The sequence below is a fragment of the Camellia sinensis genome, chromosome 7, assembly GCF_055761805.1.
Source record: "Camellia sinensis isolate YWXY chromosome 7, ASM5576180v1, whole genome shotgun sequence".
Taxonomy (NCBI): domain Eukaryota; kingdom Viridiplantae; phylum Streptophyta; class Magnoliopsida; order Ericales; family Theaceae; genus Camellia; species Camellia sinensis.
The window spans coordinates 64,219,905-64,291,993 of NC_138967.1; the positions used below are offsets into that span (position 1 = coordinate 64,219,905).

At 39.6% G+C, this 72,089-nt stretch overlaps 1 protein-coding gene across 1 annotated transcript; it reads right to left on the minus strand.

The window, feature by feature from the left end:
- Positions 1-3,135: 3,135 nt before the first annotated feature.
- LOC114296141 (fanconi-associated nuclease 1 homolog) lies at positions 3,136-47,698 on the minus strand. Its single transcript, XM_082880781.1, is given in 7 exon segments — positions 3,136-3,582; positions 33,834-34,067; positions 34,228-34,498; positions 45,346-45,456; positions 45,604-45,678; positions 46,955-47,007; positions 47,501-47,698. Coding segments are annotated over 7 exon segments (1,389 nt in total).
- Positions 47,699-72,089: the final 24,391 nt, after the last annotated feature.

Here is a 72,089-nt window from a genome sequence, read left to right on the forward strand (position 1 = left end):
AAACACAACAAAACCTAAACTCCATCATGGATAATCCGGAGTGTCGGTGACTGGGAATTGAGACACGTTCTGTCACTCGAAGTACGAAACGTGCCTCGTTTCCTGTGCTTGGGCTAACTCCTATCCCAAGCACAATGCAATATGCATGACATGCATGAATGCAACTAATATACAACCTAGCATGGACAATGCTATGAGATGGCATACAAAATGCACGATGTAACATGGCATACACAATGCGCTAACATACAACCTAGCATACGCGATGCTGTGAAATGAAATGGCATACACAATGCATAATGGACTTACAAAAACATGAGTGGACCTCAGCCGCACTCACATAAGAGGCCATGGGATGAAAAATGAGACACTCGAAATGCGCGCACACATGCACGCAAACCGATGACCGATCCTAAGGCACCAAATACCACTCTAAGAAGACATGGCAAGGCGTGGAATATGGCATACTAGCATGAAAATTTCAGTAGCAAAATATGATGCAAAACAGCCTCGAAACATGGCAATATGGCACCCGATGCATGAGACGAACCCCGAAACTCAAAACTAGGCATGCGCAATGACCTATAGCTATACAAAACATGCACTATTTGAACATGAAGTGTGAATAAAGATTCAAGGCAGTCCCAAAACAAGCATATTTACAGTTTTAAGCAAGGCCAAAAAGTGAACACAAATAGGGCTAAGTTAACATGCAAAAATGGCCCCGAAAGAGAGATAAAGAAGCAAGTAGCAGCTGCTGGCACCAAAAAATGAAGAGCCCTTCAACAAAGTTGAAGAGGGGCTCAAAACAAGAGTTTATGGCCGAGCCCAAAACAGTGCACAAGCAAGCTTAAAATACTATGCAAAATAAGGCCTAAAAAGAGGTTTAAACACAAAGTGTAAAAAGGGAGCCTCAAACAGCAAAAGACCCTTGATCAAACATGAAGAGGGGGTCAAAATAAGGCTATTTATAGTTTGGACCAGAGCCCAAAAATACAAGCACAAGGGGCTAACAAAACATGCAAAAATAAGGCCAAGAGAGGGATAAAGAGGCAAGTGACAAAAGGAAGCCTCAAACAGTGAAGAGCCCATCAACAATGTTGAAGAAGGGCTCAAAATAAGCCACTTTAGAGTTTATAACCAAGCTCAAAACAGTTTACAAATGAGCCTAAAATACTATGCAAGAAAGAGGCATACAAGAGAGGTAAAGAAGCAAGTGTTAAAAGGAAGCCTCAAACAGAGAGAGGCCCTTAAAAAAACATGAAGAGGAGCTCAAAATAATGCTATTCTCAGTTAGGGTCGGAGCCCAAATATGCAAGCAAGAGGAGCTAATATGTTGAGCAAAAATAGGCAAGAAAGAGGGAGAAGGAGACTTACCCTTGTAGCCTAAAACTTTGACAACTCTTGGACCAAGTTTGGTGGCTCCTTAGCTCTGGAAAATAGCTCCAAGTGGCTGGAATGGATGGTGGTGGTATGGTGTTAGGTGGTGGTGTAGAAATGGTATAGTGTTTGGGAGGTTTTGAGGGTTGGAGTGTAGAGAGAGATATATATAATGCAAATTTTTGTAACCCCTTAACACACAGCTGGGGGGTCTGCTATATAGGCAAAAGAGGGGGATAAGAGGGGGAAAATGGGGGGGAAAGAATTCAAGTTTCCCCCCCAAAAATGCAGCCCCCCGGATACAAAATCTGGGGGGAAACAGAGGGCATATCTGTAATGTACCAGTGGAGGGGATCATGGCCGGCCAGTTATTGGAGTTGTAGGTGGCCGGCCGGCCCTTCCCATGGCTGACCGGCCCTTACCATGGCCGACCGGCCAAGGGTCAAAAGGTTCAATCATGATTAGTGGCCGGCCACCCCAGAAAGAGGGCCTCCCATGTGTGCACAACACAACCATGTAGTCAAAAACTGGAGAAAGTGAACCGGGAGAGAGAAAAGGCCACTTTTAGGAGGGGTTCAAAAGGGCCACACAGAATTACTGGCCTGCCATGTGATATTGGTGGCCTCCCAGGTGTGTACAACACAAATATGTGGTTTGGGGCAAGAAAAAGTGGCCTTAGGGTGGTCAACATTGGCTTTCAAGTGAGAAAAACGGGCGACGGAGGGCGATGGAGGGATAAAACTGGTTGTCAAAACAATTGCTGGCCTCCCACCCTTCTACGACCTTCCTAACAATGAAACAGAGGTCCCTGCCAAAAATGAACTCAAACCGATGCAAAATGGATGTTCGGGGTCCGAAACGCGTAGCCCGAGGCCCCAAAAACTGACTGTTAGGCACCGGAAGTGGTGTCCGACCACGAAGTTGGTTTTTCGAGCCACAGTGTCCCTCAAAAGGGAGCAAATAAGATGCTTGCTAAAAATCGGAACAAATGGAGGTGGTTAAGCGGTCCCGAACCGAGGCACACGGCCAACGGCTCCGAAAAATCGGAAACCGGACTCCAAACGGGCAAAATGGCCTACGACCACAAAACGTAGCCTACGGCCACTGAGAGATGATCTATGAGACCTCTCCCTCCCTTCGGGAAGAGAAAACAGAGAAAACAGAGCCTGGTTCGCAAACTGAGGCAAGACATGAAAGAGTCCGGAAGTCCGGAGGCAAGGCTCGCAGCCGAGACTCTGAAACCTCAGAACGAGTACAATATGCACCATCACCGAGCGCTCAATCGGTGATGTCTGAGTCTTAAGGTCGGTCAAAAATGGGGTGTCTACAGAATGTCAATTGTAATAACCTCATTCTTGATAAATCCTAGCATACACTGTCAATTGACGTGCCATTTAGGCCATTTGGTACAATGAAAAACGTTTCTAAAAAATAAAATACAATGGCAGTGGCAATGGTAATGATTACGACGATGGAAACACGCCCAAGGAGAATTGCCTTCTAGAAGATGAAAAGTCATGAAAACATAGATAGAGTTGTGTCCATGAGTTGCCACCTGAGAATTTTTCCACATCTCATCTTCAAGTTTCTCTAGGAAAGAAAGCACATACCTTTCTGCAAGAATTTCCGACCATGTTTAGAATTTGAAGGGTAAACTTTTTACTTATTCTCAAAGTAGAATGCACTCTTTAATTGTCGTTAGCAGCCATTCTTCGATAAAGTTTCATACAAACAATATTACAGCAAAACATGCTTTCATCCAAATACTAAAGCAGGACTCACTTTGCAAACCTCGGTATTAAAGCCACAATCCATTAAAAACAACAGCCAAGCTCTTTGTTATTAAGAGAGTCGATCCCTAGGGCCTTTAACTTCAACAAGCTTGGCTTCACCACTATAATCACCATGGAAGCGCCATAACAATAAATCAGGCATTCCACTAGACCAGCTCTGGTAACCTTGAGCCAAGTGCCGGCAGATTGAGGCCAAACAAGGGCCACCAATGCATGTCACAGCCGTTCGAAGCTCAGATAGTGAATGTCGGTCCCAATTAACTCCGTGACAAGCTGTTCCTAAATGTGATTCCCATGATGTAATAAGGATCTCTTTAGCCATTCCATCATAGATTTTTTCAAGTAGTGGTTCTAGGAGACTCTTTCTTGCTTCATAAAACCCATCAGTATCCAAATCTAAAGAGGCGGTCTACAAAATGAATGGCCCTAGCTTGAAAATGAAGTAATAGAAGAATCTTTGGAGAAGGAGTACGTAAATTGGATATATGTATAGAGAGAGGAGGGAGAACAAAAAAAAAATAGAGAATACATTACTTGTCAACTTTTCAAGGGGAGAATGATGTAAAGCCGTAGGTGTTGTTGAATGACATGCATATTTTCATTTCATACTTAAATGCTTAGTGTTAAATTGATTAAACATCCTTAGATGAATTTTTGAGACATGGTTTAGAAATATTGTTCTTTAAATATCATGCACCCAAGGGCGGAACCAAGATTGTAGTATTGGGGGGGGGGACCAAAAGTAAGGTATAATAAAGTCTAATCGGTCGGATCAAGTCCAATTTAGACGACTAAAATCAACAAATCAATATTAAAACTAAGCTGATAAATAATTTTAAAAAATGTATTCCACGAACTTAAATTTCAATGATTTACCACTAGAAAAATGCAAATGAGGCAATGATTTACCTCATTTAAAATGCAATGATTTACCAACTCAAGGATCAGTATTGGGGATGAGAGGCTCACAAAATTTTGGCTGGATCTGTGGCTTGGTAGCGACTATTTCAAAAATTTATTTCCTCGACTATTCTCTGTGTCTATGCATAAAGGGGAATCACTGGCAGTGGTTAAGAGTAGGAGTACTGATAATGAGGACTGGGAGTTAGTTTTTAGAAGAGTTTTGTTCCAATGGGAATTGGATGACCTGAGGAGGTTGAAGGAGCTGTTGCGCACTGCTCCAGAGCTTAGGAATGGTGTGGTTGATGGGTTATTTTGGACTGCTGATAAGTCGGGAATTTTCACTGTTGACTCTGTCTATAAGTGGTGTGAGTTATCCCCTACTCTGCCTACAAATTTGGGGGATCTCATATGGAGGAATGTTGCCCTCCGAAAGTGCAATTTCTTGGGTGGTTAGTATGGAAAGGGAGGATTAAGACTACTAGTTATTTGCAAAGGATTGGAGCAATCAGTGCTAATTCTGATGCTAGTTGTAAATTCTGCGGGAATGAATTAGAGACTGCCACTCATGTGCTACTGTGCTCTCCGTTTAGTTGGCGAGTGTAGACACCCCATTTTTGACCGTCCTCAAGACTTGGACGTCACCATTGGAACACTTGGTGATTACCCTTGTTTGTGTTCGTTTGGAGTTCCCGGAGGTCTCGGCTACGTGTAGACGTCCCCGAACGCCCCGGGAGGAACGAGCTCCCGTTCCGTTCATTTTGGGGTCACTACAGCTCAGGACTCTCAAATTTGTCACGGTTCTAAGTCTGAACCAAAGAGTCCAAATCCAGCAAATCGTTTTGAGAAAACTGATTTTTGAAAGAAGTGCCAAACATGGACTGCTTTGCCAGATACAGAGTCGCCACCTAAATGTTTTTAAAATGGGAAATTTAGGAAACCCTGACTCGGTGCCAAAGGCCACGTGTCCGTCATCACCAAAGTTGCCTCGGCTCGGGAACTTGGGTACGATTGGGGAATGTCACTTCGTGAGCACCCCCGTTCGCCCGGTCAAAGACCGGCCTCTACTAACCATGATATCTATTTTTGAAAACATTGTGTGTTCTTATTCCGGTTATTAGCCTAGGTTACTATGTGATGCACACAGCATATAAGTATAGACTGGGTCGCCCGAATTGGAACAAAACATTTCATGTTTATTTATTTGAAATATGGTTTGCTACTCGCAAGGAGGCTTAAAACATTTGATGATTTATTCCAATTTAAGTAACCCAACCTTCACCCACAGTCATTCAGGCAGTTATATCACATAAGCAATTAGCCTCATGGTAAGCATGCTATCATGGCATTCACTCACACGCATGCAAGGATGCTAAAGCATAAAGCTTACCGAGTACTCCAAGCCAAAACAAAAGCTAATTAGAAATCCATGCATGGATCCTAAGTATACAGAAATGCCTAATGCAACACATACAAAAATGCAACTATAGCAGGATCGGCTATTCTAAACATGGCATATGGAATGCTATAGCTAACATGTATTCAACTTGGAATTGAAAATACAATGCAGTTAGTATGATGCGCCGAGTCCGGTGCATGCAATACGGATGAATGAATGCAAACATGCTGTCATACTGTATGCTAATTGAAACATGCCCTAATCTAACCATCAAAAGCGGATAAATAAAAGGGAGAAAGACGTGGGGTTGGAAGACATACAACACACACACACACACTTATTACAGTTATGCCCTCGCGCAGAGGGTCCGAATAAATAATACAGTCCCGAATAAAAGAATATTACAATCCGAATAATATACAAATTCCTAATTAATTAACAAATTAAATAAGAAAATAAATAAAACTGGCATGCAAGCCAGGGACTGCCTTGCATCTGATGGATGATGCATGTCCGGGTTGTCTTGCGCGGAAATCTACCGGGATGCCCCAATTAGCCTCTGTTTACACCTTTTCTTGAAACGCGTGCCAAGTCCCGAAAAGTTGCTGATTCTTCATTTTGCTGCAACAGAGAGCAGGAAAGGGGCATAGCAATGTATTTTCACAAATATATGCATGCCTCGATCCTCGTGCCACCAATCACGCATACCGAGGCATGATGGCCGAGGAGTCGAATTGCACAACTCAATATAGAATGAATGCACATGAAAACACAACAAGACCTAACTCCATCATGGATGATCCGGAGTGTCGGTGACTGGGGAATTGAGACGCATTCCGTCACTCGGAGTACGAAATGCACCTTGTTTCCCGTGCCCGGGCTAACTCCTATTCCGAACACGATGCAATATGCATGACATGCATGAAATGCAACTAAGATACAATCCTAACATACACAATGCTATGAAAATGAGATGCCTCGAAATGCGTGCACACAGGCATGCAAACCGAGAAAATGACAGAATGCGATCTAAGATACAACCTAGTATGCACTATGCTGTAAAAATGAGATGCCTCGAAATGCGTGCACACGGGCACGCAAACTGAGAAAATGACATACGCAATGCAAATGACATGGAAATAGGATATGGGCTTACACTAACATGAGAGAGCCTCAGCCACACTCACATAAGAGGCCGATGAATGAAAATGAAGTGCCTCGAAATGCGTGCACACGTGTGCACGCAAATCGAGGTAATGGCATACGCAATGCAATATGGCTAAAATGGCATATAGAATGCAACATGGACTTATAGTAACATGAGAGAGCCTCAGCCACACTCACATAAGAGGCCGATGAATGAAAATGAAGTGCCTCGAAATGCGTGCACACGTGTGCACGCAAATCGAGGTAATGGCATACGCAATGCAATATGGCTAAAATGGCATATATAATGCAACATGGACTTATACTAACATGAGAGAGCCTCAGCCACACTCACATAAGAGGCCGATAGATGAAAATGAAGTGCCTCGAAATGCGTGCACACGGGCACGCAAACTGAGGTAATCGCATACGCAATTCAATAGCATGGAAATGATATGAAAACATGTTAATGGATTTTCAGCAATGAAATGTGGGGGAAAACAGCCCCGAAATGAGGCGAAAACACACCCGATGCATGGAATCTCTCCCGAAATGCAAAATTAGGCACATAGAATGAACTACAGCTATACAAAGCATGCATAATTGGTACATGGAATTAAAAGACAGAAGCAAGGAAGCCCCAAAATAAGCATTTTACCAGTACAAATCATGGCCAAACAGCAAGCAAAGATAGGGCAACAATGGCATGCAAAAATGGCCCTAAACATGAGATTATGAAGCAACTCACAGCTGCTAACTCCAAATAGGTTAGGGCCCTTCAACAACATTGAATAGGGGCCAAAAATAAGCCACTTTACAGAACTGTAAAAACCATAAAAACAAACATAGATATGGCTAAGCTCTTATGCAAGAAAAAGGGCCAAAAGGTGGCCAAAGAGGCAAGTGGCATATGCAAAGCCCAAACTAAAAAATTCCCTTCTACAACATTGAAGAGGGACCAAAAATATACATATTTAAAGAACTGTAAAAACCCCAAAACAGTATACAAACATGTTAGAAATGCAATGCAAAATGAGGCTCAAAAGTGGCTATAACACAAAGTATACAAAATATTCATCAAACAGCCAAAGACCCTTAATAAAACATGAAGAATGGGCCAAAATAAGACTATTTTTAGTACTGTAAAAAGGCTGAAAACCGAATCATGATAGGCTGCCAAAACATGCAAAAATGGGGACCAAAGAGGGAATATAAAGGCAAGTGTAGCATGGAGGTCCCAAACAGTATTGAGCCCTTCTTCCATGTTGAAGAGGGACTCAAAATAAGCCTGTTTTTAGTTCTGTAAAACGCCCAAAAATGAAAGCATAATGGGCTGCCAAAGCATGCAAGAAAAGGGGACCAAAGAGGGATATAACATGAAGTAGCATATGGAGGTCCCAAACCATGAAAGGCCCTTAATAAAACATGAAGAATGGACCAAAATAAGACTATTTTTAGTACTGTAAAAATACTAAAAACCGAAGCATAATAGGCTGCCAAAGCATGCAAGAAAATAGCATTTAAGGAAGACATTGAAGCAAGTGCAAGATGGGGGGCTCAAACAGGGTTGAGCCCTTAATAAAAAGTTAAAAAGAGCTCAAAAGAAGGCCACTTTCAGTTATGGCCGGAGCTCAAAGCAAAAAGCATATATGGCTAAGAAATGTTGCAAAAATAAGCTTAAAAAATGGGAAATGGCAACTCACCCTTGTAGACCACTCTTTGGTTGCTCCTTGGACCAAGTTGCAGCACCTTTAGCCTCTAAGAAGCCCTCCTTGCTGCTGGAAATGGAGTGGTGGTGGTGGTTCTTGGTGTTGATGAAGAAATGAGGTGTAGAACTTGGATGTTTTTGAGAAAATGAGAGAGATAGAGGGAGATTTGGATGCAAGACTTGAAGACAATTTTTCTAACCCCTCATGCAAAGGCTTGCAGCTGGTTATAAGGAACAAAAAAAGGGTGTAAAGGTGGGGAAATGGTGGGGGAAAAGGAGGTAAGTTTTCCACCAAAAAAATATCCCCCGGATACAGATATTTTCTGGGGGATAAAGCTATACAGCTGTAAAGTGTGATTTGTGAGGATCATGGCCGGCTGGTTTTTGGACTTGAAGGTGGCCGGCCGGCCACCACCCCTAGCCGGCCGGCTAGGGGTCAAAAGGGTCAAGTTGAATTAATGGCCGGCCACCACTTAGGGTCCTCCCATGTGTGTGCAACACAACCCTATGGTTCAAAAATTGGCAATTATAAAACAGGAGGGACAACAAGCCATTTTTAGGGGGGGTCAAAAGGGTCAGGTGACATTAGTGGCCGGCCACCAACTTTTAGGATCCTCCCAAGTGTGTACATCACAAATATGTGGTTCAAAGTTCAAGAAAGTGGCCCAAGGGTGTTCAACATTGGCTCGGAAGGAGGGGTTCAAAAGGGTCAAATGGAATTAGTGGCCGCCCACCAACTTTTAGGGTCCTCCCATGTGTGTACATCACAAGTATGTGGTTTAAAGTTCAAGAAAGTGGCTTCAGGTTGTTCAACATCAGCTCGGAAGTGAGAAAAAACGAGCGTCGGAGGGCGCCGGAGGAGCAAAAACTAGTTGTTGAAACAATTGCTGGCCTCCCACCCTTCTACGGCCTTCCCGGTGATAAAACAAAGGTACCTGCCAAAAATGAACAAAAACTGATGCAAAACGAATGCTCGGGGGCCAGAATGCGCAGTTCGAGGCCCCGAAAATTGCCTATTAAGCACCGAAAGTGGCATTCGGCCACGAAGTGGGTTTTTCAGACCCCAGTGTCTCTCAAAAGGGAGTAGAAAGGAAGTATGCCAAAAATCAGAACAAACGGAAATGGTTAGGCGGTCCCGAACCGAGGCACACGGCCAACGGTCCCGAAAAACTGGAAACTGGACTCCGAAATGGGCAAAATGGCCTGCGGCCACAAAATGTAGCCCACGGCCACTGAGAGATGGTCTACGGGACCTCTCCCTCCCCTTAGGAAAAGAAACAGAGAAAACCGAGTCTGGTTCACAAACCGAGACAAGGCATAGAAGAGGGTTCGGAAATCCGGAGGCAGGGCTCACGGCCGCGACTCTGAAACTTCTGAACGAGCACATTATGCAACATCACCAAGCGCTCAATTGGTGACGTCTGAGTCTTAAGGTCGGTCAAAAATGGGGTGTCTACACTACGCGCCTTGCCTCAGGATCTCCGAACTCGACCGTTTAGTGTCTGGTTTTGCACCAAACACTTGTGTTTTGCCTTGGAGGGGCAGGGAATGCCTTGTGAGGCATCCCCACACACCACCGGCCATAGCCACAGGCCACCGACTGTGTTGTGTTTCCGTCGGCAATCTATTTTGCCGGTTGGCACTATTTGTTGCCGGTCGGCACTATTTTTTGTCAAAATGGCAATTTTGAGTAGCCGACCACTGTTCATCTACTTTATGTAGATATTTTGTGCCAGCTATGATAGCTGGCACCAACTCTGCTTCCCTCCATACACGTGTATGGAGGAATTTCCCTCTAAGCAAGCTTGTTGTGTAAGCTTTGCAAGAGGGACTTCTATAAGAGGAGAGGTCTTCTTCTTGTTCTACGTTAGAAACTTGGAAGGCAAAACCAGAGCTTATACATATAGATACACCCTCTCTCTATATTTCCCTCTCTCTCCTCCCTTGTGTGTGTTTCTTGGCCTAAAAGTGTGATTTTACCTTACTTTTGCACTAATACACACACTATTACACCTTGCTCCGAGATTGAGGGACTTAGAGGGTTGATTCTTGAGTTTTTGAGTTGTTTTTGATCAAAAGAAAAGGGTTGCATTGGCTGTTCTTGAAGTGTGCTTCAAGGGTGAGCATTTTACTTTAGTTTCTCCAAACTTGCACTAGTCTTTTACCTATCTTGCTTGCTGATTTAGTTTTTGTGCATAACATAAAAAAGGCTTATATTTTCATGCTTAAGAACTTTCATTAAGGGTCTTTTGTGGTTTGAGTTCAAACTCACCCTCTTAGGCTTTATTTGGCCTCTTTTGTTGCCTCCTTGGTAAGGCCTTGTTTGCTTAAGTGTTTTGGTCTTTTCACCACTGAAAACCAGTGGATTTTCAGTGGTGAGGAAGGTGGTTGGAAGTCTTGCATAGGGGAGGGACACCCCTCTCCCTTCATTGTCTTATTTCCTTGCATTTTGGCTTAAAGGGTAACATGCATGCTTGATTGGTTTTGGCCCTTTTTTCAGAGGTTTTTGGGTGTTTTTAGGTCATATGTAATCTCTGTTTTTGGTCGGATTTAGGCCCCTTTGCATGCTTAACATACTTGCTTCACATCCCCCTAGTTGGCCTAGAAATGCATCTTGTGTTTAGGCCATGATTCTTGCATGTGTTGGCTTAGTTCCATGAAGGTGTTGGCATTATTTTACCATGTTTAAGGTCTGTTGGCCATTTATTTCAGTCATACTTGCCTTGTTTGGTGTCACCTCTTTGTGTTTTGGCTTGTAATCTTTGAGCATATTGACCTCTAGCATGCGTAGCTGTGACCATCCTCACGATTTGGCATCATTTAGGACCATATTTCAGTCCATAAATCATGTTTATATGTATGCATGTGTGACCTCTTTCATGCCTTGAGGGTGTGCCCTCTTATGCCTAGAAATGAGCTTCGGTGCATACATCTCTTTCGGGCCACTTTAGCTGCCATATTAATGGGTTTTGGAGTCCATTTTTGCATGTTAAATTTCTGTTTTGGCTTGTCCAATTCATGCCATGAGTGGTCATGTTGGTGGGAGTGAAGTGCCCCCTTTTTGTGCCTTAACCTTGGGACCATTGGCTTGCTTGTTGGCATGAGTATTTGTCCACCCTTTTAGGCACTTTTGGCCACTGTTTTGGGATGGATCAAGGTCTGCCCCTTTATGGTTTAAAGGCCCTCTTGCATGCTTGTCTTATGACCATTGCATAATTGCCTCATCAAGTGTTGTATTGTGTTGATCCTATTGCTTAGATTGTCCATATTCGCATCGCATTTGCATCTTGTGTGCCTAGCATTGCATACTTGTCATATTAGTTGCATGGCACTTGGCATGCTTTGCATTTTAATCCCATGTTGTATCTTTGAGGCATTGTTTGCATAACATGCATTGCATTACTTGGTTTGGGGTGTCAAACCAAGTATAAGGGTCAAGGAGCATTCATACTATAAGTGATGTAATGCGCCTTGACTCTCGGTCACCGGGGCCCTTGACTTCGGTATGATAGGGTCTTGGTCCTCATTTGTGTGATTACATGCATTTTTACATCAAGTGGCAAGCTTGATCTCTTGGGCTATCATGCACCATTGATGGCTCGAGGATCGAGGGCCATGCTTTCCTGAGTTCAAAGCGTGATGGGAAACATGACTGTGCTCACATGTGCCTGAAATCCCATGCCATATACTGTCTATCTTCTGTTGCTGTCAAAACTGGCCTCTGCAGGAATCTTCTGCCGACCGGCAGAATTCAATGCCGACCGGCATTGTATGAATGGCCGATAATTCCAACAGCAGCCGATGGAAATTACATTTGGCCGGTGGGAATTTCCTCCAGCCGGTGGTATTCTGTAGCATGCAGGGAACCTGTCCTAGGACTTTGGCAATTTTCAGAGAGACAGGGCAGTATAAACAGAGGCGGCAGTGGTATGGTACGGGCTTTTCGGGCGAGCCAGATTTCGAGCATGCATCATTCGCGTATCCCGAGGCAGAAGCTGTGGCCACCTTTCTCCTTTTTTGCATTCTTTCTATTAATTAATTAGAAATTCTGTAATAGTTAATGTATTTGTTATCCGGACTGTAATATTTATTTTTACCCTCTGAGTGAGGGCAATTGTGTAATAAGTGTGCGTGAGTGGGTGTATGTCTTCCAACCCCACGTCTTTCTTCCCTTTTATTTACTCGCTTTTGATAGTAGATTAGGGCATCTTTAAAATTAGCATACCTTATGCAATGTATGCGTGCATTCATACATTTGCCTTGCATGCACCAGGCTCGGCACATCATTCTAACTGCATTTGTACTTCAATTTCAAATTGAATACGTGATAGTTGTAGCATTTCACATGCCATGCTTAGGTTAGCCGAGCCTATCTAATTGCATCCTGTATGTGCTGCATTAGTCAATTTAACATGAACTAGGATCACGCATGTTTGCTAACTAGTTTATTGTTTTGGCTTGGAGTACGATGTAAGTATTTTATGCTTTAGCATCTCGCATGCGTGTGAATGTCAACATGACAGTATGCTTACCATGTGGCTAGATGCTTATATGATAAACTGTTTGAATGCCTGCGGATGAAGGTTGGATTGTTTGAGTTGGAAAAACTCGTTGAAATCTGTATTTTAGCCTACTTGCGAGTAGCAAATTCCAAAACATTTTCCAAAACAAGCGGATATGCAATGTTTCTTTCCAAATTAGGCAATCTAGTCTATACTTATTTGTTGTGCGCATAACATAGTAATTCTAGGCTAACAAATGGAATAAGAACACATAATGTTTTCAAAAACGGATATCACGGTTAGTAGAGGCCGATCTTCGGATCGGGCGAGAGGGGGTGCTCATAGCTGACCTTCCCCAATCGTACCCTAGCTCCCGAGCCGAGACAACTCCAGTGATGACAGACATGTGGCCATCGGCACCGAGTCAGGGTTTCCTAAATTCCCCCATTTTAAAATATTTAGGTGGCGACTCTGTATCTGGCAAAGCAGTCCATGTTTGGCACTTCTTTTTCAAAAAATCTGTTTCTCAAAACAATTTTCCAGATTTGGACTCTTTGGTTCAAGATTAAGAACCGTGACACAAATCGAGTCCGAACTGTAGCGGGGTCCCTCGCGGACGTGCTACAGTTTCTGGCGACTCTACTGGGGACTTAGAGAGCTTGACTCGAACTCGTGATATCCTATTTTGATTTCATTTATGTGTCTCTTTGCATTGCATTTGCATTGGTGCGCCTAGGACACAGTGTTTGCTGTCTGCCATTCCTGAACAGTTTGCCAAAGGCTTGTCTTGTCAAGACATGACCATAAGGCTGACCGGTTATGGGCTCTGACAGTATGGGGACACAAACCCCGGTTTTACCGGGGCACCCTTTTCGACCATTCGACCTAGTGCATATTCGGATCCATAGTGACCATTCCAAGTTAGGACAGGCTGCTTACCCGATGTTAGGTTGTTTGAAAACTGCTGCGTGCATAGTGAAACCCTAGCTCCTGACAAAATAGGATAGGGAAACCCTACCCCAACATATGGGTGTTTTGGCTCTGTTTACTTGCTATGTGCTTTTAGAGTGTTGCTCTATAGGAACGTGCATATCAGTTTGCAAGATTGAGTATTAGACCTGAGGGCATTGGTATCAGTTTATGAGAATCAGTTATTTGCGGGTATCAGGTTCAGTTTTGGGAACAGTGATTTTGGGGAAACAGTGATCAGTATCGAGGAACAGTGTGTTCGGCTTACCAACTGTGTATTATGGATACCCAACTGTGCGTTGTGTGTGTTTATTTTATGTCGTTACGCTGTCCGGTTGTTAGTTTATTTACTGCTTTATTTATCTTTTTGCTAGGTAGTTTAGCATCATTGCTTCCAACCCGGTAGATATTCGCCAAGCACTCTGGATTAGAGGTCGTCGGCTCCATCGATCTGAGGATTTGGTAGACGGACAACCAGTGTACCACTCTCTACCCCCGGTTACCAGACGGAGGACAACTAGGCAGAGGGCATCAGTTCAACAGTCAGTACAGAGGGCCTTATCTACCCCACCTGTGTACAGTAGGGATCAGGATCCTGTTTCACCCGCAGAAAGGGAACATATACCGACAATTCAGTCAGAACAGAACAGCATGGCTAGTTTAGAAGAGATGGTGCGCCAACTCCAAGAAAGCATGAAAGTGATGCAGCAGGATGCTGCCAGACAGGCTGAATTCGCCAAACAACAAGCCACAATTATGAATGAGCAAGCGGAATTAATCGTAAGATTGCAGCAGCAAACTGGAGCATCTGCTTCACAGCAAGTCCCTCCCCCACTAAGCGTTCCGATACCCGAAGAGACGCCAAATGCCCGGAATGTCCAAGAAGATATGGACATCCCAACGGGGCCGGCTCCACCCCCGATTCTGCCTCAACTATCCAAGGCACCCACTCTTATCAATCATTCGGATTCTCCTTTCGAGTCCGAGGTGGACCCCGTGGCATTAAAAATGCGCAAGCTTGAAAAGCTGTTCAAGAAATTTCAAGGTGTGAAGTCCATTCTGGACATTGGAGACGGATACACTGACGCAGCCGTGACGCTGCCAGATCGGTTTAAGATGCCACAAATTGATCGTTTTGACGGATCTGGGGATCCCATGGTGCACCTGCGACTATTTTCAGACGTCCTACGGCCAATGGGCCTCACTAGACTGCAGAAGCTGTCTTTATTTGGCCGGACCCTGTCGGGTGTAGCGGCCACATGGTATGCCAAATTGGAGGATGACGTCAAGAGAAGTTGGGACGAGATGGCTGAGGCCTTCATCCTGCAGTATTCATACAATACACAAATCGAGATCACGACCCGGGATCTCGAGGCAACGAGGCAATAACCCAAGGAGAGCTTCTCAGAATTCGTAACCAGATGGCGGGCTAAGGCTTCGATGATGACCTTAAGACCCACGGACAAAGACCAGATTCGGATGATTGTGCGCAATCTTCAGCCGAAGCTAATGCAAATGATGATCGTACTCCCCTTCCCTACCTTTTCTGATCTGCATGAAATGGGGGTGCAGATCGAGGATGCCTTAAAACAAGGCTTGATTGATAATGACCGGGAGCAACCCCGCAGAACTTTCATTCGTAATACTAATGCAGGCCCGAGTGGCGCTACAACTACTAGGACCTCCGAAGTGAGTATGGTCACCACCAACCCTTCCCCGAGAACTATGGCAGCCACACCATTCTCTGGTGCGTCCGGAAGCAACCCACAAACAGCCAAATACCCTCCCAAAAATACCAGAACCTTCGCTCCGCTTTATATGCCCCTGTCTAAAGCTTTGGGGGTTTTGATCAGAAAAGGGCATCTGAAGCCCCTAGAGCCGCGGCCCTTACCGGAAAGACTCCCCGCTGCCCACAATCCAGCCAAGTATTGTGCATTTCACCAGCAGCACGGTCACGACACCGACCTGTGCTTTCGATTACGTCATGAGATTCAAGATCTCATTGATAACGGGGTGATCTTACCTCCTGAGAAACCCAATGTTACTACAAATCCTCTCCCCACACATAACCAAGCTCCACTACCCAAAATAATCAAATTCATTCATACTGGGGTCGTGTCCTACGATCCTAGTATCTATATCACACCTTCCAACCTGCCTAAGCCAGAAGTTTTCCTTCCTGATTGCACCGATTTGTGCATGATGGACGTCTCCATAACCCAACCCAAGCCAGTGGTGGTGACCATCGAGAGCAGGAGAGAGAAGACTCCAAAGGAGAAGGGGGTTGTCGAGCCAGACTCTGAGGAGTCTGGGAGTGATGTTGAGTGACTACATTTCACCGATGGGCCAGAATAAACCAGATGTGGAATTTCCAGCAGGAGGAGAGCTGTGTGCAATCCAAGGGGACAGTCCAGGACATGGAACGGATGATTTGACAGCTGTGGAAGAGGATCTTGCCAAGTTCTAGTTTTACAGTAACCAAGATCCAGAAGACTCAGCCGTCAACTGGTTCGATTATGATGAATCGACAGAGGCCACGGGATGGTTGGACGATCAGCCAGATGTGGTAGGAGAGTTTCAGTTAGAGCAAGGCCCGGCAGGGGCAGGAATGTTAGTGACAGTCGGGAGGGTCGAAGAACAGAGTACATCGCTGGAGAGCGCCAGTGTCGAGAGTTTCGCTCGGGAGTGGAGCATTTTGAGTACAGGGATCATTGAACAATCTACTGCATTGACACAGTCAGAGCAGGAAAGATTCGAAGATTCTGAGAGGATCAGGAAGGCAAAAGCCCACGTGGGGGTTGAGACTGCCACAAGTATAGAAATGGAGAATGCTGCGAGCATAGGAATAGAAGGTACTGGAAGTATCGGAACAGTCATGCCAGAACCGGACAGGTGCCTGTCAGCTGCAGATGGCATGTGGTGGGAAGATGATGATCTATGTCTTGCCCACACGGACGAGGATTGGGGAGGTAACCAACCAGATGATACCTGGTATATCGGCGAAGTCGATCATATGACAAGGAGTGGACGGTACTTCAAGCCTCCACACCTAGATCAACCGGAGGCGTCTGGAAAAGATAAGGAGGCAGAGAAGCAAAAGGAAAAGCAACTCGAAGATGAGGCCGTATTGAGACAATTGAAGAAGATACAAGCAGACATCTCCATCTGGGGGCTGCTTATGGCTTCTCGAGTACATAGGCAGGCTGTCCTTTCAGCCATGGATAAAGCCAAGCTTTCTATAGACACCACGCCCGAACAGCTGGTGGGCCTAGTTTTTTCGGGAGGGACTACCCCGATGTTGACCTTTTCTGACAAAGAACTGCCACTTGAGGGTGCGAACCATAACAAGCCACTCTACATCTCTGTGGAGTGCAGAAATAAATGGATACCCGTGGTGCTTGTCGACACGGGGTCTGCCATCAACATCTGCCCAGCAAGGACAGCCTATGCGATCGGTTTGAAAATTGTGGATTTTGTGCCAACGGCCCAGGTGATTCGGGCGTATGACAACACAAGCCGGGAAGTAATGGGGATAGTTAAAATTCAAACAAAGGTTGGGCCGGGACAGCATTAGATAGATTTCCATGTCTTGGAGGCTCCTGTAACTTTCAACCTGCTTTTAGGACGGCCGTGGCTGCATCAGGCAAAGGCAGTCTCCTCCACCCTACATCAAGTGGTGAAATACCCCTATGGGAAGGGAGTAGCCATCGTTTTCAGAAATTCATCGATTCATCCGCCGCTAGAAGTATCCACGCCTGTTCTAGAAATTGAGCACGGTATGGAAGATGTGTTCATATCAGGTTTTACCTTGGCTGAGGCTCGGGTTGTACAGGATATCATGGCTGCTAGTGAAGGGGTATATGTCAGTGCTCAGGCAGTCTATCTCATGAACAAGCTCCAATACATCCCCGGAATGGGATTGGGCAAGAGCGGCTGGAAGGGCGTCGCAGTATTGGCCGAAGTGCCACACAACCCTCATACCTTTGGATTGGGTTATCTACCCACCAAAGAGGACTGGATAAGGAAAGGAAAGGAAATGGCCGGAAGAGCCAGAGCAAAGAAGGCTGGGAAGCCTTTCGAGTTGATGCATAGGCCCATTCAGGGTACCCTGAACGGACGCTTCGTTCGGGAGGGGGAGGACTTTCCGTTTTGTGGCTTCCCAGAACCATGGCTGAACACGGAGAAGAAGCGCATGCCAGGTTTTGAGATTTTCTTCGACCTGCAGCTACCTGAGAGTGACATCGCCGAAGGGCAAACAAATCTATCGGTTGAGGCTGAACAAAGTAAGGAAGTGCAGTCTGAGGACGCTGAAAATGAAATGGGGGCAGCACTGGCATGTCTGCTTTTAGATCCTCCGATCGAACAGAAGTGCTTGGGGGATAGCTCCTCGGTATCTATGATCAGGAACGAAACGGCTGCGAGCCTACCAGCAACTATTTTGGATGCATCCATCGCACCCTCTCTCGTCTGGCAATATGAAGAAGGATTTTTATCCAGCAGCACCGGGTCAGGTAGTGAGCCGGAATCTGATTCCACCGAGTCCTGTGAGTCGGAATCAGGTTCCAGCTCGACTGAGTCTGAGTCCGGTTTTCCTAGGGGTGATAACCCGGATGCCACAGTCCTGTCTAGGTCGTCATTTTCCTTCTCTTTTGAGTCTGTTGTAATAGAAGGATCAGACGGCTCGGAAGTATTTAATGAGAACGATGTGAATGTGGTTTCTGAGTATTTTTCTATGCCTTTGATTTATTGCTTAAATCAGGATTTTCAAAATTTTGATGAAAACGACGAGGAAGAAATTCCTCTGGTTTTGCAACGGTTAATTGATCAAGAGCAGGAAAGATTTGTTAAACCCTTAATGGATGAAATCACTACCGTGAATGTTGGTACTGAGAAGGACCCGCGGCTGGTCCAGATCGGGTCCACGTTGTCTTCAGAGGAACGCGAGCGCTTAGTCGCTTTATTAAAAGATTTCAAAGATGTTTTCGCGTGGTCCTACGAAGACATGCCTGGAATCGATCCTGAGATTGTACAGCATCGGATCCCTCTTGATCCCGAGGCCCGACCTGTCAAGAAGAAACTCAGAAGGATCCGCCCTGATTGGGCCATTAAGATCAAGGAAGATGTCACCAAGCAGATCGATCCAGGCTTCCTGCTGGTATCCGAATACCCGACTTGGTTGGCCAACATTGTTCCGGTGCCGAGGAAGGATGGCAGAATTCGGGTATGTGTAGACTTCAGAGATTTGAACAGGGCCAGTCCGAAGGACGACTTTCCCTTGCCGCACATTGATGAATTGGTAGATTTCACGGCAGGACACGCCTTGCTTTTGTTTATGGATGGCTTCTCAGGCTATAATCAGATAGTAATGGCACCCGAAGACCGGGAGAAGACTGCATTCACTACCCCGTGGGGTACATATTGCTACAGAGTGATGCCATTTGGGTTGAAGAACGCTGGAGCTACTTATCAACGGGCAGCAACCACGATATTGCATGATATGATCCATAAAGAGGTCGAGGTGTACGTGGACGACATGATTGTCAAGTCCAAAGAAAGAGAGGGCCACTACACCGCCTTACAAAAGTTCTTTCAAAGGATCAGAGAGTTTCGACTGCGGTTGAATCCCCAAAAGTGTACATTCGGTGTTACAGCGGGGAAAATGCTAGGGTTTCTGATTACACAAAGGGGCATCGAGGTCGACCCTTCCAAAATCAAGGCCATCTTGGAAATGCCACCACCAATGACTGAAAAGGAGGTGCGAGGCTTTCTAGGTAAAGTGCAATTCATAAGACGGTTTATCTCAAAATTAACCTTGACTTGTGAACCACTTTTTGGTCTCCTGAAGAAAGGAAAAAAGTTCCAATGGGACGGCCGATGTCAAGCAGCTTTTGAACAGATCAAAGAATATTTACAGAACCCGCCCGTGTTGTCACCACCAGAGCCGGGGAGGCCGTTGATATTGTACCTTTCAGTAACTGAGACTACCATGGGCTGCATGCTTGCACAAGAGTCAGAGAACAAAGTGGAGAGGGCCATCTACTATCTGAGCAAGAAGATGCTGGATTACGAGACCCGCTACACCCCGCTGGAGAAGGCTTGCTTGGCCTTGGTATGGGCTACCAGGAAGCTGCGGCACTACCTATTAGCTCACTCTGTAATGTTGGTTTCACGCTTGGATCCCATCAAATATCTTTTCGAGAAACCGGCACTTACGGGTAGGCTAGCTCGCTGGCTGCTGTTGCTTTCTGAATTTGATCTGAAGTATGTAACACGCAAGTCAGTAAAAGGAAGAGCAGTAGCAGAGTTCCTTGCCGACCACCCGGTTGAAGGGGATGAAGCGGTTGAGTACCTGTTCCCAGATGAAGCTATTCTGCACATCGAAGATGAAACTTGGACGATGTACTTTGACGGAGCGTCGAACCAATACGGGTATGGGATAGGAGTGTTGCTGATAGCGCCGGACGATTCCCGTATCCCTTCAGCATTCAAACTCCGGTTCAAAGTCTCGAACAATGAAGCAGAATATGAGGCATGTATTGCTGGCCTAGAAGCAGCCCTAGAACTAGGGGCAAGACGGTTGGACATTATTGGGGACTCGAACCTTGTTGTATCTCAAGCAAAAAGAGACTGGAAAGTCAAAGAGGAAAGGATGATAATTTACCACCAAACCTTGGATTTTTTAATTCCTCGATTTGAGAAACTGAATTTCACCCACCTAGTAAGAGAGAACAACAGGTTCGCAGATTCACTAGCAACTCTATCTTCCATGATAGACATCCCGTCCGGAGTCCGGATGCGTCCAGTCATTATTGATCAGAAGTTTGCGCCAGCGTACGAGTCAATTTCCGCCATAGATGAGGCTCAGGACGACAACCCCTGGTATTACGACATTTGGAACTTCTTGGAAAAGGAGGCGTATCCGCCAGGGGCAAATGCCAAGGATAAAAGGGCAATCAGAAGAATGGTTGTTCAGTTCATCATCTGCGGGGGTAAGCTGTACAAGAGAGGTCATCTGGGAATGCATAAACTCTGTGTAGAAGCTGAAGAATCGAAGCGCCTGATGGAGGCCATCCATGGAGGAGAGTGCGGTGCACACATGAATGGAGTAATGCTGGCCAGAAAGATTCTCAGACAGGGCTACTACTGGTCTACCATGGAAGAGGATTGTATCGGCTTTGTTCAGCGATGCCACAAATGCCAGATCCATGCAAACCGTATGAACATCCCGCCGTCAAAGCTGTACAACATGACGTCCCCATGGCCATTTTCCGTTTAGGGAATTGATGTGATCGGAGCTGTTACCCCGAAGGGATCGAATGGACATGAGTTTATCCTGGTAGCGATAGATTACTTTACGAAGTGGGTCGAGGCCCAATCATACGCGGTGTTGAAGGCGTCGCACGTCGCAAAGTTCATCAGAAACAACATCATCTGTCGCTACGGGGTGCGAAACGAGATTATTTCAGATAACGATTCCCACTTGAAGAAGGAAGTGATTGACTTGTTGGAGAAATATAACGTGGCTTTTCATAAGTCATCCACATACCGGCCGCAAACCAACGGAGCAGTTGAGGCCGCCAATAAGAACATCAAGCATATACTGCGGAAGATGGTGGAAACCTACCGCGATTGGCCAGATAAGTTGCCGTTTGCTCTGTGGGGCTACAGGACTTCAATTAGAACTTCTACCGGAGCGACTCCGTATTCATTAGTTTATGGAATGGAGGCCGTTCTACCTATCGAAATTGAGGTTCCGTCCTTACGGGTATTGGCTGAGTGTCAAATAGCCGAAGCAGATTGGCAGCAGAGTAGGTTTGAGGAACTCATGCTTTTTGACGAGAGAAGACTGAAAGCACTGTACCACGTTCAAAGTTATCAGCGCAGAATTGCCCGGGGTTTCAACAAGAAGGTTAAATCCAGGAATCTAAAGGAAGGGGATTTGGTGCTCAAGGACAACCGAGCTCCCATCCACGACCCAAGGGGCAAGTTCAGACCCAATTGGACCGGTCCCTACATCATCAAAGCTATCTGGTCAGGTGGAGCTGTGGTTCTGATGGACCTAGATGGCCTGGAATTTTCCCAACCGATCAACATGGACAAGTTGAAAAAATATTACCCTTGAGAGGCTCGCTAGGCCGAAAACCTGAAAGGGCGACCTAGGCAAAAGTTAGAGCACAAAAAATTAGAAAATATAAAAACTGAGCTCGCAAGGCTGAAAACCCGCAAAGGGCGGCTTTGGCAAAAGTTAGAGCGCAAAAGGAGAGTGAAAATACTCGAGTGAACCTAAGCCTGAACTACGTAAGGCTTGATTCCCATTTATGGGATACGTAGGCAACTTCATCTTGAAGTTCAGCCATAACACTTCCTCGATCAACTTTGTCCATTTGATCATCTCAGTCATCTTTGTCTATCAGCATCCATTGGAATCTCCAGTACAGTGCTACTCAGACTAGGGGCAACTTTCCGTTGCTGTGCAGTGCTGCGGTGCTCTTCAGACTAGGGGCAACTTTCCAGTTGCAGGGATCTGGGGTTGTGCATCTCAGTGACAGATCTTAGGCGTGTCCAGTTCTGATCCATATCGAAAATGATTTTGGGAAGTTTTAATAAAAGCCGACTTTGTTCAAATAATCTTTTTTATAACTTTGACCATTTTTGGACCAAAACGGAAAATTTTCAGTACCACAACCTTCAATTTCATTGATTTCAAAACAGAGTTCTCCTGCTCTTGCATACAATCGAAGTTGCTTTTATTACATTCATAAAGAAAACTTGAAAGTACTAATAAAGCAATAAATCTGGGGCATAGTTAAGTCAGGTGCTCCTGCGCCCCCTCCCAGAGCTAGTCGAAGCTTCTGACGCCAAGGTGGGCCCGACCTGTGCCTCCTCATTGAGCCAATCCAAGCACTCATCAGACAAAGTGCAACTGAAAGTAGGAGCGGGGGCCAGGAGTTCTCTCATCCTCCACGCGGTGGCCTGCCAAGCAAGCTGTGTGCCTCGGGCTGGGAATGCAGCAGGATACTCTATCCCCTCTGGCGGGCAGGTCTAATCATGGCCAAATTGACTTCGAATCCGGAACGAGAAGTAGAACACACAGTGAGTGAGACCAACCAATTGAATCCCAGTCTGCCGGGGCATATTGTAACTCATTGCCGGAAGGCTCAGCCAAGGGCACCGCCAAGCAATACGGTCTGCGGACAAGCAGCACATCCAAGCAAACCACCATCCCTCATCCAGGGCATTGACTAGATGGTGCCGGAAGAAGTACCCATGAGCTGAATATTCTAGGCAAGAGTCCACAACCTGCAGTTTGTCCATCAACCATACCTGGGGAGGGATGAAAAAATGAGAGAGCAAAGAATAGAGAGATGTACGAGGAGAGAAAAGCGAGAATAGGGTTTTGTGAGAAAAGACCGAGCTTGAGGGCTGAGTGATGTGAGCAATGCAAATGTGAGATTGGGTGGGAAACATTACCTGTAGTAGTAGTGAACTCCCTGCTAATCTGGTCGTCTCATGATGATAAAAGGCGTCTAAGCCCATTAACGTCGCAGCCAGAGTCATGGCAATACAACTCTTGCCCTCCTTCATGCCTTGGGCAACCTCAATCAGCCGGACACTAGACCCTCCAGAGCCTGAGACGAATAGAAAATGGGATAGGATGCACAAACAGAGGGCATGTCGCCGGAAGCCTTGCCAATGATGGTTGTTGCGATCACCAGCATCAGAACACCGATCGGTCAAACTTGAAATGTCCAGCATCCCGTCACAAATTAGAGACCGAGCGTCACGCATGCTGAGTCCACACATTCGCCCTAAGGATTGGGCATGGCCAAAATTAAGTTGGGGCAAGAGCTCCTCGTCGCGCTCGGACTCCATTAAGGCTCGAAAATCTTCAAAGGTAGGACATATCTCTTGCCCAGCAAAGCTAAAGACATGCGTCACCGGATTCCAAAACCTTGCCGCGGTGTGGAGAAACGGGAGGTGCAGTGGGGTACGAGCCAGAGTGAATAGTGCATTTATGCCGAAACCTCGGAAATTCAACTTTTCCGAGCCATCCAAGCTAGCAATCCAAGCTGTGAGATTTTGAGCAAGAAACTCTTCCATTAGAGCAAATCAGTGTGGAATTGAGAAAAACTATGAAGTTAGGGTCTTTTGTAGGAGATAAGGTTGGGTGGAGGACAGGTGTCAACATTCTGGTGATTCCCTCATTCATAGCCTGCTAGCCAAATATCCTGCCGACCGGCCATCATCTTTTGCCGACCGAACAAGTTTCTGGCCGATGGCCTTTGCCCTTGGCTGATGGGCTTTCTCCTGGTTCCTTGAGCTGTTTATGCTAGGGATTAGGGAACTCCACCACCACTGATCCCTCCCCGGGTGATCGATTCTTGCGTAGTCATACCTGTCTGCTTATCAGGTTATTGTACATTTGCTTATCGAGTTGTATTTCACTCTCTTTGAGTTTTTGATTTGTTTATCGAGTTGTACTCACACTTGTTTGGTCATATCATGCCTTTGTACATTTGCTTATTGAGTTGTAAGTCTGTTCACTGCCTGATTATTACGATGCGAATACTCGGTGTTCAAAATGAGTTCAATTTCGTTCACATTGTGGTGTGATACCTTGCGATGCGATGCATAGGAAGTTTACAAATACAACATCTTTTGAACAAAATGGTTGTTTCATTCCCGTCACGTGTTTTGCAAAATGTGTAATTTTGAGAAAGAATAAAACCTACCCGAGGCAGTGCAATGTGCTCAAACTACCAGTAAAAAGGAAAGTAAAACATAGAATGACAGGGTAGCCAAGTGTCGGAATGGATACCAGCAAAACTCCCCTTGCGGTCAACGCACCTTCCATGTCTTTGTTCGGGTCAACCACATAGTTTGGCACCTTCATTACTTGAGACCCTGCGGGGAAGTACGCTTTTGAAACATGGACCTTCGAGTTGACCTCAGGTCACAACTTCTGCCAATGATGCTCAATATGTACGAAGAACGTTCCTTCCCGTATCCTTTTCATGTCTTAAGGATTCCCACAAATCGCTTCAATTACGCTGTGTTACAGTGTTTTACATCCCTGCATTATGAATGATATGTCCTCACTCACATATGTTCAAGTTTCTGTTAAGTGCATTACCTGCGTAGACCGCATGTTTGTAATCAATTTCATTACTTGTGTAGTCCGCATGTTAATTACATTACCTGCGTAGACCGCATGTTTGTAATCAATTTCATTACTTGCGTAGACCGCATGTTAATTATATTACCTGCGTAGACCGCATGTTTGTAATCAATTTCATTACTTGCGTAGACCGCATGTTAATTACATTACCTGCGTAGACCGCATGTTTGTAATCAATTTCATTACTTGCGTAGACCGCATGTTAATTACATTACCTGCGTAGACCGCATGTTTGTAATCAATTTCATTACTTGCATAGACCGCATGTTAATTACATTACCTGCGTAGACTGTATATCTGTAATCAAATTCATTACTTGCGTAGACCGCATGTTAATTACATTACCTGCGTAGACCGCATGTTTGTGATCACTTACATTACTTGCGTAGACCGCATGTTTTGCCTGCGTAGACCGCATATTTGCTCACCTACATTACCTGCGTAGACCGCATGTATTGCTTGCGTAGACCGCATAATTGTTCAAATCCATTACCTGCGTAGACCGCATGTTTTGCTTGCATAGACCGCATGATTGTTCAATTTCATTACTTGCGTAGACCGCATGTTTTGCTTGCGTAGACCGCATGTTAATTACATTACTTGCGTAGACCGCATGTATTGCTTGCGTAAACTGCATAACTGTTCAATTCCATTACCTGCGTAGACCGCATGTTTTGCTTGCGTAGACCGCATGATTGTTAAATTCATTACCTGCGTAGACCGCATATTCTACTCGCGTAGACCGCATTCTTATGTCCAATTTCATTGCTTGCGTAGACTGCATGCTTATGATCAAATTCATTGCCTGCGTAGACCGCATACTCCACTTACACATCTGTACCATCACAGCATTGTTATGCCCCCTACTTGCTTTGCGTTGTCACGCATTTCGGGTACACTATTATGCATGTTGTTAACGATGTTGTACCTGTTAAGTTTGTTTTCTTTGCAGGTACGATATTGTATGTACGGTTCATTTGAGGCTGGTGCAACTAGACGAGCCGCACAGGTATTGTATCCTCCGAGTGAGACGTATTGAGAATTACATAATTCTCTTACATCCTTTCTGCATTTTAGTGTAGTTTGGTGTATGCTAGCTTAAAATTGTCGCATGTTATGCTTCGTTACAGCTTTCTTTGCATGATCATAAGTTATGTCCGGCTCTGTGCATTGTCTTGCATTTTGCCCCTGCCTCCGGGCGCATACCTTGTTTGTCTTGTATGTTTGTCTGAGTCTTCGGCCTTGTCAAAAATGGGTCTTCTCTGGGCTTTGACATTCACTCCCGTCATTGTTATGACTTCCGAGTTCTGTCAAAGAGGGGCAACTGTAGACACCCCATTTTTGACCGTCCTCAAGACTTGGACGTCACCATTGGAACACTTGGTGATTACCCTTGTTTGTGTTCGTTTGGAGTTCCCGGAGGTCTCGGCTACGCGCCTTGCCTCAGGATCTCCGAACTCGACTGTTTAGTGTCTGGTTTTGCACCAAACACTTGTGTTTTGCCTTGGAGGGGCAGGGAATGCCTTGTGAGGCATCCCCACACACCACCGGCCATAGCCACAGGCCACCGGCTGTGTTGTGTTTCCGTCGCCAATCTATTTTGCCGGTCGGCACTATTTTTTGTCAAAATGGCAATTTTGAGTAGCCGACCACTGTTCATCTACTTTATGTAGATATTTTGTGCCAGCTGTGATAGCTGGCACCAACTCTGTTTCCCTCCATACACGTGTATGGAGGGATTTCCCTCTAAGCAAGCTTGTTGTGTAAGCTTTGCAAGAGGGACTTCTATAAGAGGAGAGGTCTTCTCCTTGTTCTTGGTTAGAAACTTGGAAGGAAAAACCAGAGCTTATACATATAGATACACCCTCTCTCTATATTTCCCTCTCTCTCCTCCCTTGTGTGTGTTTCTTGGCCTAAAAGTGTGATTTTACCTTACTTTTGCACTAATACACACACTATTACACCTTGCTCCGAGATTGAGGGACTTGGAGGGTTGATTCTTGAGTTTTTGGGCTATTTTTGATCAAAAGAAGAGGGCTGCATTGGTTATTCTTGAAGTGTGCTTCGAGGGTTAGCATTTTACTTTAGTTTCCCCAAACTTGCACTAGTCTTTTACCTATCTTGCTTGCTGATTTAGTTTTTGTGCATAACATAAAAAAGGCTTATATTTTCATGCTTAAGAACTTTCATTAAGGGTCTTTTGTGGTTTGAGTTCAAACTCACCCTCTTAGGCTTTATTTGGCCTCCTTTGTTGCCTCCTTGGTAAGGCCTTGTTTGCTTAAGTGTTTTGGTCTTTTCACCACTGAAAACCAGTGGATTTTCAGTGGTGAGGAAGGTGGTTGGAAGTCTTGCATAGGGGAGGGACACCCCTCTCCCTTCATTGTCTTATTTCCTTGCATTTTGGCTTAAAGGGTAACATGCATGCTTGATTGGTTTTGGCCCTTTTTTCAGAGGTTTTTGGGTGTTTTTAGGTCATATGTAATCTCTATTTTTGGTCGGATTTAGGCCCCTTTGCATGCTTAACATACTTGCTTCACATCCCCCTAGTTGGCCTAGAAATGCATCTTGTGTTTAGGCCATGATTCTTGCATGTGTTGGCTTAGTTCCATGAAGGTGTTGGCATTATTTTACCATGTTTAAGGTCTATTGGCCATTTATTTCAGTCATGCTTGCCTTGTTTGGTGTCACCTCTTTGTGTTTTGGCTTGTAAGCTTTGAGCATATTGACCTCTAGCATGCGTAGCTGTGACCATCCTCATGATTTGGCATCATTTAGGACCATATTTCAGTCCATAAATCATGTTTATATGTGTGCATGTGTGACCTCTTTCATGCCTTGAGGGTGTGCCCACTTATGCCTAGAAATGAGCTTCGGTGCATACATCTCTTTGGGGCCACTTTAGCTGGCATATTAATGGGTTTTGGAGTCCATTTTTGCATGTTAAATTTCTGTTTTGGCTTGTCCAATTCATGCCATGAGTGGTCATGTTGGTGGGAGTGAAGTGCCCCCTTTTTGTGCCTTAACCTTGGGACCATTGGCTTGCTTGTTGGCATGAGTATTTGTCCACCCTTTTAGGCACTTTTGGCCACTGTTTTGGGATGGATCAAGGTCTGCCCCTTTATGGTTTAAAGGCCCTCTTGCATGCTTGTCTTATGACCATTGCATAATTGCCTCATCAAGTGTTGTATTGTGTTGATCCTATTGCTTAGATTGTCCATATTCGCATCGCATTTGCATCTTGTGTGCCTAGCATTGCATACTTGCCATATTAGTTGCATAGCACTTGGCATGCTTTGCATTTTAATCCCATGTTGTATCTTTGAGGCATTGTTTGCATAACATGAATTGCATTACTTGGTTTGGGGTGTCAAACCAAGTGTAAGGGTCAAGGAGCATTCATACTATAAGTGATGTAATGCGCCTTGACTCTCGGTCACCGGGGCCCTTGACTTCAGTATGATAGGGTCTTGGTCCTCATTTGTGTGATTACATGCATTTTTACATCAAGTGGCAAGCTTGATCTCTTGGGCTATCATGCACCATTGATGGCTCGAGGATCGAGGGCCATGCTTCCCTGAGTTCAAAGCGTGATGGGAAACATGACCGTGCTCACATGTGCCTGAAATCCCATGCCATATACTGTCTGTCTTCTGTTGCTGTCAAAACTGGCCTCTGCAGGAATCTTTTGCCGATCGGCAGAATTCAATGCCGACCGGCATTGTATGAATGGCCGATAATTCCAACAGCAGCCGATGGAAATTACATTTGGCCGGTGGGAATTTCCTCCAGCCGGTGGTATTCTGCAGCATGCAGGGAACCTGTCCTAGGACTTTGGCAATTTTTAGAGAGACAGGGCAGTATAAACAGAGGCGGCAGTGGTATGGTACGGGCTTTCCGGGCGAGCCAGATTTCGAGCATGCATCATTCGCGCATCCCGAGGCGGAGGCTGTGGCCACCTTTCTCGTTTTTTGCATTCTTTCTATTAATTAATTAGAAATTCTGTAATAATTAATGTATTTGTTATCCGGACTGTAATATTTATTTGTACCCTCTGAGTGAGGGCAATTGTGTAGTAAGTGTGCGTGAGTGGGTGTATGTCTTCCAACCCCACGTCTTTCCTCCCTTTTATTTACTCGCTTTTGATGGTAGATTAGGGCATCTTTAAAATTAGCATACCTTAAGCAATGTATGCGTGCATTCATACATTTGCCTTGCATGCACCAGGCTCGACACATCATTCTAACTGCATTTGTACTTCAATTTCAAATTGAATACGTGATAGTTGTAGCATTTCACATGCCATGCTTAGGTTAGCCGAGTCTATCTAATTGCATCCTGTATGTGCTGCATTAGTCAATTTAACATAAACTAGGATCACGCATGTTTGCTAACCAGTTTATTGTTTTGGCTTGGAGTACGATGTAAGTATTTTATGCTTTAGCATCTCGCATGCGTGTGAATGTCAACATGACAGTATGCTTACCATGTGGCTAGATGCTTATATGATAAACTGTTTGAATGCCTGCGGATGAAGGTTGGATTGTTTGAGTTGGAAAAACTCGTTGAAATCTGTATTTTAGCCTACTTGCGAGTAGCAAATTCCAAAACATTTTCCAAAATAAGCGGATATGCAATGTTTCTTTCCAAATTAGGCAATCTAGTCTATACTTATTTGCTGTGCGCATAACATAGTAATTCTAGGCTAACAAATGGAATAAGAACACATAATGTTTTCAAAAACAGATATCACGGTTAGTAGAGGCCGATCTTCGGATCGGGCGAGAGGGGGTGCTCATAGCTGACCTTCCCCAATCGTAACCTAGCTCCCGAGCCGAGACAACTCCAGTGATGACAGACATGTGGCCTTCGGCACCGAGTCAGGGTTTCCTAAATTCCCCCATTTTAAAATATTTAGGTGGCGACTCTGTATCTGGCAAAGCAGTCCATGTTTGGCACTTCTTTTTCAAAAAATCTGTTTCTCAAAACGATTTGCCTGATTTGGACTCTTTGGTTCAAGATTAAGAACCGTGACACAAATCGAGTCCGAACTGTAGCAGGGTCCCTCGCGGACGTGCTACAACGAGTTTGGTCCAATATCATTGGCTGGTGGGGTGTATCTTGGGTGCAGTCGGGATCACTGACTGGACTGTTTCATTGGTGGTCTGGGTTTAGATATAATAACAGACTGAAGGTACTCTGGAAAATAATACCTTTGGCAGTGTTTTGGTCTCTATGGAAGCAGAGGAATGAAATCACTTTTGGTGACTCACAGGTGGATTTTGAAAAGCTATGTGAACTCATTAAAACATGGATTGCATTGTGGTTCAGAGCGTATAGCCCTTCTTTCTGTTATTCCGTGAATGATTTAGTGTTAAATCTGCAAAATGTCAAATTCTGCATTATGCACTGAGGGGTATTATCTATGAACTGCTTTTGTGCTGATTTTCTGGGTTATTATTGGTGTCGTGGTCTTTTGCATCTTGATATGTTGGGGTCTAACCTCTGATTGGAGTCTTTCACACTGATGGAGCTTCCCACTGGAATACTGTTAATGGGGCTTTGCTGCTGATAATGAGTTTCTCTGGTAGCTGCACTGGTTTTCTGGTTTTTGTTGATCTGCTGAGTTTCTCAGCTGCTGACCTTCAGTCTGCTATGACCAAAACACTTGGATTGAGTCTGTTATGACCTTCAGTCTGGGGTTGCTGATCTGCTGAGTTTCTCTTGGACTGCACTGTTATTCTGGTTTTTGTTCTGTTTTGCATGATCTGATTTTTTGTTTTTATTGTATCTGTTGGTTTCTCACCAACTAGGAGGTTGGAGCTTCGCTTAGCTCCAAGCTCCTCTTTATTGATGTATCCTCCTTACTTTGTTTGGTTTTTATCAATAAAGTTTTTCGTTTTGCCGATCAAAAAAAAAACAAAAAAGAAAAATGCAAATGAGAAGTAATATCACATAGTTCATCTAGTACATGAATAGTAATAAATTATAAATCACACTACGTACACAATTTTGATGAAAAAAACGTAGGAGTTTGTCGCCAGGTATTTAACCAAATAGGATCATCCAGTTCCTATAGAATCTATCACTAAAATACCTTTAGAGGGGGATAATAAGGCACATAAGCTGTACTGGCGCCAACATTAAGGGAGAGTGTCATGAGAATAAGCGTAAAGGACATTTGTAATCTTAAGAACAATGATAAAATTAGACATGAGAATTTAGATAAAATATTTAATTCCTCACTCTTTACTTTAACCATCTCTGATCTTTCTTTCATTCGCTTCTGTAAAAGAAATTAGCTACCTCAACGTTAAAAAGTCCATGTATTAAATTTGGGGAGTTGAAACCTACTTGAAAAAGAAACCAAACATATCAGCTTCACACCTACTAAAGTGCTTTACACTTAAAAAATTAACTCATTTTTGTTAAGTAAAAGAAGCTAGGTGACCCATGTAGAAAAAATAAATGAGGCATGATAGCTTCACTTCAGATTATCACCAAATCTAAAAGGGAATACCATGACTGGATAGATGAATATAGTATGAAGTGCATTAGAGAAAAGTAACATACATCCACTTCAAATGTATATGCCACAACTAAGAACCATTTGAGTCATCTGATATAGCGATCCCGGTCTTTCCCTATTTGGTTGTTGTATCCGGACTTAGGTTCCGTGGAGCCTGTTGTTGTATATATCGTGATATCATCCTTTGATTCCTTGTTTTTGAGTTATAGGATGTGTTGGACAGGTTTGTTTCAGGTTTGGTGTGATTGGGAGCAAATGGTTGCTGCCCAATTTTTCATGTCTTCGCTCGAGCGAGGACTTTGTCGGTCGAGCGAACCCTGTGTTTTAGATCCTTCTCTTGAGCCAGGGTTCCTTCGCTCGAGCGAGAGTTGAGTTTTGTATCTGGTGGCTCGAGCGAGAAGTCCTTCGCTCGAGCTTGCGTCTGCGTCTGATTCTGGACTTGAGAGCTGTGTTTCTTGGCTTAAGCGAGCTTTCCTTCGCTCAAGTGAGCGAGGTGTATGTTTTGGGTTTCGTTACTCGAGCGAGCATTCTGTCGCTCGAGCGTGCTTCTGGGTTGCAGACCTGAAGCTTCGCATTCTTGGCTCAAGCGAGACTTTCTACGCTCGAGCGAGAGTTCCGTGTGTCTGGTCGCTCGAGCGACCAATCCTTCGCTCGAGCGAGCCTGTGTTATATCAGTAGACAGTAGCGGGTAAACACTTCACTTTTTCATCTCTTCTATTTTGCAAACCCTAGATCCGAGCTCCCTCTCTCTCTACATACACTCTCTCTAGGGATTCATCTAGTTTTAGTGTGTTTCTACCCTAAGTCCTTTGTAAGAAAGATAGAAAGTGGCTTGGGCTTCGTTTTAATCTGAAAAATCTCAGATTTGGAGCACTTCGAGTTTTGGTCATCATCTCCATTTGAGCTCTTCATTTCAAGGTATGGATACCCTACTCCATCCTATGAGTTTTGTCATAAATTTTGGGCATTTTGATATGTTGGGGTTGTTGGGTAATTATTGGAAAAGTTAGGGTTTGTTTTGTAATTTTTAAAAGAGGGGTTTTCCATGTTTGAATCATATTTGTGATATAGACTTGAAATAGTGGTTGTTTATGGATTATGGAAGAAAAATGAGCCTTAGGGCTATTATTGGGAAAATGGGGAAAATGCCCTAATTGTAATGGATAATTAATTTGTATAATTAATTTGGAAAAATGTGAAATTGAGTTGAGAATAATGAAATTGGAAAATTATGGGATTAAATGGTATAGTTGGATTAATTTATCACTCACCTATGAAAATGTTGATATTATATCTGTTGATGCATTTATTATCTGTTTAGAAATAACTGCTTTGGGCTATCGGTGGAGGATAGTCTTGATTGTTGTAGACACTGCATGTTGATTAGGGAAAACCGAAACTAATCACATTGAATATGTCATCGAATATGAAAGTTGGAATAATACATCAAATATGTGTATTGAGTGATCCCTGTATATGATAATTGTTTATATACTTGGAATATGTGTAATGTGTGGGAGGAGATAGGGGATGCACTCCATGGCTTGAGGGAAGATAGGGGATGGACTCTCAAACCTGTTTGGGAGGAGATAGGGGATGGACTCCATTAATACAGCAAATATGTGTATTAAATTGAAGCATTGATACAACAAATATGTGTATCTATTGTGAAATATGGAAGTGTTAGTATATGAGTTATAGTCCCATTGAATTGTTTGGCCAGGTTTTGAGCCATGTATGTGAATTGATTCGGATAGGTAAAGGAAAATGAAATGTAACATGGACACAGGTGTCATGGAACTGTATTGTGATATAACTGGTTTATAAGTGTTAACCATCTATCAAATGCTATTGTTTTAGTCACTACTTATATTTGGTTTAGTATATCTCTACGGGGCTGTGGCTCACCCTATATGGGACATCGTTTTCAGGTCCAGGTAATATCCCACCTCCAAGGACATAGCTTGGAAGGTTTTGAGAGTTGAAGACTCCTTTTGTTGTTTTGTTATCTTTTGTTGTATACATGTAAATTCAGGCCAAGGGCTTAATATGATATGAGTTAGTACTCTCTTTTGTATAACCAAGTGTTGGCTTGGAAAGTTGTAAGCCGTTGGGCATTTACTTTTGTTGTCAACATGTAATACTTTTGTAAGGACTACTCTGATGAATGGAAAAGTGTTTATTTCTCTTATATCAATGCATGTCAAGAATGTGGGGTTTTATGTATTATTTTGGGGGCGTTACATCTGACCACAAAGACGATAAGCATCAACTTCATCAAAAAAGCGAAGCAACAACAAAAGCTATGGTAATTGTCTTACTAAGAAGTACTTGAAATCTAGTGCGAAAGACATCTGGTACATCGGAAAAAATAATGTCCCACAAAAGAAGCCCAAAAATAGTCAACCAAATGCCACTCTCTGTATGTACACCCTGCCACCCGCCTCCTGCTCCGACATAATATTGCATTGGAAGCTGCCCAACTCCGCATTGTTCTTTATCTTCACCATAGAACCTGCTCTTCATCCCAGTTTTACAGTTCAATGGTCTCCCCTGAACATGCAGCTAAATTATCAACAAATGAAAAATAATTAGAGCCACAATTAGATAAGCATTCACGTTTGCACATCACCCCTATAAAACCCATAGACATAAGATGACTCAAGTTTAATCAGCATGAGAAAGCTTAAAAACACAACCCCTAAAAAATCAAATTCGCAATCACCTCAGTGATCTTCCTCTTGACAGACTCAGAAAAACTAGGAGTTTTCTTGCGCCTTGGTGGTTTTCCCAAACGTAAAACCCTTTGCAATGTTGTTCTGGAACTAGCACGAACCCGTGGATCTAGAAACCCATCTTCAGCAACCGAAAGGCTCTCATTGAGACAACCCAGATGCTCCAAATCAATTGACAACCTCAAAGTCCAATATCCTCTTCTTCTATCAAACGTAAAATTAATTAGTAGTTGCTTTAATAAATTAATTACATCGGTGTAACTGAGAAGGGTAAACAATTATCCAGTCCAGAGAGTATTTAACAAGCAACAAGTTGGATGCAAAGAATAGAACCCTCATTAATATCTCGCAGATTATTAGAATGGACCGCAATCTCCTATGTTCATTAGGTTTTCTTTTTTATTATGCCTTAAGCTTTTGTCATTATCATAAAAATGGAAGAGAAAAAAGAAAAGTGATTGGCTTCCTACGGTTTTATTGAATATGGTAATTCTCAAAAAATCTAGACAGGGACACAGTGATGATGCAATAACAACCAGATTTACATTTTTATGTATACACGAAAATAACAATTTCATTTTTTAAGTTACAAATACATTAATATTTTATTATATTAAACCAGGAAGAAATCATTTTCCCACTTTTATTATGTTGGGAAAGAAGTGTGAATTAAAAGTTTTAATACGATAAACCCATCACAAACGGTAGTATAAGTGAAACGTCATACTTGTATTAATCAAAGTTTAATATACATTCATAACAAAATGGAAGTTATATAGTCATATGCCTGGATGGCTTACATCTTTCCAAGCCACTGCTTGGGTACAACAAAGGTGAGTCATAAGCTCAATACAAATAAAGCCTTAGGCTTGTACAAATAAGAAATCCAAAATACAGGCAAAATAAACAAGATGAGCCTTCAGCTCTATAGTCCTCCCAAGCTAAGTCCATGGCGGAGGGATATCACTAACACCTAAAAATGATTTTCTCATATAGGGTGAACCAAAACCCAGTAGAAATAATCCAGTACAATATATGAAACTTAACAAAGATATAAGGGTGATATGCAATTACAATGTCATTGATAAACCGTTTCATAATTCTTTTGCAAGCCAAGCAATACCAACTGTATTATTTCAATTCATGACATCGGTTCTGTTTCATTCAGACAATCAAACTGAGAATACAAATCAATAGGTCTCTACCGGTACTACCATCATACAATCACTTCTATTTGCCATTTTATGGATGTCTAGTCTGTGGGAATCGGCACCCATACATATACATACGTGTGGTTTTTGGAACTTTCACCCTAGATACACAGGCCAACTTAATTCAATGGAGTACATCCTCTATCTTCTCCCAAACATGGAGAACATCCCCTTTTTCTTCCCAACATCATACATATACAATGTATTTAAAGACAAAATCATATGCAACGACAATGGATGAGAAATTAGTTTCAATTTACCTAATCCTCATACAATTTCTACAACAATCATAGCTATCCTCCACCAATAGCCCAAAACAAATATTTCTAAACAGAAATACAATCTCAAGACAGATGAATTACCCAAATTTCTATGGGTGAGTGATAATGCATATCCAACTCTACCATTTACATAATCAACGGTCTAATTCCACATTTCCAATATCCATTTCCATTTATTTATACAAAATAAATCTTTAAGACATTTTAGGGCAAACTTCTCCCATTTTCAAAATTCAACCCAAGTATCAAAATCAACCATTTTGTTACCTCATAACCACTTCCATAACCATTTTCAATGCTCCCATTTTGAAAACCCCTTTTTGAATTTAAACCAAAACCTTAGGTTTGTTCAAAATCTCTCAAATTCACAAAGATGTTTATACAAAACAGATAACTAAGTTAAAAGTCATATTGGAGTATAGAAAATCCCTACCTTAAGTTTAGAAAATGAGCAAAGCAAGGTAGAAACTTCAAAGACGTCGAAACCAGGCTTTGTTTCGGACCAAAGTGAAGCTCTTGAGACGCTCTACCTTTTTCCCAAAGACACTAGGGTAGAGAAACCAACGAATCGAGGTGAAAATGTAGAGAAAGTGTGAGTTTAGAGAGAGAAACTCTAGATCTAAGCGTTTTAGAAAGTATAGAGAGAGAATAAAAGTGAAAAAGTGATGTAAAAGGTCACTTTCATGAACTGATATACGCACAGTCCGTTCGAGTGCAATAAGTAATGCTTAAGCGTTAGACACAATAAGTTGTTCCACTCGAGCGCAGAATGGAAACTCCCAGAAGTTTTGCAGACAATAGGCCAACGCTCTAGCACAAGAAAGGCCACTCAAGCTGAGCCCGCTCGAGCGCAGAAAGAACCGCTCGAGCACGAAATACACTCTCCTAGTAGTTTTGCAGACTTGCAAAAGTACTGAGAGTTTGCAAATACTGCTCGAATGCAAGAAGTGCCGCTTGAGCGGAGGAGCAAAAACCTGGGCAATAAAAGTTTGGAAACTAAGCAACCAACCTGCCCCAAATGCAATCACCACAATTCAATAGCCAAAATTAAGGAGATACAAAGGAAGTAAAATGTGAACAACAATATGAAACCACGAAGCCTGAGTCCAAGATGCAAAAGGGTCGGGTTAAAATTGGAATCGCTATAATCTCCCTCCTTTAAGGAATTTCGTCCCTAAAATTTCAAATCAATTTTTCAAAACTATGTTTAAATCAATTATAATAGTGATAATCATTCAATTCCATCACCACGACCCATTCTCCGGTTATCCATTCTCATTAACTTAATACATAAGTTCTAACATTGAAAATACAATCCATATTTTCCAAAACATATACAATGTTTATATTAAACTAGTGTTTCCAAAACATATACAACATATACAATGTCTTCATATTTCATTAATCATAACAAAATTTCAATATATGCTCAAACATTAACAAATAAATCTGGATATTTCTCACGGACTTCCAACTCACGTTCCCAAGTTGTTTCCTCAACTCCGTGATGTTTCCATAGCACCTTAACTAATAGAAAAGTCTTGCTTCACAAGACTTGACTCAACAACAAGGAACAAACATGGATGCCTCCCCAACCGACAAAACTCGTGACGGTTTATGAGACAAGAACAAATACCCTCGATAACAATAATAATAGTAACAACAACTTCAACAACAACAACAACGCTCTAAGACATCCACCACGTCTCGACTACCTTCCATGCCCAAACCACCATTGAGTGCTTAACACTCTAATGTAGGTAATAAGGAAACCACTCACACATAAGGCTTTCAGTCAACTCTCGTAGAACGAGAACGCAAAATAAAACGCGATTAATTAATAATGTTATGGCACATCAATGCCCGGCAATCCAAAGTCCTTGCCAAAAAGACATACAACATGTAACTAGCAACTTAGGCTAGATCAAAATGCGACCTCTCAACACTAGATATAAGATAGTCCGTTCAGGTTAAAAAAAATGCCTTATTATCCCCATTTGTCCCAAAACACTTGGTTTTCCCCAAAAGGTGTTCAGATTTATACCATCACAATTTCAAATACATTAACAACTGGCCACAACAAAACTCAGAGATTTCCAAACTATTTTCCCGAAAACCAAAATTGCAAATTCATGTTTCGACCCAAAACCGTTTTAGGTTATGCAAAGTACCCAAGGCCACAATACTAAAAAGTAGAGTTTCGTTTTCCTCCAGATCATTCATCAACATTTCTCCAATGAATCACAACACAATCACCCAACAAAACCCATCACCCTCACGATGGTGCCACAATACCCAAAACAAAATTTCCACGATGGAAACCCCCACAAATTTTTGAAATGCCAGCAACGTAATAACACAAGGGAAGAAATTTCACACCCACCAATCACTTGGTGGCGCAAAGCGCTTATAAGATCCAAGTTCTCAACCGAAGCTCCAAACCGGTTACTATAACTCAAAACAACCTTCCAACTGTCCATACGGGACTTACATCTCACACCAAGACACCGTTCAATTACACGACCCTCAATCTCGACCTATTCTTGAGGTGACTATATGTCAACCATCCCAAATACTAACCAATCAACTATCTAACACTATTCACCCATACTAGCCTTCAAACACCGACATACCACTTAACTTCACCCAATATAGTCTCAACACCACATTTTGCCCAACCTTACCAACTCCGATATGGGGTTCCATACACAACCTCTCAGGTCCATTAAATCACTTTGGATTCTTCAAAGTTAACCCACGGTACTTTGGTTCTCCATTCACTCCTCACACGTATGCCTAAGTGGCATACACATCCTTGCTTCACATTTTAGTCCTAACTACACTTCTCAAGACAAACACAATACACCCTTTCAAGTCAACACACACACTAGTACCTTACACCTGGCACACACAAGGACTGAATAAGCAAAACAATTCTAACAGAGCGCACCACTCACTCCACACAATCTTACTAATTCACTTGGAGTTCCACTATCCAAACTAGACAACAAACACTCATACCACAGTGACCCAGTACTATCGAATATTAAACTACTCAATCCAATCATTAACTACACTATTGCCTTACCTAGGCACCCTCCTGGGATTGTCCTGTGACCGATTCCCTTCTACACATCATCTAACACCAATATTCGAACCATACACCGCCATACCTCATACTAGAAAAAAAAAACCTCCTCACTTATTGCACGACATCTTACCTTTAACCCCGAATGGGTGATCTCCACACTGAATCCTTCATTCTGAGAACGTACTCACAACCTCGACCGAATTCACAATAACGAAATTCACATACTTATTCTCTCAAGCCAAGTCAACTTGCGAAGGCCTACTACGATACAATGCCATTGTTACCACGTAATCACCCAAACCGAACAACAAGTAAACACAACACCTCCATCCCTCAGTAACCAATAAGGTCAACTCTTTAATCCATATCCCACTCGTCACTCAATACATGAGTACAACCAAAATACTAAGTCTCCTAGTCAATCCACCAACTGTTGATACTTATTGAACCAGTGCCCTGAACCAAGTTCCAAGCACATACACACGACACCTACAAGGCTTTCAAAGTCTTACCATCCTAACTCTATAGAAGAACAAAAGAATTTCTCAACTTCCTTACTATTATTCCAAACCTCGCCTCATAAACACAAAACCACCGTGACCCTACACATAGGTCACACACTAACCATGGGTTATACACCTGACCAATCCTTCCAACAACATCTCTTAACTTAACCAGAATTGGGATACACATCTCTCACACCCAAATACAATAAACGAATCCTAGAACCTAGGAAATGCCCACTATACCACTGTTCGAAATATAATACTAACAACTCAGAAAACACCACCCACCAACGCCAACAACCACTACTACGATAAGGGACTAACATCGCTTCACCAGAAACAACCAACCAGATTATACGAAGATCAGCTACCATAACCTACCATTAAGGTACACGTACCCAACGAAACTATACGCGATTCACCCTTGAAAACAACGCACTGTATGTACAAGACCTAGTGCCAATCACCCACTTCAGATCCTTTCGAGGAATTCTCACAACAGTAGACCAAAACGTCTACCACGAACATAAGACCAAAAAAGAGACACTCACGAAATTTCACACACCCGGCAAGTATAACTGTTCTCGTCCCATTGTAACCCCGACCAAAACACGTATCCCCTAAAAACTCTTTTTAATTTCAAAACATGGCTCACTAGCCATCACCTTCCCAAACCAAATCACAAGTGTATATATGCATCAATACGAAATTTTTTTGATTCCACAACACTTATAATATTAATAAAACTTTAGATTCATTACATGCTCCAATCCACCCAATCTATGGAAATAAACAACCATCCGTACATATATATAAACAAGCAGTTATGATGTCTCAACATCCCTAAAACACATTGGTTACACAACAGAACTTAATGATTTCAAAACAATAACCCACCGGTTACAAAACAGAATAGCTAAAATGAAACCATCCCGTTGGTATTACCACCGTTACCGTCCCTCACTGGACCGCTAAAGATGGTTATTCTCAAACCCAAGATACCCTAAGAGTTCACAAGCCACGGACAAGAACTGCTAACGTGTCCTAACTGGCCACACCTAGAACAAATGCATAATTCCCTTCTAGGAGGTCTAAGAATTTGGCTTATCTAAGACCCTCAAAATCTGGCTTGCTTGGTTTCCATAATGGTATTGCCTCTGCCCGAACAAATAATGTTGAACCTGACTAGGTTGCGAAACTCCTAGAGAAGTCCTCGGTTGGGTATAGAAACATTTAGTGTGACCCGGCTGATTACACACCTAGCAGATAAGTGATCCTCGACTACATGACTGGTTCGAAGTCTGAATTGGTGAGGATCCCAATGACTGCTCCCTCATTAAGCACTCGAGCACTCCACGTTCCGATCGGCTAAATGATCCAGGTGGTGCAACTACTACTTGAGCTACTGACCATGCCCTTTTCCTCTGTGGGTAAGCCGGAGAGTTGTGGCCCAGCTGACCACATTTGAAACAAGTGAAAACCCTCTATTTACTTTTCCCCAAACCCAAACTGTGGGTTGGAACCCCTCTGTCTCTTAAAAGGTCTACTAACACCCTGAGTTACAAAAGTCGCCGAAATGGCCTCCTCCATACTCTGTCCCATGACTAATACCGATGCCTCTACATGAGCCGCCACTTCAACAAGCACACTATAACTTTTATGCCAAGACCTGGCAATCCTTCCTCAGATGTCGTCACACAACCTACTCTCAAACTCTGAACAGTGAATGTGATGACCGGGTGCATAAAATTGCCTCGTTCCTCTCTGATTTATGTTGGGTTTACCCTTGTTAAAGTGTCGGGTTTAACTTGAAGTCTTGTTAACTATTTGGGTTTGTTGCATTTGGAAACGTTTCTCAAAATCCTTGTTCTTATTTATTCCGGTGTCAAGTTTCACATGTTTCGGGAGGCATGAGGTTGGATCCAGTTTTTTTTTCAGTACAGCTGGTAAAAGTTTTAACTGGGAGGCAGGGCCACATGTGCGGGGGCTTGGGCCACACGTACGAGAAGTGGGGCTGCACTTATGGTGAGGAAAGGAAATTCTAGGTTGGCTGTTGTATTATATTCACGTGCGGAAGGAGGTGCGGGAGAGAGTGCCGCACGTGCAGATGAGGGTGCCGCACAGGCAAGAATGAGTGCCGCACGTGCGGAATAAAGCTGAGTCCGAAAAATCTGTTTTTTCCTTCTTCTTGGGTTGAGTGTATATCACGTTTCCATCATCTCTCTCTTTCTCTAAACACACATTTCTCCTCCTCTCTACCTTTTCTACACCAAACCTCACAAAATCATTGATTTCTCCAAATCCATTAACATTTTGACCCTAGTTCCTTGATCAAATTTGGATAACTTCTCGAGAGCTACGTTTTGTGCGGTGGAGATCAAGTTTCAACACTATTGATTTAGGGGGGTTTCATCTCATTTCTTCTTCAAACTTGAGGTAGGGACTTTCTTATAGTTATATATATATTTTTACAAGATTATGTTGATTTAGAACTTTTTGGGAAGTATGGACACTTTGATGTTGGCTCATGTGTTGTAAATGATTTTAAAGGTGGATTTCCATAATGTTTTTCTAAAAATCCTTGAGATTGTGAGTTATATTATTGTAGAGAAGTGTTAGTTTGAAATAATTTCTTTCAAAATGAGGAGGAAAACCTAGTTTATGGAAACCCTAAAAATTTAGGAAATTTTGAGAAAATGTGGTGATGTTATGAAATTGATTTTTGACCAACATTATGACAAATGTTAACATGAGAATTAGTGGGTTTGGAAGTTTATTTCTCTAAATGTTGATATAGTCGTGAAACGATAAAGTTGATAAAAATGCATGAAATGTGGAATGTTGTTGCTCCTCGATAGTGATTGATGAGTATATATGTTAATCTTGTGAAGTTTCTTTAGAAAGAGAAATGGGAATGGTGACCAAAATGGGAAAAATTGTATGAAAGAATTGAAAATGGAAGGATATTGCTATGCATTGGCACTTTAATTCATTTGGTTATTACGAGCTTTGAATTGAGAATTGAAAATTGTGAATTTAAAAGAGAAACGTTTGTGAAATGGGATTTCATGGAAGTGTTTTGGGGTAAATATGTTGGTAAGTCCGGATAGGGGGTGTAGAGAAAATTGATTAAGTTGGTGTTACGCCCCCAAAAAAATATGATAAAACCAACTCATAAGCGAAAGAATAATAGAAATAAGATATTTTCATTCATCAGAGTTCATTTACAAAAAGTAACACATGCAATATACATTCACAAATGTTCATCCTGAATCTACAACATATGTTGCAATGCTAAGAGAATTAAAATTAAACATATAGTCATAGGCCATATAGGCTTACATCTTTCCAAGTCATTGCTTGGTTACACAAAAGTGAGCCTAGCTCAATACAATTTAAGCCCTTGGCTATACAAAAGAATATAACAAAATAAAGAAGCCCTTGCTCCCAAAAGTCCCTCCAAGCTATAACCCTGACAGAGGCATATCACTAGCACCAGAAAAAAAATGGTTTTCCCCAAATAGGGTGAGCCAAAGCCTAGTAGGAACAATCTAACACAATATATGAGATTTGACAAAGATATAAGTACAATGTGCCTATACAATGTTGGTGACAAAATATCTACATTTTTATATAACTGTAAAACATCAAAGTTCATATTTCAATTAATTTTCCTTCAATCCATTTCAAGCTCATTTATTCTTCTCAATTCATGAGTCAATTTTATTATCTTTCAATAACCCAACTGAGACTACAACTCAGTGGTTTTCCAATTCAATACACTACCACACAAACACTTCAAATCTGTCATTTTATAGAAATTTTGTCCGCCGGAGCGGCACCCATGTATACACAAGATTTCGGGACTTTCACCCTGGACACTCTAGCCAACTTAACTTCAATGGGGTCCATCCCCTATCTCCTCCCAAACAATGGAGTGCATCACTTTTTTCCTCCCAAACAATCATACATATACAATGTATATAAATCATAGTCATATTCAATGACAACCAACAATAGATTAGTTTCAATTTACTTAATCCTAATGCAATTTCTATAATAATCATAACTATCCTCCACCGATAACCCAATACAGAAATTTCTAAACAGATATATTATTTAAATTTTCGTGGGTGAGAGACAACACGTGTCCAACTCCACCATTTACATCAATAATCATCCAATTTCACATTACCATTATCAATTTCAGTTATTTATACAAAATAATAATTTGACCCATTTAGGGTAAAGCTCCCATTTTTCCAAATATCAACCCAAATGGCCCAAATCAAGTATTTGGCTACAATACAACCTCACATTCAACCAATAACCATTTATTTCACATTCACTTAGAAATTTATTTCACACCCAATCCCTAGGTTTGCTCAAATTACTCCCAAATCCCACCATTGTTACAGAATGACAAATAACTAAGCTAAAAACCATATGAAAGTGTAGAAAATCCCTACCTCAAAGAGAGAAAACGAGCCAAGCAAGAGTGAAACTTCAAAGATGTCCAAATCCAACTCTATTCAGATCAAAATGGAGATCTTGAGATGGTCTACCTTGTTATCAAAGGGATTAGGTGAGGAAATCACTAGAACTAGGTGAAAATGTAGAGAGAGAAAGTGTTTTAGAGAGAGAGGGTCTCAACTTTAGGTTTTAGACAGAAAAGATCTAAAAAAGTGATGTAAAAAGTCATTTTCGTGATCTGATATACGCACAGTCCGCTTGAGCGCAAGAAGTGTCGCTCGAGCGTTAGACACAAAAAGTTGTTCCGCTCGAGCGCAAGAAAGACCGCTCGAGTGGCAAGACACAATGAACAAGATGCTCACCGCTCAAGCGCAAGAAGTGACGCTCGAGCATAGAAAACACACATCCAGTAGTTTACAGACAATAGACCAACACTCGAGCGTAAGAAAGGCCGCTCGAGCTAAGGAATGCCGCTTGAGCGTAGCAATCACTTTCTCAGTAATTTTGCAGACCTGCAAAAGTACTGAGTATTTGCAAAGCCTGCCCGAGCGCAGGAAGTGCCGCTCGAGTAGAGGGCCAAAATTCTGGGCAACACCAGGTTTGAAAAACAAGCGACCAACTTGCCCAAACACAACTACAACAACCCTAAAGCCAATTCCAAAGAGATACGAGGGAAGAGGGAGGTAAACAACAATATGAAAGCATTAAACCTAAGTCCAGAGTACCACAAGAGTCTAGTCAAAACTGGGATCGCTATAGTTACATGAGTGTCCAAGGTGAAAGACCGAAAACATGCGTGGAGGAGGTACCACGTGCCTTCCAGTTAACTATCAGTAAAGTGGGGTTTTGGTAGTGCTAGTTATGCCTACTTGCAGACACCAACCTAGGGATTACCTAAGTCGTATTTACCGCCCCTTGAACCTGATTTAAAATTATTGGATTGTTGAAATTTCATGATTTCTTGTGCATGATGGCTTTCAAATGATGAAAATGCAACTTTATTTTTAAAGCATAGCATGGCATGCGTATTTCATTCCATGAGGCTTGTATAAAAAGTATATACTTTGTTAAGAAGTTTCTGCTGGGCTTTGTGCTCACCCCTATGGGATGTTGTGCAGGTAAAGATGTGGTGATTTTGCTAAATTAAGGGTGTGGATGTGTATGTTGAGAGCACAAGGCTCTTGTTTTGTTGTGATTATATTTGTTTGCAAGCTAAGGGCTATATTTGTATGGGTTCGAGCAACCATTTTATGTAACTAAGCTTAAGCCTTGGACTTGTAGCCCTCGAGGGCATTTATTTATGTTTGATTGGATGTTCTACATGCTATAGAGTCATGTAGTATAGTCGTTGAATGTATATTCACATATGGAACTATTTTGTAAATCTCTTATATTTATGTATGCAAGTGTTAGAGATTTATTTCGGTTTACTATAAGGAGCAGTGGTTAGTGTACTTTTATTGTGTTTTTTTTTTTGTTTTAGGCGTTACAACAAAGTTCTTCTGTCTCCACCAGCTCCAGAGCAAATCGCGACAGGTTAGTAAACCATGCTTCAAACTGTACCAAAGGTGTAGTACCTTGGCGCAACTCCATGAATTGTTTCCACAATTCTTCCCGTGTGAATGGAGGGAAATTGTCACTTCCTCGTCTAGGCATCCTAGTAAGGGTAACCCAAAGATTAGCACAGTCACAAATGTGCCGAAGCCAAATTACTCAAGTCTTGGTACAATGGAAAACCTTTAATCCACTCTACGTAAGCACCTAGTCACATAAACACATATGAATTTCCTTCCTAGATAATGACCGTCTTACGGCGTTGCCAAAGTTCCAATTAGAAACTGCAGTGATCAAATGCTCTTCTGACACGACTTCTAGAAACCTGTAGACCAAATCAACATCATAGGAGTGAAATCCCATACCCATATAATCACATAAGCAAGTTATCACATAGCATACCACACATACTAACGACTTTATAAAGCGAGACAAACCCATTGTTGTAATAACCACTTTTCATGTATCCAAAGTATTCAAACCGGGTATGCTCTGATACCAAGTTGTAATGCCCCAAAATAAATACGATAAACCCATCATAAGCGGTAGTATAAGTGAAACATCATCCTTTCATTAATTAGAGTTTAATATACATTCATAAAAAAATGAAAGTTACACAGATAGTCATATACCTGGATGGCTTGCATCTTTCTAAGCCACTGTTTGGGTACAACAAATGTGAGTCATAAGCTCAATACAAATAAAGCCTTAGGCTTATACAAATAAGAAATACAAAATACAGGCAAAATAAACAAGATGAGCCTTCAGCTCCACAATCCTCCCAAGCCAAGTCCTAGGCGGAGGTATATCACCAACACCTGAAAATGGTTTTCCCATATAGGGTGAGCCAAGGCCCAGTAAAAATAATCCAGTACAACATATGAAACTTAATGAAGATATAAGGGTGATATGCAATTACAATGTCATTGATAAACCGTTTCATAATTCTTTTGCAAGCTAAGCAATACTAACTGTATTATTTCAATTCATAGCATCTGTTCCGTTTCATTCAGACAATCAAACTGAGAATACAAATCAATAGGTCTCTACTAGTACTACCATCATACAATCACTTCTATTTGCCATTTTATGGATCTCTAGTCCATGGGAATCGGAACCCATATATATACATATGTGTGGTTTTCGGGACTTTCACCCTAGACAAACAGGCCAACTTAATTCAATAGAGTACATCCCCTATCTTCTCCCAAACATGAAGTACATCCCATTTCTCCTCCCAACATCATACATATACAATGTATTTAAAGACATAATCATATGCAATGACAACAGATGAGAAATTAGTTTCAATTTACCTAATCCTCATGCAATTTTTACAACAATCATAGTTATCCTCCACCGATAGCCCAAAACACATATTTCTAAACAGATGTACAACCTCAAGACATGAATTACCCAAATTCCATGGGTGAGTGACAATACATATCCAACTCCACCATTTATACAATCAATTGTCTAATTCCACATTTCCAATATCCATTTCCATTTATTTATACAAAATAAATCTTTGAGACATTTTAGGGCAAACTTCTCGCTTTTTCAGAATTCAACCCAAGTATCAAAATCAACCATTTTGTTACCTCACAACCTCATAACTACTTCCATAACCATTTGCAATGCTCCCATTTGGAAACTAAGCAACCAACATGTCCCAAACGCAACCACCACAATTCAATAGCCAAAAATAAGGAGATACAAGGGAAGTAAGATGTAAACAACAATATGAAACCACGAAGCCCGAGTCCAAGATGCAAAAGGGTTGGGTTAAAACTGGAATCGCTATATAGAAAAGCTCAAAAAATTTCTTAATGAATTTTCCTCGCGCTTTCTCATACAATTAAAAAATCCATTCTTAATTTTTATTATCTCTTAAAATGGTCAAAAAGCCATTTTAAAATGGGAAAATTAGTAAAACATCCCTCGCAAACTTTGAAAATTAGGAGAGATCCAATATGTATTTTTTATTAGCTAAAGTCCCATGATGAAACTTCTCTATGATCAAACCAGAGAAATTTCAAAGTTTCTTTGTGAAATTAGAGAAATTTCTCTATGTCAGGACGAAATTTTTATTTATCGAATTTTTTTTTGTGAAAATGTTGAGAGAAATTGAGGACTTATTGTTTCACAACAATAGTGTCGAGGACGAAGAAACAAGAATTTAAGACTTCTCCGGTGACTTTTTCTTGGCATTTCGCGTTCCCGCCATTGATGGAACGATACATTTCATCGAGAAACTTGGAAGAGAATGATGGGTTTCGAGGATTTCTTTTCAGTCTATCTTCTCTCAATGATTTATGGCTACTGTACATTTCTTCTTTGTACATATATGTATTTTTGTGCATGTCTAATATATATCAGTTTCTTAAATAATAAAGAAAAAAAAAAGAGACAAGACTAGTAGAGAGGGGATCAAATGATGAACAGAGAGAAAAAGCAAAGAACAAGAAAAAAAAGATTTGGGCGATTGGTGTTTTGTAGAAAGCGAGAAAAAACATATCTTTCTCTTTACAAAACACTAATCTCCCAAATCTTTTTCTCTTGTTTTTTGCTTCTTCTCTCTGTTCATCAGTTGATCCCTTCTGTACTAGTCCTATCTTTTTCTTTTTCTTTTTTTCTTTGTTATTTAAGAAACTGATATATATATATATATATATATATACTGGACATGCACAAAAATACATATATGTACAGAGAAGAAATGTACAGTAGTCATAAATCATTGAGAGAAGTTAGATTGAAAAGAAATCCTTGAAACCCATCATTCTCTTCCAATCTTCTCAACGAAATGTACCATTGCATCGATGACGGGAATGAGAAATGCCAAGAAAAAGTCATTGGAGAAGTCTTCAATTCTTGTTTCTTTGTCCTCGACATTACTGCGGTGAAAAAATAAGACCTCGATTTCCCCCAAAACTCAATGTCGGAGGATGAGATTGAGAGCGCACTGGAACCAAAATTTGAAGAACTTGAAGAGGATTTGAATAATAAAGCATTAGTCTCGCGATTTGAGCACCAATTGGCATCGTCAACCAGAAACCTTGTCGTGAACTTTCTTTTCCATCTAGTTCTCGAGGAGACATGCTTGGTGGAGGATCACCATGTCTTCGTCGTCGACACTGTTGCCATGACTTTGTTATCTCTCAAGAAACAAAGATAGAAAAATAGAATCAAGATATACTAACGTTTTTTGAATTATTTAATTTAAAAGCAAATATGATATTTTAAATTAACTTCAAAATTTTATTGATTCAAGTCATGGAATGAGATTAATTTCATATTCTTAGCAAAGCTTAAAAATTTTCTACATGAATTTTCCTCACGTTTTCTCATACAATTAAAAAATCCATTCTTAATTTTTATTATCTCTTAAAATGGTCAAAAAGCCATTTTAAAATGTGAAAATTAGTAAAACATCCCTCTCCAACTTTGAATAGTAGGAGAGATCCAATATGTATTTTTATTAGCTAAAGTCCCTCGATGAAACTTCTCTATGATCATACCAAAGAAATTTCAAAATTTCTTTGTGAAATCAGATAAATTTCTATGTGTTGGGTTGAAATTTTTGTTTATCGAATTTTTCTGTAAAAATGTTGAGGGACGCCAACTACTATGAAAATATTATAGGTCTTTTATCTTATAAAATCTTAATATCAAAGATCATAAAAAAAATTCCTCTTTAAAATGTCAATGTCAAATAATCACTTAATTAAAATAATTAAAATTTGCTTATCGATTTTTTAAAATTATTTTTAATTAATCAAAAAATAAATTTAACTCTCATTATTTAATCTCGTGCATAGCGTGAGTTGTACACTAGTATATATTTTATAACCACGAGAGTTGTAGGAGTTTGAAAACTCCAAACCAATTATGTTGACTTTTGGCTATTTTTTTTAAAAAAGAAAACGTTAATTGGCTACTAAAAATCTAAATTTAAAATTTAAATCATAGTTAACAAAGCACTTAATGAATATTCACCTATGATTTAGAAATTCAAATTTCAAAATTTGATACCTAACAAAATACACATGATTTAAGGAATTGATTTCGATAATTAAAAAAAAAAATCTATATATTATATAAGCAAAATAGGGTTTTTAGTGAGAAGAAATATGAGAGTTCCAAGTGCTCAATCTAAATTTTTTGATTTTTCAGTTTAAAAATAATTAATAAATCACACACTCAACTCAAACACCTTTTTAATGAAGGAATGCATTTTTCATTCCTAAAATCATTCCCTAAAAGCATTCATTCCATACAATCAAACAAATAAGGAGTTTTCTAATTAAAAAATAATAATTAATAAATCATACACTCAAGGAGTTTTCAGAGTAAAAAAATAATAATTAATAAATCACACACTCAAAAAATATTTTGCGGTAAATATTTTCTACTAAAATATTTTAAAATTTTCACCATAAAGTATAAAATGATTTAGACCATCTCCAACGGTTCATCAAACCTGGTATCAAATTCAAAATTTGATGAAAAAGCCACTTTTTTGAGCTCCAACGGTTTCACCAAATTGATATCAAATCGAGAATTCAGCAAATCTTTTACCAAAACGAGAACAGGCGAAGCATTTCACCAAATCACTGTTCCTGACCGTTGGGAGAGACCAACCGGTCAACCAGTCGGTTGCCCGGCCGGTTGACCAACCAGTCGACCGCCTAAAGGTTCAAACGGTTCGAAGAAAAGGTTCAAACAGTAAAAAAAAAAAAAAAAAAAAAATTGCCTTACCGGTTGACCAACCGGTCGACCACTAAAAGGTTCAAAAAGTTCAAAAAAAAAATCAAAAAAAAAAAAAATTTCACTTAACCGGTCGACCAACCGGTTGTCCCGGCACAAATTTGATGAAAGTGCATCGTTGGAGCGAGTGGTATCAAATTTGGTAAAATGAGTCATTTTTTACTCAAATTTGGTGAAAAATCTGATTCACCGTTGGAGATGCTCTTATACAATAAAATTTTGTAGCATATTTTTTTTCTTGCCATGGCCATTACTACTTAACGGATATATCAGAACTCATTATTTTCATACACACTAAACATATATATATATATATATATATATATATATATATGTATGTAGAGGTTGGCATATATTATGATTGAGTAATTTATATTTATATTTTTCAATTTTAAATAATCTATATCTATATTATATATAATTACAATTCAATAGGGTTTCTTCAAGGTTTAAACTCTCAACTATTTTTTTAACTTTAATTTTTTTAACAAAGAAAATATGAAAACATTAGTATATTAACAAATGTAATTTACTACTATCATATGGTAAACTAAAATTGTAAAACTTATAAAACGAAATGTATTTATATTTTACCATATTACTTTTGTAATTTATTATTTAATTTTTATTAATTAAATTATGACATGTATTTAATTGATTATAAATCAGTTTTACTACATATTTTAGATAAATTTTATATTATTGTTTAATTTTAAAAAATAAATCTTGATTATTTATTTATACACATGCATAGCATAGGTAATATGCTAGTACTATATATATATATATTACCTAGCTAATTTACCTTCTTTTCAAGGGATATTTAGTAATAAATTTCATCTCACAAATAAGTACTCCAATTAGTCTCAATTTTTTTCTATTGATTTGTTAAGTCCTATTTGTGGAGAGTTTCTTTCCGTGTGGTCTTATTTTTTTTATTTTGGTAGTGTTTTGGTAGATAGATGTACCTTTTTATTAATGTGACAGGTATGATGTAATACTCTAATGTGGCAGGTATTAATATGATACTCCAACAATGTGATACTCTAAAAAAATTAAAAACTTATTAGTGTACTTTTCCTAATGTGATAATGTGGCGAATATGATGTGACACTCCAAAACTTTTACTCTAAAAAAAAAAAACTTTTTAGTGCACTTCTTTTTCCTAATGTGACAACGTGGCGGATATGATGTGACACTTCAAAAAAAAATCTTTAGTGTGCTTTAATGTGAAATGTGGTGAGTATGATTTGACACTTCAAAAAAAAAAAAAAAAAAAACTCTTTAGTGTACTTTTCTCAAATGTGACAATGTGGCTGGTATGATGTGACTAGGGGTGTAATTTTGACCCGGCTCGGGTCGGGCCTGGAAAAATAAGTCATTACACATCCAAAATGACTAAATGGATCACAAAATAAATATGGGACTATATGGATTACAAATCCAAAATATGGGACTTATTAGTTAATCTCCCTTTTTTCAACAGGAATTAATTTATTTAATTTTAAAATTGTTTATATAAGAAAAACACTATTGGCTAACTCATCATCTATTTTTTAATTCTCATTTAATCATATAAATAAATTTCTAATTATCCTATAAATTATGACTTTTAAATAGAAAGTTTGTTCAACCATTTCAAAATTTAAATTTGTGACATTATATGGAAGCAATTCTCTAGAACGTAATTGTTCCATAATTTAACACTTTTTAGAAAGAAGATATATTTTTCCATTTCAAAATTTAATAGGATAAACCGTTCACTAGAATTTAATTATATATCTATCTGTCTATATATATAAAGCCAAAAAGTCTTTTTAACTAAGAGCCTTGTGAGTGCTCTAATTTTTCATAGTAATTTTTTGAATATTTATAATTAAAAATAAATTATATAAATGCTAATCTATTAAACTATCAATTTTAAAAATATAAATAAGCCCATAATTTATGGTTTTCAAAAAGGAATGATAAATAAATGGAAAAAAAAAAAACCCCTTTTCTAATCTCCCTAATCTTCCTAAATGCATTGGCTCTCACGAATTTGAAAAGGAAATGTAACAAATCTATTTCAAAATTCAAAATTCAAATTTAGGAATTTGAAAGGAAAATACTCAATTCCAAAATCTAAATTTGGGTAAACTAAAATATAGGAATTAATTCATAAATATTTTCGCTATAAATCATTTTATACTTTATGGTTAAGAATTTAAAATGTTTTAATAGAAAATATTTATTGCAAAATATTTTTTGAGTGTCTGATTTATTTTTATTTTTTTCTCAGAAAACTCATTGAGTGTTTGATTTTTTAATTATTATTTTTTAAGTAGAAGACTGTTTCCTTGATTGTAAGGAATGAATGATTTTAGGAATGGAAAATGCATTCATTGTTTAAAAAGGTGTTTGAGTGTGTAATTTATTAATTATTTTTTTTAAATTAAAAAATTTAGATTGAACACTTGGAATTCTCATATTTCTTCCCACTAAAAATTTTATTTTACTTATATAATATATAAATTGTTTTTTTTATTATAAGAAACAATTCCTTAAAATGATGAATATTTTATTGGTAGTGTTTGGAACCCACTTTTGAGGCTAAAAATAGCCTCAAATACTAAAAAATCAAAAAGCCTCAAAAATTCTAAATCAATGATTTATATTAAATGAAAAAAAAAAAAGCAAAGCCGGCAGTAGTGGGCAGCCCTACACTGTCATGATAGTGTGTGGGCACACATTGTAACAGCCTAGTCTTTGAGGCTGAAATTACGATTTTGCCCCTTTAGATTAATTTTGAAAAATGTGAGGTTAAGGACAAAGTTGTCATTTTCACTTCAAATATCATTTCAACACATTTTTTAATACAACAACTCAAATAAAAATCCATCACATCTTCTCCACGCAAAAACTAAAATAATCTATTAAAATAACCAAAAAATCAAAAGTCTCTAAAATAGCCCCTTCCCAAACACCCACATTATCAAATTTTGAAATTTGAAATCCTAAATCATAACCAAACCATCCCTTAATAGCCATCAAACTTCTTCTTATATAAACCAGGTTGAAGTCATTGGAAATCAGCCACGCTTTTAGTTGTACAGAGAGAGAGAGAGAGAGAGAGAGAGCCCAAACATGAGTGATCAAGAAGCTGCGATGGACAACACATACTTCGACGATACCGGAGAGGACGGTGGTTTAGAGTCCTCCACCTCCTTCGCCGTCGTTGACTCCACCATCGACATCTCTGAAGACGTCTCTTCGATCAAAATGACTACCACAAGCCCTAATTGATCGTCGCCGATTCTACAACGGTTCACGTAGGTCGATCTCGAGAGATTAGAGATCGGAATCGTTCATGGTGCACAGATTTTAGTTGAAACCCTATGTCGAAAGCTCCATTTACGAGTGACCTCTTGCGGAGGTGATTTTGTTTCAGTAGCAGTTGCAGGACAGTGGCGCTGGTGGTTCTGTGTCATTTCGAACATGGCATTCAGGTGAGATTATCTCTCCAATCTATCGTCCACAAGCCCTAATTTTTATTTTTCTTTCATATTTGATAATGTCATTGTTAGATCTATGACTCTATTAGATTTACATTGTGGATTTTGCTTTATTTTGCAACCTGATGGACAATGCCCAGTGACAAGACTATCTATTCTTTTTTTTTTCTTTTTATTTATTTATTTATTTATCTATCAAGCTTCTTGTTGTTGATGATGATTTGATTTTCTTTTTCTTTTTTCTTTCTAGAATTTGATTATCTATTTGTTCTTTGTTGCTGTTGTTGCTGTTGATGATTGCAATAGATGAAAAAAAATTGACACAGACAGATTGTTTCCAACAGATAGTGGATAATCTGAGATTTTTTTTTTTTTTTGTTCTTGTTGAACAGATAGGATAATCTGAGAGTTGTTGTACTGGTAGGATAATCTGAGAGTTCAATATTCACAATGAATTTTTATTTTAATAGATAAAAAAATTGAACAAATGAAATTTTGGACAGATAAAATTTGAACATATAGGGAATTTTTTTTGAATAGATAGATATAAATTTAAATAGGTAATGGGAAAAATTGAACAAATATTGAACAGATACATATAAATTTGAATAGATAGAAAATAATTTGAATATATAGATATAAATTTGAACAGATAGTCAACAAAAAGTCAACACAAATTAAAAAAAAAAGTCAACAGATAAATTAAGGGGTAAAATTAAAAATAAAATATCCTTCCAGTAAAACAAAAAGATTTCTCACCAAATTGTTTCACAAAGGGTGGACATTTCACCAACAAAAAATATCCATTGGACCTAATGGCAGATACTTTCCTTATCTTGGACTTTTTAATAATTTTCTCTAATTGTTTTTTACTTGTGAAACTCCTTGAGTGTATGATTTATTAAATATTATTTTTTATTAGAAAACTCCTTGTTTGTTTGATTGTAAGGAAGGATCGATTTTAGGAATAAAAAATGCATAGTGTGATTTATCAATTATTTTTTAAAATTGAAAAATCAAGAAATTTAGATTGAGCACTTGGGAGCTCTCTTATTTCTTCTCACTAAAAATCCTATTTTGCTTATATCATATATAGATTTTTTTTTTTAAATTATTGAAATCAATTCCTTTTGTTTTTGAACAAGCATGGAAATCAATTCCTTAAATCATGTGTATTTTATTAGGTATCAAATTTTGAAATTTGAATTTCTAAATCATAGGTGAATATTCATTAAGTGCTTTGTTAACTATGACTTAAATTTTAAATTTCAATTTTTAGTAGCCAATTAATGTTTTCTTTTTTAAAAAATAGCCAAAAATCAACATACATTACAACATATAAGACTTTTGGTGTCCAATTATTTTGGTCGCTAAAACTATTATTTTGGTCTCTAAATGATTTTTGTGACAAAATTAATTTCGTCACTAAAAAAGTCACTAAAAGTGTGTCTAGAAAAGTCTTTAGCGACCAATTTTATATTGTCACAAGATATTTGATTTTACAAGACTAAATATTTGGTCGTTAATACTTTGTCATAAAATGTCCTAATTTGGTCGCGAAAAACAAAATAATGACATTTTTAACGACAATGATATTTGGTTGCTAAATGTAACGCCCTCAAAATAACTACATTAAACCCATCAAATAAATATGCATTGATATATAAAAGTCCCACAACCTTACATTCATCAGAGTTTCATTACAAAAGTATTACATGTTAACAACAAAAGCACAATGCCCTACGGGCTTACAGATTTCCAAGTTAACACTTGGTTACAACAAAAGAGTACTAACTCATTTACATATTTAGCCCTTGGCTTGAATTTACATGTAATACATCAAAAACAAAACGACAAAAGTATGTCCGCCTCTAGCCTCCCAAGCTATGTCCTTGGAGGTGGCATTCTACTTGTACCTGAAAATGATATTCCCATATAGGATGAGCCACAGCCCAGTAGAAATACACTAAACCAACCATGAACAATGACTAAAAGATTAGCAATTGATAGATGGCCAACACTAATACATTCAGATAAATCACATATTTATGTCAAACGACTTATGAGTCCAAATTACTTTTCATTTTCCCTTTTTCAACAGATAAGCATATTAGCTCTATCATCATCTCAACAGATATGTATAAAACTATATCCCACATTCACAGATAAGCATATAAGCTATATCCACATTCCCAACAGATATGTATAACAACAATATCCCACATTCACAGATAAGCATATAAGCTATATCCACACTTCACAAAGATAAGCATAAGAGCTCTATCTTCACTTCTCTAGACAAGCATATGAGCTGTATCTACGGAGTTCATCCCTTATCTTCTCCCAACACTATCCGGTTTAGAGGTACATCCCCTATCTTCCCCTAAACCGTGGAGTACATCCCCCATCTCCTCCTCTACACATAACGTATACAAACACATTGGTTCTATATACAATCACTCGACACATACAGTTAATGTATTCTATCAACCGTCAAATTCCATGACACATTCCATTGATTAGTTTCCGTTTGCCTAATCATCATGCATTGTCTACAACAATCACGACTATCCTCCACCGATAGCCCAAAGCAATTATTTCTAAACAGAAAATAAATGCACAAATGGATATTCAATCAACATTTCACTTCGGCGAGTGATAGACAATTCAACTACGCCCTTTAACCCCATACATTCCCAATCTCAACAATTCCATTTCATTTCCTCATTTCTCACAATTAATTATCTCAATTAATCAACAATGTAATTAGGTCATTTTCCATAATTACCATTACAACCCTTGGGTCCCATTTTCATCAATGATTCAACATTTATTTCCATTTCTCTATACCAAACATGCATCTAGGTTTATTATAAATAAAACCCCAACATTTGTAAAATAACACAAAAGCCCCAAATCTTCACAAGATTACCAAACCAACCCCAACATCTCAAAATACCAAAATTTAAAGACAAAATCCATAGAGAGGAGTAGGATATCCCTACCTCAAATTCGGAGCCCCAAAGGAGAAGATGACAAAACCCAACGTGCTTCAAATCCCGAAATTTTCAAATTAAAATGTAGCCCCCGACGATCAACAACTTTTTTGTAAAGGCCAAAGATGAGCAAATCACTCCTACTAGATCAAAACCTAGAGAGAAGGTAGAGTTTTAGAGTGAGAGGCTCAACAATGGTGTTTTTTGGAAAAGTAGGAGAGAGAAGAGAAAGTGAAAAAGTGATTTGAAAAGTCAAAACACGGAACTTAAACCCAGTCGCCCCGCTCGAGCGTCAAACACCCCGCTCGAGCGTCACTCACAGACTCCCGCTCGAGCGTCAACAATCCTGCTCGAGCGGCGGATACACACTCCCAGAACTTTTACAGAACCAGGTCTCCGCTCGAGCTTCCAACTCCCCGCTCGAGCGACACTCACACAACCCCGCTCGAGCGGCCAATACCACGCTCGAGCGTCCAACACTGCACAGGAAATACTGGATGGGTGCAATTCCCGCTCGAGCGCCAACACCCCCGCTCGAGCGGACAGGTCAAAATCTGCGCAACTAGTTTTGGTTTCTAAACTCAACCAACCTGTAACAAACCTGCCCAACACATCCTATAACTCAAGTACGAAGTAAAAGGATGTAAACAAGATAATAATCAACTACCAACATCCACAGACACATGTCTGGATCACGGTTCAACAAGGGTAAACCCGGGATCGCTATACTAAAAGACATATAACTTTCTCTACAACACATTTTAAAAATCAAAGTTGAGAATTTTGTAATCATTTAATCTCATAGCTAAAAATGCACAAAATTAAATATCATCCAATCATATTTAAAAAAATTGACATCCACGCATTAAAGGCACTCTATTCCCAAACCATAATGAGTATATAGAAGGTAAAATTTTACAAAAATTAAAACTAAAAGTTTCCACATTCAAATCAAAGTAGTGACAGTTCAAATGAAGAATAGCAGCAGTTTCTTCAAAAAGAATCTCTAAAAAAGCATTTTCTCAACATCAATATCAGGCTTTGTATCAGACAACCTTGGCACAAGAGGCTTCAAGCTGTACTTAGGTGTGGCACCCTTTAGATATCTCTACAACCCAAAATTCAAAAAGAAGAATCAAATAATAAGAATCAACTAAAAATAACCTCATTAAATAATCAGTAGTAATTTATAATCAAATAAGTTATAAATAATGTAAAAGCACGTTATCTCAGAACAAGCTACCTCTAATTTATGGGATCAATTGTTTTGTGACATAATAAATTAACAATCATACATGAACCTCCACCAAGGGAGATTTGTATATATGCCTTTCTCTCTCGTTTACAAGGTAAGAGACAATAAATATTGGAGGGTGACAATGGTGATTCTTTGAAACCTATCGAAGGAGGGGATCCAAATGATCCAAATCTTGCAGGGCCGTTATGAGCCCTGCTGCTTCTACTATAGTATTGATTCTGATGCTAAGCAACAACAAGAGTCTCCATAGGAAATTTATCAGCAGCAAGTTCAACTATGATTACTCGATCCAGTTAAGCCAATTCAAAAACATTAACAGTCAAGATCTATACTAAACTCTAAAATGCCTCTGGATCTTGTCCATAACCACCAAAAACAGAGCAGATTTGCGTTGATTTTAGTAAATCCAAACCATACGTCAAGCATATACCTAGATCAACAAGAACTGGCAAAACAAGTCGTCCTTGATCTCTTCAAAGCAGCACTCATCGATTCAACGATCATATCTATACAAAAACAAAACAGATCAGCACATAACCAATCTTGATATATCAAACTAATAGATGGATCAGAAAATTGACCTATAACATACCAAATGGGTAGTCACCGCATGTGACCCCTAGTTCAAGCTCCCAATCATGGCCAGGGGGTCTATCACGCAGGACTTCAATGAACGTCACAAAGTTGTGCATGCCTCCCTCAGTTGTTGGATGTAGCTGTAGAAAAGAAATGGAAGATTTAAATATGGTCTACATCTACAGGTATATGATATAAGGTACTACATGAGAACAAAAGCTCACACATGCTGATCCGTGCTCCTTTTATTTCCCTAAACAATAAGTCCATGATTCATCTATTGAGGTCAAGAAAAAAAAAAAGAGAAAAAAAAAAAAGAGGTTAGCATATGTAACGCCCTCAAAATTAACCCATTATATATCATTGACATGCATTATTTAAAGAAGACAATTTATTAATTCATTCATCAGAGTATTACCAAATAAAGTATTACATGTATCATCGAATAAAATGCCCTACAGGCTTACATCTTTCCAAGCCAACACTTGGTAACTCAATACAAGAAAAAGCCCAAGGCTTGAATGTTTACATGTACTAATAATTAAAGACAATTAACTAAAAGTAGTCTTCTTCAACCCAGAAGCCAAACCCTCCCAAACTAAGTCCTTGGAGGTAGTTTATCACCTGAACCTGAAAATGATGTTCCCATAAAGGGTGAGCCACAGCCCAGTAGAAATATACTAAACCACATATAAGCAATGAATAAAGCAATAGCATTCAACAGATGGTTAACCAAGATAATCAATTACTTCATTTTACAGTCTCATGACACTATTGTCTAAGATACGTTTTACTTTCCAATTTTATCAACATGGCTCAGAACCTGGCCAAACTTACAACAGTGAATCACATATATAATATTCACATCCTTCCAATATCAACAAACAAATGAGACTCAAGCTCAAATCAAACACTTCATACTTCCAGATTGATACACATTTTAGTGTTGTATCAATAAAACACTTCTATATAAATAAGCACACATAAAAGTGATGCTAATGGAGTCCATCCCCTATCTCCTCCCAAACAAAATCCGGTTTAGAGGTCCATCCCTTATCTTCCCCTAAACCGTGGAGTACATCCCCTATCTCCTCCCACACACAAAACAATGTATGCAAATGCAATGCTCAATCAATACACGTATTTTCTGTATCAATTCCATAGTCAAAATTAATGACTTAACCAATATGATTAGTTTCAGTTATTCCTAATCCACATGCAATGTCTACAACAATCACGACTATCCTCCACCGATAGCCCAAAACAGTTATTTCTAAACTGAAAATAACTATATCAACAATTCAATAGACAAATGATACCAATTACCCAGTTACGCCATTTAATCAATGAATTCCCCAATTCCATGAATTTAACCCTCCTTTCCCAATTCCTTGAATTACTTATACAAATTAATTCAATAATACAACTAGGGTTTTTCCCAAAATTTACCAAAGTATCCCCAACATGTTAAAATACCAAAACTTAGAACAAAACCTATAAAATGGAGTAGGAAATCCCTACCTCAAAGAAAACAACTCAAATGGTGCAGAAAGAGATGAGTGCCCAAATACCAAAGTGCTCCAAATCGCCAAATGCTCAGATTAAATGGAAGCCCTTGCCTCACTCTATCTTTTTAATGAAGGATCTAGGGTAGAAACACTCCCTAAATGGATCAAATCTAAGAGAGAAGGTGAGTAGGGAGAGAGAGAAGTCGGACCTAGGGTTTGGAATCAAAAAGAAGATGAAAAGGACTGATCAAAACCCGCTGCTGTAAATAAATACTGGACAGGCTCGCTCGAGCGAAGACTTGGTCGCTCGAGCGACCAGACACAGAGAAACTACGCTCGAGCCAAGGAAGCCTTGCTCGAGCCAACAACCCAAAAGCTCGCTCGAGCGAAAGAAAGCTCGATCGAGCGAAGAACTCAAACCCTCAGGTCTGTAAACAGACACACGCTCGAGCGAAGAAACTATAGCTCGAGCGAAAGATGAACTAACTCGCTCGAGCGAAGAAAAGCTCGCTCGAGCCAAGAATGCAAAGCTACAGGTCCATACAGGACGCCAACTCTCGCTCGAGCGACCCAAACCCCAGCTCGAGCGAAGAACCAAAACGATATCTCGCTCGAGCGACGAACGCCTCGCTCGAGCGAAACACCAAAAACCTGGACAGCAACACTTGGTTTCTAAACCCAACCAACCTGAAACAAACCTGCCCAACACATCCTATAATTCCAAAAGAGAAAAAAAAGGACAACAACACCAATTATACAATGACAGAATCTACGGAACCTAAGTCCGGATACAATAATCAAATGGGAAAAGACCGGGGTCGCTATAGCATAAGTGATCAAAATAAACATCAACACATAGTAAAAGCAGGGCCTTGGGCAACCAGCACGTCCTTGCCTAGGCTAGACATGGTATTTTAAGTATCATGCTCGATTAACTGTTGAAGCTTTAATAGCTAGTTGATAACTTCAAATTCCAACAAAAAACAACCTAAATTTTATTCTAGCATGATTACCAAAGGGGCTATTGAGCATTGACATAAATTAAAGGCGTATATAACGGGAGATGTATCTTGTCTATTGTGAACAGGGATAGTCATGTCTTAAATCATTATATGTAGGTAATAGAACTCGGTTAATGGATAAAGGCGCACCATCCATCTACATCAAAATGTCCACACATTGGAAATGCAGGATCAAATGCCATTTTAACAATTAGGAAATCAAAATTCAATATTTCCAATTCCTTATTGATGGATGGGGAATAGAATACGAAAATAAGAAACAAGATTTCTAATAGATACTAAATCATCAAATTTTGCTTTCTAGTGAGGGCGAAATTGAAGAAAATTGCTATTTAAATGAAAATCTTGGATAGAGCTAAGAAAAAGACATGAAGTACAAAGTCGCTAGAAAATTTGTTATTACAATTTACATGCCATCTGCCTAACTAGATGCAGCAATGCTAACTTGTTATAAGAGTCCTTCCTAAAAACCAAAATATTTAAAGATTGGCTCCAAATAAAGATAAAAGGAATATTTCCTCAAACAAAATTCCTACTCCATTCAGCTGTTTCCTCTTGAACCACTTCCAAGTTGACACTCTATAGTGTGACAAAAATATATGGCCATCTGAAATACATAGCCATAGTCTCACATCACACCTTTTTTGTAGTTGCCAGAGGTGTCACAAATTCAAAATGCTTCATTGGTAAACAATACTAATGCTAATTAAATAAATAATGATATTTTAGGACATCAAATTTGTTCCGTGTTCAAACAAGAAGAGTTGGCAGAGATGGTTAGACATACCTGATTACCATCTAGGTCAAACTCCTTCCCAAGTGATTCCATGACCAACTGTTGCAAATACCTACTAAATAATAATAGGTTATCCTTGTAAGGAAAATCAACCATATCCTGTGGAAAAACAAAGAAACCAAAGCATAAATATTTATGAGTGAAACTGAAACATAACATAGGTAGAAATGAGGCTGAGAAAAAGACAGAGTGACGCAAAACGTTGGATCCTACTCCACCAGAGGCCCAATACCAACTTAAAGCCAACAATGCTGCAGGGTTATCCCTCACCTAAAATAAAGGGGTACTTACGTATAGGTCCTAATAAGTGGACTTATTGTCTAACAAGTCTTATGAGAAAAATTTGTCATAAAAAAGTCAATAATTGTAAGTTTTAGCGACAATTTATAAAAATCATGACAAAAAAAAGTCACCAATTGTCAATTTTTAGCGATATATATAAAAAAAATTGTCACAAAAAATTATTTTTAGGGACAGATTTATTTTCAATAGGATTTTATGGGAATTAAGTCAAACTATTAGGACCTATTGGTAGTTTACCCGAAAATAAATAAATAAATAAATATAATTAAAAAAGGAAACTTTGATATTCTGTTATCAGAACTTGTAACATCCCCAAAATAATACAATAAATACAACCCATGAGTGGAAGGATAATAGAAATAATAGGCCTTTATTCATCAAAGTTCGTTTATAAAAGATAACACATGCGATATACATTCACAAACTGTTCATCCTGAATTTATAGCATGTGTTACAATAATAAGAGAACCGAAAACTAAACAGGTAATCATATGCCCTATAGGTTTACATCTTTCCAAGTCATTGCATGGTTACAACAAAAGCGAGCCTAGCTCAAAACAGTTAAAGCCCTTGGCTATACAAAAGAATACAACAAAAGAAAGAAACTCTTGCTCCCAAATGTCCCTTCAAACTATTGCCTTGGCGGAGGCATATCATTAATACCTGAAAATGGTTTTTCTCAAATAGGGTGAGCCAAAGTCCAGTAGGAATAATTTAACACAATATATGAAATTTAACAAAGGTACAAGTACAATGTGCATAGACAATGCCTGTGACAAAACATCCACATTTTATATAATCCTAAAGTACCAAGTTCATATCTTAATCCATTTTCCTTTAATTCATGAGCCAATTTCATTATCTTTCAACAACCCAACTGAGACTACAACTCAGTGGTTCTCCAATTAACATAATTACCACACAAACACTTCAATTTGCCATTTTACGGAAACTTCGTCCGCAAGATCGGTACCCATGTATAAGCGTAGTTTTGGGACTTTCACCTAGGACACTCCGGCCAACTTAATTTCAATGGAGTCCATCTCCTCCCAAACATGGATTGCATCCCCTTTCTCCTCTCAAACATCATACATATACAATGTATTTAAAACATAGTTATATTCAATGATAACCAACAATAGATTAGCTTTAATTCACCTAATCCTCATGCAATTTCTACAACAATCATAGCTATCCTCCACCGATAGCCCAATACAAATATTTCTAAACAGATATTCAATCTCAAGACATATAATTTGTTCAAATTTCCATAGGTGTGAGGTAATACATATCCAACTCTACCGTTTATATCAACATTCATCCAATTTCATATCGACAACACCAATTCCATTTATTTATACAAATAAATATTTGAACCATTTTAGAGCAAGCTCCATTTCCTCCAAATATCAACTCAAAGGTCAAAATCTACTATTTTTGTCACAATAGAAACTCATATTCAAACCCCCTAACCCTTTATAACACATTCAGCTTAGGAATCCCTCTTTTGATTTTATATCCAAACACTAGGTTTGTCCATAACACTCTCATATCCCACCATTGTTACACAATAACGAATAACTAAGTTAAAAATCATATAAAAGTGTAGAAAATCCCTATCTCAAAGAGAAAAGACGAGCAAGGCAAGGATGAAAATCCAAAAATGCTCAAACTCAACTTTATTCGAATCAAAATGAAGATCTTGAGATGCATTACCTTTTTCTCAAAGACACTACGGTCGAGAACTCAATGGATCTACGTGAAAATGTAGAGAGAATATGAGTGTTAGAGAGAGAACCTTAAAATCTAGGGTTTTGGAGAGTTTTAGAGAGGGAAATGAATGAAAAAATGATGTAAAAATGTGGCTATTGCGAACTGATATACACGCAGTCCACTCAAGCATGAGAAGTGATGCTTGAGCATCAGACACATTGTTCCACATGAGCACAAGAAGTGACGGTCAAGCACAGAATGCACATTTCCAAAAGTTTTGCAGATGAAAGACATCGCTCGAGCTCAAGATTGGATGCTTGAGCGCCCACCCGCTCGAGCATAGGAAATGCCGCTCGAGCGTAGAATACACTCTTCCAGTATTTGTAGGTCTGCAAAAATATTGAGAGTTTGCAAAGCCACTCGAGTGCAAGAATTGCTGCTCGAGCGGAGGAGCAAAAATCTGGACAATAAAGGTTTGGAAAAATCAAACAACCAACCTGTTCCAAACACACAACTACAATCCAATAACCACATTTAAGGAGGAATAAGGGGAAAGACAACAATGAATAACATTCAGAAACCATAAGCCCGAGTCCGGAATGCAACAAAAGTCGGGTCAAAACCAGAATCGCTATAACCTCCCCCCTTAAGGAATTTCGTCCTCGAAATTTCAAATCAAGTTTTAAAAACTAAGTTAGAACCAACTACAACAATGATAACCATTCAATTCCCTCACCCTGACTCATTTTCCGGTCATTCATTCTCATTAACTCAATACGTAAGTTCCGACATTGACGCACAATTCATATATTCCCAAAACATTAACAATGTTTGTGATAAGCCCAAATTTCCCAAATTTACGCAACATATACGATGTTTCCAAAGTCGTGCAACACATACAATATTCCATGTTCTCAAAACATATGAAATGTTTGTATTGAATCTGTGCTTCCAAAACATCCACAATATGTACAATGTCCTTGTATTTCTAAACTATATACAATGCTTTTACATTTCATTAACATAATCAAAATCTCAATATACGTTCAAACATCAACAAATAAGTTCAGATATTTTTCACGGACTTCCAATTCACGATCCTAAGTTACTTCGTCAACTCTGTGATGTTTCCACAATACCTTAACCAAGGGTATCACCTTACCTCGCAAGACCTGGTCCCGTGTATCCAAGACTCTCACCGGTCTCTCCTCATATGAGGCATCCTTATCTACCTCTAAGTCAGTCCAATCCAACACGTGCGATGGATCCAGCTCATACTTCTGAAGCATACTAATATGAAACACATCATGGACCTTGGAAATGTTGTGGCGGTAATGTCAAACGGTAAGCAACCTCTCCAACCCACTCAAGGGTCTCAAAAGGTCCAATAAATTGAGGGGACAACTTCTCACTTTTCCCAAATCTCATTAAACCCCTCCTAGGTGATATCTTCAAGAACACATGGTCTCCCACTTTAAAAGACAAGGGTCTCCTCCTGCGGTTAGCATAACTTTTTGATGACTCTAAGTCATAACCAACCTCTTACGAATAAGTGTCACTTTCTCGGTCATTTCCCGAACCAACTCTAGACCCAACAAAGGTACATCACCCACCTCGGCCCAATACATCGGAGATCTACACAGTCAGCCATACAAGGCCTCAAATGGTGCCATGCCAATACTCGATTGGAAGATGTTATTATAGGAAAACTCTACTAAGGGCAAGTGCCTCTCCCACAACACCTTAAAATCAAGGACACAACCTTGAAGTATATCCTTAAGGATCTGAATGGTACGCTGGGATTGCCCATCAGTCTAAGAATGATACACAGTGCTAAAGGCCAATCTAGTGCCCAAGGCACTCTACAAGCTCTGCCACAACCGAGCTATGAGACGCGGATCTCCATCCGAAACAATCGTCACAGGGACCCTGTGCAACCTCACTATGTCCCTAATGTAAAGATCAGCAAGACAGTCTATCGAATCGTTCACACACATAGATATAAAGTGCGCTGACTTGGTCAACCGGTCAACTACCACCCAAATGGCACCACTACCCCATTGAGTCCTCAGAAGACCCAAAACAAAATCCATCGTGACATGCTCCCACTTCCACTCATCTATAGGCAACGTAGAGTCATCATTTGTGCATCGTAGAATCATAGAATTTGTAAATTTGTAAATTTTCTTTGCAGGAATTGGAAATAAAATAAATTTCTTTGCAAAAAGGAAACTTCTATATAAGTGTGCATCATAGAGTCATAATTTGTGCATCGTAGAATCATAGAATTTGTAAATTTTCTTTGTAGGGATTGAAAATAAAAATAAAATAAAATAATTTTCTTTGGAAAAAGGAAACTTCTATATAAGTCTGCATCGTAGAGCCATAATTTGTGCGTCGTAGAATCATAGAATTTGTAAATTTGTAAATTTTCTTTGCAGGGATTGGAAATAAAATTAAAATAAAATAAATTTGTATAGAAGTTTCCTTTTTGCAAAGAAATTTTCACAACCAATCATTTCTAGCCCTTGGATGGATTGAATCAATCTAATGGTCCACAACTCTACTCCTATGCATACATTTACAAATTAAAAAATGGTCATGTGCCAAAACTCCTATATATATACCTTTTTTGAAATCTTAAAAATTAAAGCCCTTCCTAAAATCTTTTGTAACCAATCACAAAAATCTCTCTATTTTTCCGATCTTTCCATCTTCTTCTTTTTATTGTTGTTGTTCTTCTTCTTTTTGTTTTTGGGTTTGTTTTTGTTTTTGTTTTTCTTGTTTTGGGTTTGTGTTGCAAAGATGAATTATCCAAAGTATGTTGTCCTTACCCTCCTCCTCGTCTTGATGCCCCACCTAAACTAGAAATTCCATGGTTGACGGACTTGGGCGGTTTTCCGGCCTCCAACGCGACCCAAGAACACTTGGGGACCCAAGTTCCGCTGCCTTCCCAATCAATGATTCAAATTCTCAATCATTTTGATACAGCCATTGCCACCACCACCGAGCCTTCTAAATCAATAGCCCAAGCTCCTCCTCGTCTTGATGCCCCATCTGAACCGGTAATTTCACGCAATGCTCAGCAACAAGACCCAAGATTGCCAAAACTAGTTGTAGCATTCTGCTTGGCAGCAGCTTTTGAAATCGCCTTCTGATCTGCCCAAACTCATAAACACTACCCTATAACCTTCCAGTTGCTGTGTCTCTTAATGGTGTTTGCATTCGCTTTTCTCATTGTTACTAAATACATCGTTGCCAACTACACAAAACTAGGCCGCTTGCTTGAGCACGTTGGACTACTCTGTGGAGTTACCGCTTTCTTTGTGGCCATCACCGTCTTTTTCCCTCTCTGCCTCAAGCTCATTTCTTGGATCGTATATGCTCTTTTATTGCTTTCCATTTCTGTCTGCAATTGCCCTCCACCACTGTGAACCCCTAATGCTAATCTTGTAGCACAGGATTGTCATTCAGGTTGCTTTTTTATGGATATTAATTTTAATTATTATTAGTTTCTTTTGGTCACATTTAATATTTATATATGTTTGGTCACAAAGAAAGCGGTAACTCCACAGAGTAGTCCAGCGTGCTCAAGCAAGCGGCCTGGTTTTGGGTAGTTGCCAATGATGTATTTAGCAACAATGAGAAAAGCAAGTGCAAACACCATGAAGAGACACAGTAATTGGAAGGTTATAGGGTAGTGTTTACGAGTTTGGGCAGATCGGAAGGCGATTTCAAAAGCTGTTGTCAAGTAGAACGCTACAACTAGCTTCGACAATCCAAGGTCTTGTTGCTTGTGTGGAATTACCGGTTTAGGTGGGGCATCAAGATGAGAAGGATGAGGAGGAGCTTGGGCTATTGATTTAGAAGGCTTGGTGGTGGTGGCAGCGACTGTATCAAAATGATCGAGAATTTGAATCATTGATTGGGAAGGCGGCGGAACGTGGGTCCCCAAGTGTTCTTGGGTCGTGTTGGAGGCCGAAAAGCCGCCCAAGTCTGTTGACCCAGATGGAATTACTGGTTTAGGCAGGGCATCAAGACGAGGAGGAGGGTAAGGATAAGCATACTTTGGATCATTCATCTTTACAACACAAACCCAAAACAAGAAAAACAAACCCAAAAACAAGAAGAAGAAGAAGAAGAAGGAAAGATCAGAAAAATAAAGAGAGAGAGATGTGATTGGTTGCAAAAGATTTTGGGAAGGGTTTTAATTTTTTAGATTTCAAAAAAGGTATATATATATAGGAGTTTTGGCACATGAACATTTTTTTAATTCGTAAATGCATGCATAGGAGCAGAGTTGTGGACCGTTAAATTGATTCAATCCATCCAAGGGCTAGAAATGATTGGTTGTGAAAATTTCTTTTCAAAAAGGAAACTTCTATACAAATTTATTTTGTTTTAATTTTATTTCCAATCCTTGTAAAGAAAATTTACAAATTCTATAAATCTACGACGCACAAATTATGACTCTACGATGTAGACTTATATAGAAGTTTCCTATTTGCAAAGAAAATTATTTTATTCTAATTTTATTTCCAATCCCTGCAAAGAAAATTTACAAATTCTATGATTCTACGACGCACAAATTATGACTCTACGATGCAAACTTATATAGAAGTTTCTTTTTTGCAAAGAAATTTATTTTATTTTAATTTTATTTACAATTCCTAGAAAGAAAATTTACAAATTCTATGATTCTACAATGCACAAATGATGACTCTATGATGCACACTTATAAGTTATGTAGAAGTTTCCTTTTGGAAAACTGGTCTCTCTAACAATAGGAGGTAGAAACTTGTCCTGGAAGGCGCTAACGAAAGCCTCTCAAGTCACCCCAATGTGCCCACGCAGATATTTCCACCACAAACAAGCATCCCCCTTCAGCTAGAAAGATGCCAAGGTCACCCTCAACTGGTCGTCCTTGATGCCAAGCATCTCGAACGTCTTCACTATTTGTTCTAGCCACTCATCTGCCTTTAGTAGCTCTTTCGGATCACCTAAAAACTCATCCAGCTTTGAACGAAAAAATTCTCTTCAGAAATGATGGCCCTGCTTTAGCTACTTGTGCCTAGACTTGATTCTCAGCCCTAAGCATGTCCATAGATTCCCGCAATGCTCCGGCCATTTCGCGGGCTAAGGCACCCATGGCTTGTTGACCCACTGGTTCGGTCACATTGGCCTGACTAACTCCTTCCTCTTATGCCAGAACATCATCTGGTATGGGCACCTTGTGCCTTCTAGGCCTACCACACCTACCACCACCATATCCACGTCCTGATATCCTAATGAAGGTAACAAAAGAGATTAGCACATTTACAAATGTGCCAAAACTAACTCACTTGCGTCCTAATGCGTTGGACAACAGTAATTCACTCCATATAAGCACGTAGTCATATAAACACATACAAATTTCTTTTCTAGATAATGACCGTCCCACAGCGTTGCTAAAATTCCGATTAGAAACAACAGTGATCAAGTGCTCTTCTAATAGGACTTTCAAAAGCCCGTGGACCCGATCAATATCTCAGGAACTAAATCTCATACTCGTATAATTATATAAGCATGTTATCACATAAGCATACAACACATACTAGCGTCTCAACTAAGCGAGACAAACCCATTGTGGTAATGACCACTTCCCACGTACTCAAAGTATTCAAACCCGGTATGCTTTGATACTAAGTTGTAACGTCTCCAAAATAATACAATAAATACAACCCATAAGCGAAAGGATAATAGAAATAATAGGCCTTCATTCATCAAAGTTCGTTTACAAAAGATAACACATGCGATATATATTCACAAACTGTTCATCCTGAATCTACATGTGTTACAATGATAAGAGAACAGAAAACTAAACAGGTCATATGTCTTATAGGCTTACATCTTTTCAAGTCATTGCTTGGTTACAACAAAAGCGAGCCTAGACATATCTTTTTAAGTCATATCTTTCTCTTTATAAAACACCATCTCCCAAATCTTTTTCTCATGTTTTTTTGCTTCTTCTCTCTTTTCATCATTTGATCCTCTCTATACTAGTCTCAGTCCTTTTTTTTTTCTTTTTTCCTTTGTTATTTAACAAACTGATATATATACTAGACATGCACAAAAATACATATATATATACAGAGAAGAAATATACAGTAGCCATAAATCATTACGAGAAGATACATTGAAAAGAAATGTACTGTTCCATCGTTGGCGGGAACATGAAATGCCAAGAAAAAGTCACCGGAGAAGTTTTTAATTCTTGTTTCTTCGTCCTCGACACTACTACGGTGAAACAATAAGTCTGTGATTTCCCTCAACATTTTCACAAAAAAAATTTGATAAAGAATAATTTCGTCCTGACACAGAGAAATTTCTCTGATTTCACAAAGAAATTTTGAAATTTCTCTTGAATGATCATAGAGAAGTTTCATCGAGGGACTTTAGCTAATAAAAAATGCATATTGTATCTCTCCTACTATTCAAAGTTGGAGAGCGATGTTTTACTAATTTTCCCATTTTAAAATGGTTTTTTGATCATTTTAGGAGATAACAAAAATTAAGAATGAATTTTTTAATTGTATGAGAAAACAAGAGGAAAATTCGTTAAGAAAATTTTTGTGCACTGCTAAACCATGAAATTAATCCCATTCCATGACTTGAATCAATAAAATTTTAAAGGTAATTTATAAAATAATATTTGTTTTTAAATTAAATATTTCGAAAAACATTAGTATATCTTGACTATAGTTTCCTATCTTTGTTTCTTGAGGGATAACAAAGTCATGGCAGTAGTGTCGAGGATGAAGACATGGCGAGCCTTCGCCAAGCATGTGTCTTCAAGAACTGGATGGAAAAGAAAGTTCATGACAAGGTTTCTGGTCGACGATGCCAATTGGTGCTCAAATCGCGACACTAATGCTCTATTCTTCAGTTCCTCGTCAAGTTCTTCAAATTATATTTCCATTGCGCTCTCAATCTCATCATCCGACACTGAGTTTTGAAGGAAATCGAGGACTTATTGTTTCACCGCAGTAGTGTCGTAGACGAAGAAACAAGAATTGAAGACTTCTCTGGTGACTTTTTCTTCGCATTTCTCGTTCCCGCCATCGATGGAACGGTAAATTTCATCGAGAAGACTAAAAGAGAATGATGGCTTTCGATGATTTTTTTTCAATCTATCTTCTCTCAATGATTTATGGCTACTGTACATTTTTTCTCTATACATATATGTATTTTTGTGCATGTCCAATATATATATATATATATATTAGTTTCTTAAATAACAAAGAAAAAAGAAAAAGAAGAATACAGGACTAGTATATAGGGGATCAAATGATAAACAGAGAGAAGAAACAAAAAACAACAGAAAAAGATTTGGGAGATTGGTGTGTTGTAAAGAGAAAGATATGTTTTTCTCTCTCTCTCTACAAAACACCAATCGCCCAAATCTTTTTTTTCTTGTTTTTTGTTTTTTCTCTCTATTCATCATTTGATCCCCTCTCTACTAGTCACATCTCTCTTTTTTTTTTCTTTTTTTATTATTTAAGGAACTGATATATATATATATATATATATATATACTAGACATACACAAAAATAAATATATGTACCGAGAAGAAATTTACTATAGCCATAAATCATTGAGAGAACATATATTGAAAAGCAATCCTTGAAACTTATCATTATCTTCCAATCTTCTCAACGAAATGTACCGTTCCATCGACGGCGGGAATGAGAAATGCCTGGAAACAGTCACTGGAGAAGTCTTCAGTTCTTGTTTCTTCGTCCTCGACATTACTGTGGTGAAACAATAAGTCCTCGGTTTCCCTCAAAACTTAGTGTCAAAAGATGAGATTAAGAGCGCATCGAAACCAAAATTCGAAGAACTTGAAGAGGAACTGAAGAATAGAGCATTAGTGTCGCGATTTCAGACTAAATGGCATCGTTGACCAGAAACCTTTCATGAACTTTCTTTTCCATCCAATTCTTGAGGAGACATGCCCGACGGAGGCTCGCCATGTGTTCATCCTCGACACTATTGCCATGACTTTGTTATCCTTCAAGAAACAAAGAGAGGAAAATATAATCAAGATATACTAATGTTTTTCGAATTATTTAATTGAAAAACAAATATGATTTTTAAAATTAACATTAAAATTTTATTGATTCAAGTCATGGAATGAGATTAATTTCATATTCTTAGCAAAGCTCAAAAATTTTCATAATAAATTTTCCTTACGTTTTCCTATACAATTAAAAAATCCATTCTTAATTTTTATTATCTCTTAAAATGGTCAAAACACCAT